We start from the raw sequence: 72,089 nt of genomic DNA, 5'->3' as shown, positions 1-72,089 counted from the left end.
AGTTATGGATGATAATGTGGTCTTGTGGGAACAGTATGTTCAGCCTGCAGAGAGCAAACATTGACAATAATTTGTGACCAGTATGTAGCAGAGGTAATGTGGCTATGTAACTGATGCACACAGTACTTTAGCTGTCGAACTGCTGATCCTCAGGTGTGGCCTATATTAGTGTAACAGGACAATGAGTTGGCCTAAATGCACCTAGTATTACTACATTTGGTATGGTGCATGATAAGACATCCCAAACCTGAGACTACTTTCCATTGACCCATATTGTCACTGTGTGGCATTGCCTTAGGACAGGCCCCTTACTTCCACATGTCTGGGATTTTACTGTCATAAGAGTGATGCTAGCATTGTACAGGAGCATTGCTCATGTGAAACATGTACACTGCCGATAGTTGGTTACATCTGCAGTGCAGTTCAGAAGTGCATTACCAGCGGTGCAAGATTGACCAATCATGCAATATGCACAATGGTATGTTGATGTTGTCCCATATACACTGCCACATGTGGCATACAGTATGTCCTGTGATGCCAGGACTTCCCACACAAACACATTCAGATGTAGTATGATATCAAAATGTGTAAATCACATTTCCCCCGATCCTCAGAGTGAGAGCTCTCAGTGACACACATGCCAGCCCCTTCATTATGACACAAATTTTAGACTGTAGTAAATGCAATGGTAGCAGTACTGTCTTGAATTGTATGAATCAAGTAATTTGTCCAGAACGTTCAGATGTCTATCCAGTGATGCACTAGTACTGTACCCTTCAGGAGGACACAATGGTGTGCTGTGTTACATGGTAACTCATTTCAGACCTTAAGGAAGTGGCCCTTAGGTGCCACCCGGGTTACTTACAACCACCTGCTATGCCTTCCCAAGAATGAATAGTCGGTCAGACAGTAGAGAATACAAACATACATTTATTAGCAAAACTCTGCAGAGGAGTCCAATCTTACCTGCACTCTAAGATGTCTGCCGAGGGACTGACCTCCAACAGCCTGCAGTGAGTAATAATTCTTCCCAAGAAGCCTTCAACCACGCCCACAGTGGAAAGTTTCCAGCCTGGGCCGAACATGAACAAAGGAGGCACAGAAGAATGCCAGACGGATACATGCTACCAGTAATTTGAGGTCACCACGTTGAGTCTCAGCGTCTCCTAACGTGGGAGAAGAACTACACACATGGATAGGTATGCGAGGGCTGAATGGCCTATTTATTAGTAAGTCGGAAAACAGCCTTGAACAGAGGGAAAATAATAACGAAATACAGTGTTTTGCTGAGGCAAGCAATACGAATGATGAGGCCTAGTTCAGGCAAGGCCTAGGCAGCCTAATAGGGATTACGAAATACAAAATGGAGTCACACTGGCTAACTACAGGAAAGCTTGCACATTGCAGGGATAACTCAGTGGGTAGCATAACGTGAATACAAATGGCATATATTTAGCCGCACACTGCTAACCTAACATAGTGTGTTGCAGGAATGGGATTTTCAAACCTAACAGAGCATATGATGTGTCGCCAGGGCTATGTGATTTAAAGTGGGCTGCCCTAGTAGGTTTAGGCAGAATCAGGATTGAGGGTAGTCCTCCAATGACTTCAACAGGTTGTAGTAATGTTTTTGTAGTGCTCTTCATCTGCGCTTTACACATGTAGTGTGTGCATTATTGATCGATGGTTATACTATTTGACTAGAACATTTCAAATAACTTATATCTTGCATGTTTACTCAGTCTCTTCATCTATTGCATCCATACAGGTCAACACCCATCAGAAGGTGTCCATGTAAAAAGCCATCGCCTGGAAGGTGCAGACCCTGGGAGTCACTCGTCGGTCCAGTGCTCATTGCAAGAAAGAGTGAGAGGACCAGAGATGCTGGACCCAGAAGATTGTGGAGGTCCAACGGGAGCTGTCCTCCCAAGGCAGAAGGAGCACATGCTGGACCCTGACCCCGCAATGGCTAGCATGCTGGCGATGGCCTACCCAGAGTTTGATGAGCTTCTTAGAGCTCGACAGCAGCTAGGAGATGTGAGTATTGGAGAGAAACATCCTGCATGACCATCTATCATTTGTTACAGGCAGCTATTTACCCATAAAGCTTGAAGGTGACTCATGTCCCAAGCAATGTGAGAGATATTCTATGTTTAAATCTGGTAATAGGTGCATGGAGGTCACCCTAGACTATTGTTCATGTGACCAGGAGCCCAGTCAATTGTCAGTTTGCAAAGTTGAACAGCCAAATCGCTGCCTAATGTCACAGATAACCAACATTATCTTTTGATGTCATGTCTGACAGTGGTCCCAATCAGCCCACTTGTTGCCCTTGTGTCTGGAGTGATGCGACCTCACTACTGTGTCTCTTGTGATGGTCGACCACTTGCTTGTGGCATGGCATACAATGCACTCTGGATACAGACACTGAGCACTACTTCCCCTTGGTAAGTGGGGAATGTACAGTATCATGACGTGACTAACACCACTGGTGCCATCTGTATTGGTGCCTTCATTCTGGCATGTGCACCTTTATGTGTTGTACTGTCATATATACAACTTTTCCATACATGATCTGAGGGCCTGCAAGGTTTTCATTCTGATTCCATCATATTTGTATGTGTTGGCTAATGCGTACATGCCAATAGCATTCTGTGTGGGGTATACAGTGTAGGTGTACCCACATACAGGGGTGTGAAAACATGAGTGGGTATGTCACACTAATTGTCATTAGCAAGTCAAATTGTTGAGGCAATGGCACACATGGTTGGAAGACTTCCAGTCCTATCTGGCAATGTGAGTTTGCAAGCCATTGAGAAGAATCAATTCAGTTCGGTGTGATGCACATGTGCATTTGTGAAGGTTCGTTCACTGGCTGGTGAAATGCATCAGGGAGTCAATTGCTGATATGTTGGGGTCATATGTGTGTGTCAGCACTCAGTACTACATTAGTATTTAGACAAGGAAAGTAAAGTGAATTCCCTTCCCTTTTGGACACCAGTAAGACTTTTTTATGGACTGGATATGTCCTAGGCCTTATGTACTTTCAGTGTTTTAATGGCACTGACATTTGCAATGTAATAAAAGGTGTGCTCACATGAACCAATCTTGACTGAGGATGTTCCGAGTCAGACTCATGTACAATGTTTCTTTGTGATGAAATCAAACACCACTTGGAGCCATATTTTCTCTAGTCAACTCTTCCGTGCTACATGTGACACCTAGCTTAGCAACTCATGTGCCGCTGTTAGGTTTGAAAATCCCATTCCTTCTATGCACTCGTTTCATGCTATATTAGGTTAGTGTGTGGTTAAATAGACGCCATTTGTATTCACGTTATGCAACCCACTGAGTTATCCCAGCAACGTGCAGGATTTAGTTAGCAAGTGTGACTCCATTTTGTATTTTGTAATCCCTATTAAGCTGCTTAGGCTGTGTCTGAACTAGGCCTCCTTATTCGTATTGCTTGCCTCAGCAAGAACACGGTATTTAGTTATTATTTTTTTTTCGGTTCAAGGCTGATTCCCGACTTACTAATGAATAGGCCATTCTGCCCTCGCATACCTATCCAAGTGTGTAGTTCTGCTCCCATGTTAGGAGACGCTGAGACTCAGCATGGTGACCCTGGGTTGCAGATAGCATGTACCCATCTGGCAGGTGGTAGCCCATCCTTCTATGCCCCTTTGTTCATGTTCGGCCTGAGCTTGTAACTTTCCACTGTGGGTGGGGTTAGGGGGTTCTTGGAGGAATGATCATGCATTTCAGGCTGGTGGGGAGCCAGTCCCTCGGCACACATCTTAGGGTGCAGGTCAGTTTGGACTTTTCTGCAGAGTATTGCTAATAAAAACTTGTTTGTATTCTCTACTGTCTGACCGACTCTTCATTTTTGGGAAGGCGTAGCAGGTGGTTGCAAGTAGCCCGAGTGGCCCCTATGGGCCACTTCCTTCAGTTGGCGCCGGAACAGGGACACCGCAAGGTGAACCCACTCACCCGCAATCGGGTTGCAGGGTTGGGGCTGCGTCCGGTCAGTCAGGGGGATTGGGGTACCCCACACGATTGAGCTTGGTTCTCGCAGCTGCCCCACCCTTCTGATTTGGCGATTCCTCATCTAGTGGTCACCAGCTGAGGTCCTGAGAAGGTGAAACCTTGGAGTTGACTGTTTGGTCTGAAGAGTAGGCAGTTGAGAATAACTTGATTAGACCTGTGTGCACCAGGTGAGTGATTAGAATTCTTGGGAAAATGGCACCATTCTTGAATGGCACAAGCCTACAGGCTGTGTCTTGGTACAGTTTTTGAACTGTCTTGGTGCAGTTTTTGGACTGCCTTGCTTGAACGGCATGAGCCGACGGGCTGTGTCTTGGTACGGTCTTCGGGCCATCTTCGTTTGAACTTGGTGGGTTTGAGGACCCTTTTAAAAGACAAAGAGTGTTTGTGAAGAGCCTACCAGGCAAACTGGAAATTTGGCCCACTCTTGAAAATGTCTGGGAGTGCTTGCGAACAATCTGCCAGGCCAACTGGAAACTTGGTCTTCGCTTGAAAATATCTGTCTAGAGCCTGTCTTCTTGAATTTGGTACAGTCTCCGGACAGTAGTAAGCGGTCTTCGGACCGTTTTGGTTTGGTTCTTGAACAATTTTTTATTAAATATCTTTTCTTTTATTATTGTTGATGGTGTTGTACTTGTCCGTTGGGGACAGTGCATGTGTCTAATATTAAGATGCCTTGTCTAAGTAAACTGGGGTGTTTTGGATGTCGGTCTTGCTCTACTGAGGCTCAATTGGAAGAGAGCCAGCCTGCGCCTCCGGAGAGTACCCCAAATTTTGATGTATATGTCAAGCACTGTATTGGCCCTATTATGTTTAGCACGTTGCAGAATAAATATACGAGGGACAATGCTGAGTTACGGTGGCCACTTCCTGGCTCGTTTGATGAAAAAAAATGAATTTCTTGCAGGACAAATTGTTTGACAAAAAGAGCAGGCAGTCGATGTTTGGTTCTCTAAGAGTATGGCTGAAGGAAGCAAAGCAGCGGATTTGAGAGCAGAGAAAGAGGCCCGGAAGAGACAGGTGCAAACTATAATGAAGAAAGCAGTGGCCTATGAAAGGGAAGAGATAGAGAAAGGCATAGAATGTGCTGATAGAAAGTTCCAATTGCAGACTGATAAATGCTATGTTACTTGAGAGGAAGGTGATGTTTTCGTTGAAGAGCTATTGGATTCTTGACCTCCTCCACCTTATGCTCCTGAGTGGATATACTCAAGGTTTCCAACATCTCAGTCCCCGGCCCCGGGTGCCACTCTCCCCGAGTATTTCTGTCTCTGGTCAAACTGCTTCTGCCCCAGCCCCACCCGCTTCCTCTCTACTCAAGCAAGTAACAGGACCGGGAGCCGTTAGCTCTCCTGGTCCGTCTACTGACTCCGTATCTGTTGCTACAACCCCTTTCACTCCTACAACACTGTCTCCTTTCATGATGATACCTGTCTCCTCATCTGCTCTTTCTCCCTCAAATATGACACCCCAAACACTGCAAAATGGCGAGACCCCTGTACGTATGATACATGAAGGGAATTGGGCAGCAGCACGAGACCGCATGGAGAAAGTGTTGGTGTGTTCTGCTGTGGGTGATGAGGAAAATCAAATGGTGGCAAATCAAGAAGTTCAGTCGGCCCAGAATACAGTGTGGAAGATGTGTGGAGTGTGATGAAAGATTATGAGCCCTTCATACAGCAGCATTATTTTAAGCACATGTCGGCCATGCTAATAGGGATGTGGGAGCAGTGTTTTCAGGGTGATGCACCGTGGATTATCTATGACATACGGGACAGGGTATATGCTACATGTATGGCTCCCAATTAGGTTTTTAGTAATGTAACAACATTACTGGGTGACCGAGGCAGATTACTCCAAAAGGTTCAGACGATGGTGACCCAGTGGCCCTTGAGGGAGGTCCATCCCATTTACCATCCTGAAATACCAGAACTGCGCGACTCCACAAATACTGTATTTAGGCCACAAGTCGGTGCTTGGTTTCAGGAGCAGTGAATCTACACTCTTTGGAAGAGGAGTGAGGTAATATCCCTTAACCCCTTGAATGCCCTTGACGAGCTGGACTCGTCATGGCACACAGTTATCGTGTGCCCATGACGAGTCCAGCTCGTCATGAGGCATCCCCTGGGAAATCCCTCTGGTGCGGGCACCAGAGGGATTCCCTTTAAACCAAAATAGCCTTGGGAGCTGGGGAAGAGCTTCCCCGGCTCCCGAGGCCCCCCCCCTGCTTTCCCTGTAATGACGATCGGCACGCACGTCGCCCTGAGCATGTAGGAAGATGGGAGAGGTATCGTTGGAAAGGGGAGAGTCTCTCCTTTCCAATTGTACCCCTCTCCAGTGGATCCCTGCTTGGGGATCACCACAGGAGGGTGATCCCCAAGCAGGGATCCACCCACTAGACACCAGGGAGGGGGGAACGGCCCCTTGGGCAAGGGCCTTTGCACCCACCAAATAATTTGGCATCATTTAGTCTTTTTGCCCCCCCTGGGGGGCAGATGGGGGCAGTAGACCACAATCTGCGCCCCCGGGGGGGCAAAAAGCCCACTAGACAAAAGGGAATTTTGTAAAAAGTAAAAATAGGGCTGGGGGCTGCCCAAAACGGGCAGGCCCATGCCCCCACCCCACCCCCCAATTATTACAGTCTTTCTGCCCCCCCCCGGGGGCAGATGGGGCAGTGGCCCCTAATCTGCCCCTTCAGGGGGCAGAAATCCCACTAAATACCAGGGATTTGTTTTTAGGTTTTTTTTAGGGCGGGGGCTGCCTGAAATGGGCACGCCAATGCCCCCACTCACCCACCACCATTACAGCCTTTCTGCCCCCCCTGGGGGGTAGATGGGGCATTGGCCCCTAATCTGCCCCCCAGGGGGGGCGGAAAGCCCACTAGACACCAGGGAATTTTTTTGCGCAATTTTATTTAGGGTGGTGGATTTTATTTAGGGTGGTGGCAGCTCGAAACGGGCTCGCCAATGCCCCCACCCCCGCCAACATTACAGCCTTTCTGCCACCCCAGGGGGGCAGATGGGGCAGTAGCCCCCAATCTGCCCCCCCAGGGGGGCACAAAACCCACTAAATGCCAAGGATTTTATTTTGCACTATTTGTTTTAGGGTGGGGGCTGCCCAAATTGGGCATGCCAATGCTGCCAGCCCCCGCCACCAATACAGCCTTTCTTTGGGGACAGTAGCACCCAATCTGCTCCCGGGGGAGGGCAGAAAGCCCACTTGACGTGAGGGATTTTTTTTGCGCATTTTTTTTTAGGGTGGTGGCTGCCCAAAATGGGCACCCAAATACCCCTACCCCCCTGCCACCATTACAGCCTTTCTGCCCCCCCAGTGGGCAGATGGGCAGTAGCACCCAATCTGCCCCCCCCAGAGGGGCAGAAAGCCCACTATCCCCAGGGATTTTCTTTGCGCAATTGTTTTTAGGGTGTGGGCTGCCCGAAATGGGCACGCCAATGCCCCCACCCTCCCCCCCACAAAAATGACAGTCTTTCTGCACCCCAGGAGGCAGATGGGAGCTGTAGCCCCCAATCTGCCCCCCCCCCCTGGGGGGCGCAGAAAGCCCACTAGAAACCAGGGATTTTTTTGTTTTATTAGTGTGGGAGTAGGGGCTCCCCAAAATGGGCATGACAAGACCCCCACCTCACCCCCAGAGAAATTCCAGTCTTTCTGCCCCTCCTGGAGGGCAGATGGGGGCAGTGGCCCCTGATCTGCCCCCTGGGGGGGCAGAAAGCCCACTAGGTCCCATGGAGTAGGCAGGCATTTTTTATGCATGGGCGCTGCCCAAATTGGTCATACCAATGCCCCCACCCCCACAAAAAATAGCCACAGTCTTTCTGCCCTTTTAGGGGCACATCGGGATGAAACCCCCTTCCCCGATTCCCCCCCAGGGTGGCAGAAAGCCCACTGGGCTGCGACTTTTTTTTTAGCAATGCGCCTACCTGTGGATTTTGGGCCCGAGCACAGTTGGCACGTAGGGAAACCTAGCAAACCTGTAAATTTTTTAAAACTAGACACCGAGGGGAATCCAGGATGGGGTGATTTGACTGGCTCTCACCAGGTTATGTTACCCAGAATCCATTGCAAACCTAAAAATGTGTCCAAAATAACAATTTCCTAACATTTCTGTGGTGGAAAGTTCTGGAATCTGTGTGGGTCCACAAAATTCCACCCACCCCGCGTTCCCTAAAGTCTTCCGAGAAAATGGTACCTCACTTGCGTGGGTAGGCCTAGTGCCCGCGTCAGGCAAGGGCCCAAAACCTATTGAGGAGACATCAAAATTACCTATCACAAAACAACCTGGTTTTGCAAAGGGGGTCCCATGTGTTTTTGGCCCCGGGCTTGGCGGCCATCTAGGGAAATCTACCAAACCCACACATTTCGGAAAACTAGACACCCGAGGGAGTCCAGGGAGGTATGGCTTGCGTGGATCCCCCAAAGCTTCCTTACCCAGAATACCCTGCAAACCTCAAACGTAGCTGAAAATATCACATTTTTCGCACTTTTTTGTGTGGGAAAGTTGTGGCAATTAACTTCTGTGAATACCGAAATGAGTAAGTGCCTTCTGTGAATACCAAAATGAGTAAGTGCCTTCTGTGAATACCAAAATGGTAGTAAGTTTAGGATTTTGTCTTAAGTTAGTTCTGTGAATCGGGCCCCGTGTGTCTAAGTACCCCTAGATTTAAGATGATTGAGTGCCTACTGTCTAGTAAAATGTTGATATTAAAAATGAAAAGCAAGTCTATTTCCTGTTTATTTACATTGCTGCTATACAAACTCTTCAGATGTCGACCAAACCGTCTTTCTTGGAGAGCCAAACATGCAACTCAGCCATATATTTATCAAATTTGGCCAGATCTTTTGGCGCAGTGCAGGCGAACAAGACTGTTACCGCTTCTTGTCATGTAAGCACCCCTTTAGATGGACACATCGGTTTTAGGAGCTTCTGACATTGTTGTAGCAAGTAGGGCAGCAGCAGACTAAATGTAGCATAGATTCCTTTTTGTAATTACATATTATGCACCTGTTTATAGAGGCTAGGGATTTCCATCCAGGGTTTAATGCTTGGGTTGGAATGGGTACTAGCCTGGCCCATTGGATGTTTTTTAAAGCCTTCCTCCCCACTGCTTGCTTCAGGTAGTGATTTAATTCATGCTCCTTATATGATATTATCAGACCCGGGAGCCCTCCCTGTGCTGAATAGTTTGCTAGGTCTGATTCCCGTGACAATTGGTAGATGTGTTTATTAAGTGTGTTTTTGATTGCCACGTAGCTTAGGTCCTCTAGGCCCAATGTTTTCCCTGCTTCCTGCATATAAGTTTTCCATGGATTTTAATATCTCTTCATAAATGGGCTTTAACATGCTCTTTAGGCTTTCAATAGGTGCATTCGAAACCTGGTAATAATATTTTGCCTGCATGCCCAGGCATTCATTGTGTTGTTGCACCAAACCGAACTCCAAGCGGATAAGGCTGTTCCGGGTGTGTTTTGGTAGCTTAAATATGCGTTTGTACGCCTGCCATTGTGATTTCTCTAGTGTGATATCCATCTTGCCTGGGAATGCCTGCTGTGGATAGCCCGCTATTACCCTTATTTTGGACTGTATGACTCTTCTTATTGAGACTGTCGTTGGACTAAGCAATTTGTCGTAAAGTTTGCACAAAGCATAAATTGTCAACTGCACTTTTGAGTACATTTTTTGAAGGTGTAAGGCTGATTTCCTCGTATCACTAAGCCAAGCCCAATTATAGTTGGATGATTTTGTGGTTGAAATTGTCTCACTGTCCACTTTCCATTTAAGTAGTGCTTTTTTTGCGCAGAACCCAAATATCATCAATTTGGTCTTGTGTGGATTTATGACCAATTCATTGGTCTCATTATAGATGTTGAGAGCATTTAGACCCCTTTGGAGGCCAATTCTGGTGTGATCAATCACAACCAGGTTGTCTGCATAGTGCAATATTTGTAACTTATTGGGGCTATTTTGGGACAGGCGAGGCTGGCGTTTTGGAGTGTCTTCCCTAGATCTGCTGTGAATAAGTTAAAAATGGTAGGGGCAAGGAGGCAGCACTGTTTTAGACCCCCGGTCTGTAAAGCACATTTTTGTTATTGTGTTATCTTCTAATTTAACTTTTATCCAGGTTTTACTATATAGGGAAATATTAGCGTTCAAGAGGCTTGCTCAGATGTCCCAGTTCCTTAGTTTATTCCAAAGCTTGTGTCGAGACACTCCATCAAATGTCGCAGAAAAGTCGACAAAGCAGGCAAATTTCTTTTTTATTTTTAAGGTTAGCTTGTTTGCTCAGAAAGTAAACGGCCACTATGTTGTCAACTGTTGACCCTCCTTTAAGGAACCCTGTTTGATATGAGGAAGGATCTCTTTGTCTTCGATCATCTGTTCAACTCTGCCAAAAAGGTGGATTTCCCTTTGATGTCCAGTAGGGCAATCTATCTGTAGTTTTTGGGTTCTGTATTGTTTCCTTTCTTAAATATGTTGTAACAGTGAGCCACACCATGAATCTGGGACATTGGCTTGTAGGCGCCATTCAGAGAATAAGTGGGATAGAACTCCTCCCCAGTATACCGGGTTTCTCTGAACATTCCTCCCAGATGTCCATTGGGACCCGGGGGCTAGTCTTTTATTATCTTTTTTCTTATCTTCTTAACGGTGGGGTCATCTTGATCATTGCCTCCAGTTTCTGACTTAGACTCATCATCACAATTTGTATCCTCCGCTAGGCGTTCCTCTGTATGCATCTGGTAGACGCACCCTTTACTTTCTGTGTAGATAGTAGCTACTTGACTTAGCCATGCCTCGGCGGGGACAGAGTTGCGTTGATCCACTTCGTCATTTTCCAACCAGGCAATGTGTTGCCAGAACTGCCGGTGTTTGTGTAGCTCATGGATTTGAATCCATTATTCCTCAAGATTCTTTTGTTTTAAATTCCACATCAGCTGTTTGCGCTCCAAATTGAGTTCCCTGCATCGGTGGTTGGTGACCTGCATTCAGGAGTTCCATTGGCTCCTTTTTGCCCGTTTTAAATCCTGGGTTTGTTCACTTAGTTTTTTATTATCTTGCAAAGGATGCATAGCATGTGGCTTATTAGCTCAATAGGTGCTCTTTGCTCCACCCCAAAGTGCTGTTTTCAGGGCAGAAGTCCATGCAACCCAGTTTTCAATAGTGTATTCAACACTAGGATGGTTGCTTATACATTCCTGTTCGTGTTTACATGATGATTAATGAGTATTCCTCATTGGAGTGTGCTAGAGTCGTGACCTGTTTTCGTTGTTTGGCATGGATGCTTAGTTCCAATTGAAGAACTGCATGATCACTTGTTTCATGCGCCACCATTGCGAAATTAGCAATTTTTTGACTGAGATAGTTGCGCAGGACGATTTAATCAATTGTTGTGCTGCAGTTGGTATAAGTGTGCATTTCTACTTAGTTTGGATTTCGATTTTTGTTTAATGCCTCAGCAGACATGAAATTTTTGTTTTGTAGGAAGTAATTGAAATGTTATTCAGAGCCAGTCAGATACCTTGGGCCCGATTCACAAAGATAAACTTAGACGAAAGTCGAACTTTATGACTTTCGGTATTCAGTAAGAGCTTTTACGAGTAGTAAAGTTAGACTTTTATCCCAAGTAAACTTAAGTTTGGGTCTTAAGTTAAACTGAGACCAAAACTGAGGCAAAAGTCTAATCTTTACTACTCGTAAATGCCCTTTGTGAATACCGAAAGTTGTAAAGTTAGACTCTCATCTCTGTTTACGTTTGTGAATCGGGTCCCTTGTTTCACTTTCCTCCATTCCTAAATAATGGAGATTGAAGTCGCCCATGATCACCTTGGTGAATGAGTGGTATGTACATAAGATTTCCTCTATTGTGGGGATCATGGATCTTGTTGTCTCCAATGTTGCCTGACCCTGGACATTAAGATAAACATTTATTATTAGCACTAATGAACTCTTTCCCTTCCACTATGAATGGCTGCAACATTTCTGAGTCTGTGTTTATTTTCCTTGTTGTACGTTTTTTTGCATGTTTTATGTAGGATGAAATCCCTCCAGATGTTTGCTGTATGGTTGCTGGTTTATAAAAACCAAAGAAAAGGGGCAACCCGGTATCCCTCAGAACCTGGGTATTAAAGTTTATCAAGAAAAATGGGTTCTGTAGGGTGTTTAAAGAGTTATTTCATATACGTACAAAGTATCGCACAATCAAACTATTCAGAAGACATGTATATTGCCCACGCCTATATATATATATATATATATATATTGGTTGTAAATAATCACGGAAAGACATTGAATGTATATCCACTTAGCATTTATATCTGAATTAATTCATTCAAATACGCTCATTTTGTAAAGTTTACAGAGAGAGACTATATGCAATGGGTGAAAATATATGGTGCTCATGTGACATATGTGCTCAAGTGAGTGAACAATTTGTGCAGTATATACAGAGTGGTTCAGGATTTATATACAGGGGACAGGACAAGATTATTTATACAGTGGCCAGCCTAATAACCATGGGCCCTGGTTGCCAATAATGCTTCTTTTGAGCAGGGCCGTGGTTGGTCTGAGCCTAGGTGTATCGTCGGCGTTTTAACCCAAGAGGTGCTCCTTTCGGTAGTCACTACGGGTCTTTATCAGGACTGTGTGTGGGGGTCTCTTAGCAGCCTATGGATGAGAGTAAATGGTTATCAGGCGTGTAAATTGCTTCAAAGGGCGATATGCAAGAGCAAAAGAGGCTGAGGTGGACCAGTCACCCAGTCTGGACAAGAGTTCTGGCTGTAAGTGTCCCTAAGTAACACACGCAGGCAGACATACAGGTGGTGACTACCCCACCACGACACCCCCTGAGAATGCTCCCTTCATCTCTACCCCTAGCCCAACTACTCGGGGCAACACCCTTGTTCCTAATCAAACAATCATAGGCACACATGGGCATGAGCAGTTAATCCAAACCAAGAAAGGAACACATGGCCTTGAGCATTAAACCTCCAGGCTTGACCCAATAATTAACCTATCGGATTATGACATGACCCCAGCTGAAAAGAAGGTACTAGCAAAGGGTCTTTCATTTGTCCCCACAGTGAAACCAGACTCCTTCACAATCAAATTGGAGATGCAGAAATTATTTCGGAAGATAAGGTTGAAATATTACTTCAGTAAGAATACTTACAACCCTCCTCTCACAGCAACAGCCTTCAGACCCTCTTCAATCTTCACACCTGGTACTTACCTAATGAGCCAGTGGATCCTGGCTTTTGAACAAATTGTTCTCCAAGAAACAATGGAACTCTGGGTAGACAAGAAATATATTCAACACAATATCAGTAAGGAAGAAAAACTGGCTTTGAACACCCTTCGCCAAAACAACACCATCGTCATCAAGGCGGCAGATAAGGGTGGTGCAGTTGTAGTAAAGAATATTGTTGATCATGTGGACGAGATTGAACAACAGCTGTGAGTCAAGGAAAGCTATCTCCTCACACCCCGTGATCCCACGGGTGAAATCAGATTACTTATTGAACAACTGACTGAATAAGGAGCTAAGGAAGGTTTTTTTGAGTATACCTGAAAAAGAGTTCTTGAATAACAAAGAACCTAGGACTCCTACAATATATACTCTCCCGACGGTTCACAAATGCCTGGAGAAACCACCCGGGTGACCTATTGTTTCTGGTTGTGGTTCTGTTCTCGAACCACTCAACAAGTTCATTGACCATTTTCTACAACCCTGGGTCACTGAGACGAAATCGTATGTGAGAGATACGATGCATATTATCCAGCTCCTAGATGGCAGAGCATTTGACTCCAAAAGCCAGCTGTTAGTAACTCTTGATGTCTCTTCTCTTTATACGCCCATACCCCAGGCTAAGGCCCTTGAGATTGTAAGAATTACATTGGATAAACGCCCAAGTCCACACTGGATTCCAACACACTTCTTGATCACCATGCTGGAAATTGCCATGAAGAAAAACTTCTTCATATTTAAAAAACAGTATTACTTCCAATGCAAAGGTGTGACGATGGGGGCTACTTATTCCCCAAGCCTGGCTAACATCTTCATGGATAGCTATGAGGAGGAGCACTTGTACAGTGATAATAACTCGTTCATTGACTCCATAGCAATTTGGAAACGCTATATCGATGATGTGGTGATGATTCGGACCGGCACTAAAGAAGAACTCAGAAACTTTGAACATTGGCTGAGCGGCAGGTCACAGGAAATCCAGTTTACCATAAACTTCAGTGACGAGGCAATCGATTTCCTTGACCTCACATTTCGTGTGGATGAGGGTCTCCTATACTGTGACGTCTATCGCAAACCTACTGAAAGGAATACACTACTCAAATATGAGTCCTATCACCCTCGCAATCTGAGAGACAACTTGCCTTATGGGCAATATTTACGACTGAGAAGGAATTGTTCACGCAGAGACGACTTCTTCAAGGAGACTGATTGTCTTACCAAATGACTAAAGGATCGTGGATACCCTACAGGCCTGTTGAAGCGAGCAAAGAAGCGAGCATGGTACTGTCCTAGGGAACAACTACTGCAACCCAAGGAGAAAAAGACTGTAACTGAAAGCATTGTGTGTGTCACCACGTTCAGCTCGAAGAGCAATGACATAAGGAAGATCATAAAGAAATACTGGAACCTGGTAGCACCCGACCTGAAAACCACTGAACATCCCCTGTTCGCTTTCAGGAGGGGTAGGAATATCAGAGAAAATATGGTCAAGGCCTACCTTCAACCACCAAAGCCACTTGATTTGCGGAGTCAATTGGGTCTCCCACCCATTATTGGACACTACATATGCGGCTCATGCAAAGCTTGCCCACTTATCATCGACGGGGCCACATTCACACACAACAACCAAATACACAAACTGGCAGGGTTCACCAACGGCAACAGCACTAATGTTGTGTACTTAATCCTCTGCCCATGCAATATACCGTATGTAGGACAAACCACTCAGAAGGTGAAAGCACGGATCCTGCAACACATGAGCAGGGTTAGATGCAAACTACAGGGAGTGCCCCTAGTGGAACACTTTACCACACACAAAAATTCCCCAGAGAGTACCCGATGGAGGGTTCTTGAGAAAGTCTATCCCCATCCTAGGGGTGGGTCAATATCAGCAACACTAAATTTGAAAGAATGCAGATGGATCCACTCTCTTAACTCCGTGTCATCTGGCCTGAACGAACATGAGGAAATAGCTAGACAGATGGGGCAGTTGTAAGAGGGTCCCACTCTGTTTTGCCTAAACAGTTTGACCACTTTTCTATACAATACACTCTGAGAATCCTTAATGCACAATTGCTCAATAGAACTTGTGTGCCTTTCTCTAATGCCTTTTATTCTTGTGAATCAAACACACAACTTTGATAACCGTTTGCACAAGATAAATCAATGTGATATATGTATGTAATGCCATTCATTCCTGTGATTCAAACACACAACTTTGATAACCATTTGCACAAGCCAAATTAATGTAATATATGTTGCCACATATTTACATGCTCTGTATTATTTGCATAATGACTACACAGAATGATATTGCTCAACGCATGTTTGCATGTAGATATCAACATCAACATTCCTGAACGTATCTCTAACGCCATTCTGCATTGTACACTGACGATGGCCTGTAGTGAAGCGCATTGCTTTTTATGTTAATCTGTGAGTGATTGTGGTAAATTTAAATTACCTAGACTTAATTTATGCGGTAAAGTTCAATAAGAATAACTCAGTAAAAATAAGAGGCAGAATCCGTGGTATTTGAGGTTTTAAAAGGGGATTTATTCCTTACAAAGGAATTGGTTCGAACCAGGCAATCGGATTCCGTCACCACGAAGGTTCGGGAAGGGATAGGCAATACTTTATTGACAGGTTGTCATATATATAGTCAATGCATTACAGTAAGGGCAAATGCAGAAGGCGTAACAGCTGAGAAGAGAGATAAGAATACACATACGTAATGAAAAAAGGGCGTTACAATAGGCGTGCATAAGGGCGTGTACTAGAAACGTCATTATGAGGATGTCACAGGTGGGTGGATCCATAAGAGAATCCTGCAAGGTCAGCAGAAATACTGGCAGAGATGCGCGCACAGTAGCATGACGTGTGATTGACGTGTAACTGGAGGGTGAAGGGGACTTGACATTTAGCCCTACATGAGGAGACAGAAGTCTGGGATGTCAGAACAACCTAATCCCAAATCGTATCTAATATCTTGTGTTTAAGGAACTGTATTATCTGGAAGGAAAGGTCTCTCAGGCAGAGGCTATTCTATACTGACTGCTAGTGCGTGTATAAGCGTCTACGTGTCTACATGAGATGTGAGGGGGCATGGGCCTACCATGGTAACAGGAGCTTATGAATTACTTGCACGGAGACAGTAAGGCCGGGCCCTTTGCTCTGTAGCTGGAAGGATGTTTACCTAAACTACTAGACAGGAATGTATTTTTCGAGGAGCGGAGCAGATAACTTGAAGGCTAAATACAGTCTTGGCAGGCAACAGGCCGGGCCAGGCACCGTTAGCCGCGCAGGGAGTAAGACAAAGGTCATGGATACAGATGCAGGTCCAGGCTGGAGCATTCAGAGGCAGAAGGCAGGAAAAGGCTCGATGGCAGAATTCAGGGCCTAACTTGCCAGAGCTGAAAAACGTGAAAGGTACACCATATAAAGACGGTGGCAAGGCATACTTAGGAACGGAATATTCGAACCATTCATGGTGGATCTGAAAGAGGACATGTTAACGTTGGACGCATATGTATTTGCGTCTTCATAGCTGGAAGTGGAGGGAACATACATGTACTTGTAGCACGTACATGGAGCTGTTGGGGTCTAAGATAGGGGACACAATTGATCATAAAAATTCATATTTCCTCATTCCCTCCTTGTCCCCTACGGACCCTTCATGATATATCGATCCTCAGGAATCCATCAATCTGTTCATGTAACATCATTTGCTCTTCTTTCTTCTTACGGGATCTTGAATGAGAACTTGAGTGTGGAATACATGATGTGGCACACAGGCCGCAAATCGCTGGCCCACATTGTAGACACAGGCAGCAACTGAATACTATGAGAAGGGCAATACCTAGGAAGGATAGGACTTTCCATCCCCAGGCTGACAACACACTCCAGAACCAACCGGACCACGTCCAGGTGCCTGGATTCTGGTGTATCTGACTTGCAATCTTATGAAGACGAGTTATGGCTTTATATACTGATGGCGCGTTTTCTGGGATGAAAACACAGCAACTCGATCCGATGACTCTACAGGCTCCGCCCCTATCGGCCAGGATGACGTCAAGGACAAGACGATTTTGGAGAACAACAATCCGCATCGCAGACTGCTCCTCTGTTAAGTTGCCTAGGGCAGAGGTAGTTTCATTCACTACTGCTTCAAGGGTTCTGGTTAATCTGCGTATCAGTTTACTATTAGAGACAACACCTATGTAGGGAAAGAGACCTTTATTGAAGTCTGTGTATTGTTCCCATGCCGTTTCAGTGTAGTCGACAATCGGGAGATCTCTCTGGGGTCTATTGTGTACTAGATGGGTATTTCTATGATAATCAGGAGGGGCTAGGAAAACAGGTGGCAGAAGGAATGCAATGTAACAGGTACCATCCCAATCTAGAGGTAAACGTATATATGCGGTATGACCACAAATGAAGTAGGAATGACGGGAAGCTCTAAATGTAGACTTGCCTTGATCACTGAATTCGATCACAGTAGTACATTTACTATGACCCAGGTGTACTGAACCATTCTTTCTTACACATAATTCACCTTTGACTGGTAATACTGACATAGCAGGCAAGACTGGTGCGGCTTCGGATTCAACATTCAGAATCATGAGGTTAAGTGTAAAGTTACCTAATCCATATACTTCATTTTCTAGATCAGTTCCTGTCCTTTTGGGAAGTCCCTCCTTGTTAGGGTAGCAGGCTTTAAGCAAAACTAAGTTCAGGTTTCCCCATACCCAGTTGCTCTGGTAAACTACGGTATTTGAATCTAAAGAATTAATCAAACTAAACCATGCACCACAGGAACCATTGTGTGTGAACGGATACGGAAAGAGGGGCAGAACTCCCTTGTATTTCTGGTAGGGAGGGAGTCGGCCACATATCCAACAATTTGTAGCGTTGTTGGCCTGATGGGAGTGATGTAACATACTAATGAATGTGTTGTTGCGCAGCGCAAGTCTGTAGGGCAACTCATGCGGAGGTAATTCGCTAAAAGAGTGTTCGGCAGTAACATTGAAAGCAGAATGTGCACGCTTGAAAATAGGGTAGTATATGTGCAACAGTATACTTGCAGCAATAATCAGAAGATTTAGAAAAAACATAATCAATAATGTCACTATACAGTGACTACGAAGTGATTTACAATATGCACGTTTCTTGAGCTGTTTCTGTCTATCTCTCTCTCGATTTCGGTCTAGAGGATACATGTCAGAGACTAATTTAACCGATTCACCTAGGAGAGGACTTAAACAATTAAATTGTCTGACTTGCTAGACCTTAGTTTCAGTTTATATTCCTGGGAAGCAGTTTTCTCGACCAGGGGGAGTTTTGAGTCAGTCTGTGGAGGAGGGTAGGGCTGAGAGTTCAAATCAGAAGGCAGTCCGTGAAATTTCTTGATATGGCTCGAATGTAGCCAACCCTTTCGACCCTCAATCTTCACTGCTGTCCTCGTGGTCAGAAGTACTAATTTCGGCGTTTGCCAGCGAGGCTCCAGCGGGCTCCTCCTGTCGAAATTTCTTATAAACACGTAGTCTCCGGGAACCACTTCATGGGGCTTCACCTCGGTGTTGTCGGGAAAGGCTGCAGCTACCTGTGAACGGCAAGATTGTAGTGCAGACATCAAGGAAGCAAGGTAATCTGTCAGCATATTACAATCAACATCAGTGATTTTACGAGGTATAGGCGTCCCCCACATATTTGGTGGCCTACCGAAGACCACCTCGTACGGGGATAGCCCTGTTCGAGAATGTGCTATCATTCTCATGTAAAAGAGCGCAACTGGTAAAGCTACTATCCAGTCGACGCCTTTCTCTCTGCAGATTTTAGAAAGTCGAATTTTCAGAGTCTGATTATGACGCTCCACGAGACCTGCTGCCTCGGGATGCCGGACATAGTGGAATTTCCATTGATAGCCTAACAGGAGTGAAATGTGTTTCATTAGCTCGGATGAGAACGGCTGACCGTTATCTGAGTACACGATACGGGGCAAACCATACCGTGGGAAGAATTCACGAACCAGCTGCTTGGCAGTGGTCGGGGCAGTGTAATCTGGGACTGGATATGCTTCTGTCCAACGAGAAAGTGCGCATACAACTACGAGGACATATTTGAATCCTCGACAACGTTCCATCTGGATATAATCCATCTGGAGGACTTCAAAAGGGTGATCGGGAGGTTGAAATCCACCTTGCTCTACAGGAATGCTTTTACCTGGGTTGAACTGACAACAAATCATGCAAGTACGCACTTTCTGTTTGGCCGCTGCTCGTAAGTGTTTATTGAACCAAATGTTTTGAATACTGTCTAACATAGCTTTCTCTCCTAGATGCACTGGACTATGTATTGTGTTAATGATAACTTGAACCATGGAGTCGGGGAGAAACCATGTAGATTTTCCCTTCGTCATCCATCCCTGATCTGTTTGGATCCCTCCTAGTTCAGTCCATTTCTTGATTTCCTCTGGTGTAGCATGTGTCTGTATGTCGATTACATCAAGGGCGGGATCCCTAACTGTCATGCAGTGTGTCGATGTCGGAACTATTGTCTTTGTCAAGTCAGTTGCATGAGTTCGATTCTGTGCTGTTTGCTTAGCTGTTCGGTCTGCCAGGTCGTTACCCTGGGAAATGATATCGGTGACTTTTGTATGGGCCTTGCACTTCATGATAGATATCGAAGTAGGCAGATGTATTGCATCTAACAGAGCTTGAATGAGGGGACCGTGTTGAATGTTGGCACCGTGAGAAGTTAAATAACCTCTCTCTCGCCAGAGGACTCCGAAGTCGTGTACAACTCCGAATGCATAACGTGAATCTGTGTATATGTTGACTCTCTTATTTTTGGCTTGAATACAGGCTTGTGTCAGAGCGATGAGCTCTGCTGCTTGAGCTGACAAGGTGTCAATACAATTCGTTTCAATAACTTCGGTGTCTGTCGTGACTGCGTAAGCGGCCACTAACTCTCCTGTACTTGTTCTCATGCATGAACCATCCACATAAAGTGTCAGGTCTGGATCTGGTAATGGAATGTCTGTCAAGTCTTGTCTGGGTTTCGTCGTAATAGTAATGACTTCAATACAATCATGTGCCAATGGGTCTGTTCCACTTAATGGCAAAAGTGTGGCAGGGTTTAATGTACTACAGCGTCTGATTTCTATGTGTGGCTGAAACAATGTTAATTCATAACCTGTCAGTCGTGCTATAGTCAAGTGCTGGGTCTGAGTTCGGTTTAAAAGAACTTCCACGGAATGTGGAACTTGCACTGTCAATTGATGTCCTAATACTATGGAATCGCTTTGTCTGATCGCTAAAGCTGTCGCTGCGACTGATTTCAGGCACGTAGGCAGAGCCTGGGCTACTGGATATAATGTGCTAGAAAAGTAAGCACACGGCTTGTGTGAACCTGCTTGTTCCTGAGTGAGTACTGACAAGGCAGTACCTTCGCGTTCTGTAACAAAAAGTGTAAAAGGCTTACTGTAACATGGTGTCGCTAAAACAGGTGCTTGACATAAGGCTTTCTTTAAATCTTCAAAAGCTTGTGTATGTTCCTGAGTCCAAGGGAGGACAGTCGAAGTCGCTGCCTCCTGGGTTGTCAACTGAATGAGTGGCTTTACTAGAAATGCATATTGGGGAATCCATTGTCTACAGTACGAAGTGAGACCTATGAAGGCCCGCACCTCCTTTTGTGTCTTGGGTGGTGACATGTTTACAATTAGCTGGATGCGGTCAGGTGTGAGCTGTCTCCCCCCTTTGGACAGCAAGTGCCCAAGGTACACAACTTGCTGAACACAGAATTGCAGCTTCGAAGGGGACACCTTGTGCCCCTTGTCGGCCAGGAAATGTAAAACCGTCAGTGATGCTTTCTCACATTCGGGCTCGCTTCGGGCGGTGATCAGCAGATCATCGACATACTGAAGCAGGGTAGTGTTAACAGGCATGTGGATACTGTCAAGTTGTCTTTTCAGTGCTTGGCTGTAGATGCTGGGGCTTTCTGTGAATCCTTGAGGTGCGCGTGCAAATTTGAAGCTTCGTCCATTTAAACAAAATCCGAACAAATATTGGCTTTCCGGATCGATTGGGACGCTAAAGAAGGCGTTCTTGAGATCAATTACAGTAAAGAACGTTGCTTCTGAATCAATAGCTGTCAATAATGAAGAGATATCTGGAACCACGGGATACTGTGGTACAATGCATTTATTCAATTCGCGCAGATCAATAATTAATCGATAAACTGGGGGTGCATTTGGATCAGTTCGTTTAAGAATTGGAATGATAGGAGAATTACATACATTGGAGTCGGTTTCCACAACCACTCCTTGTGCAATGAGCTCGTCAATGATTTGCAGCAAAGCCACTACAGCATCTGGAGGTAACTTGTATTGTCGAATTCGTGGTAATACCACTCCTGCTTTGAGTGTGACTCGATATGGTGTAATGTGCATACAACCTACATCAGTGGGGCCTTGTGCCCATAAATGTGCAGGGACATTCTGTAACCGGTGATCCATGTCTCTAAATACATAGTGACCTTTAAAGTCACGCAAAAATAGTCGTACCCCTTCCGGGGAACAACATATTACAGCTCCTAGAGCTTTCAGTGTCTTTATACCTAACAAGTTTTCTGGGCATGATTTTGTAAGCAATAAATCTGTAGTTCGTATCAATGGACCAACTGCTAGAGGAAGAGGTTGTGATACTTCATTAACAATAGGCTTTCCTGAAAATCCAAGGGAAACATTCTGTGAGCCTGAGAGGGGTGCCCCTGGAACCTCGTCGTGACTTATAGTTGTTCTGCTTGCCCCTGTATCAATTAAAAACTTTCTGTCTTTCCCTAATACTTGACTATGTACATAAGGACCCTCTTGATCTACAGGAACCTCAATAAGGGGTAAGCCAACTTCCCTCTCTAGGCTGTTTCATGTGTATCGCTGATAATCGGGATAGTCATTTTGTGCATACTGGTACATCTGGTGTGTCGTGTTTTGTGTTGCGGCACTAGGCTGTGGCTGTGGTACTGCTACGGTCTGTTGTGAAGCTTGCATAGGCTGTACATTCTGAGGTACTTGTGGTTAGGCCTGGGCAAAAATTTCGTTCCGTTCGCGGAAATTGCGATAATTTGACATTTTTGGAATGGGAACGGCTTCCTCGAGTATCCCTTTTCTAGTTTTTATCTGTCTTAATTTTGAGAATAACGGCATCTTAAACCTTGCTACTTGATTCTTACTCGGACTTGAACACACTTAATACAATGAACACAGTAATGAAGATCGAACAATCACTCACACCACGACATTTAAAACATATTAAAACATTTTAAAACGAACAATGATAATTAGAATAAAACTAGTTAACTGCATAATACTGGATGTACTGCTAAACAATACAGATACACTGCTAAAACAGTGCAGACCGGATCTGTGTACCCAAACCCGTCTTGACCGGCACAAACCAATGCGCACGTCTAGATGCGTCCCCAGCAAAGGTACTCACCGGGAAGCACGGAACGGAACAGAAGGCCTCGGAAACTCTGGACTGGACTAGACCAGACTGGACTCGACTCGACTCGTGACGTAGGTACTTCGGAACTTCGGAACCTGGTGGGCCTCTGTATACCTCGGATCTTGCTCTCTCAGCTAGGCTCTGGTCGGGATCCTCCGCACTCCTCACCGCCTCGTCTGGGTGTTGATCGCAGCCTCAGTCACCTCCGTTGGCCTGAGGGAGGTACAGGAAATCCTGCGGGTACGCGTAGTTGTCCGTCCGGCTGTGGCACGAGACCGGGTCTGCAATGCACCTCCGGCGCGTGGGGTGGGGGAGGAGTCCCTATTCGGGCGCCAATTATGTGGTAAATTTAAATTACCTAGACTTAATTTATGCGGTAAAGTTCAATAAGAATAACTCAGTAAAAATAAGAGGCAGAATCCGTGGTATTTGAGGTTTTAAAAGGGGATTTATTCCTTACAAAGGAATTGGTTCGAACCAGGCAATCGGATTCCGTCACCACGAAGGTTCGGGAAGGGATAGGCAATACTTTATTGACAGGTTGTCATATATATAGTCAATGCATTACAGTAAGGGCAAATGCAGAAGGCGTAACAGCTGAGAAGAGAGATAAGAATACACATACGTAATGAAAAAAGGGCGTTACAATAGGCGTGCATAAGGGCGTGTACTAGAAACGTCATTATGAGGATGTCACAGGTGGGTGGATCCATAAGAGAATCCTGCAAGGTCAGCAGAAATACATGGCAGAGATGCGCGCACAGTAGCATGACGTGTGATTGACGTGTAACTGGAGGGTGAAGGGGACTTGACATTTAGCCCTACATGAGGAGACAGAAGTCTGGGATGTCAGAACAACCTAATCCCAAATTGTATCTAATATCTTGTGTTTAAGGAACTGTATTATCTGGAAGGAAAGGTCTCTCAGGCAGAGGCTATTCTATACTGACTGCTAGTGCGTGTATAAGCGTCTACGTGTCTACATGAGATGTGAGGGGGCATGGGCCTACCATGGTAACAGGAGCTTATGAATTACTTGCACGGAGACAGTAAGGCCGGGCCCTTTGCTCTGTAGCTGGAAGGATGTTTACCTAAACTACTAGACAGGAATGTATTTTTCGAGGAGCGGAGCAGATAACTTGAAGGCTAAATACAGTCTTGGCAGGCAACAGGCCGGGCCAGGCACCGTTAGCCGCGCAGGGAGTAAGACAAAGGTCATGGATACAGATGCAGGTCCAGGCTGGAGCATTCAGAGGCAGAAGGCAGGAAAAGGCTCGATGGCAGAATTCAGGGCCTAACTTGCCAGAGCTGAAAAATGTGAAAGGTACACCATATAAAGACGGTGGCAAGGCATACTTAGGAACGGAATATTCGACCCATTCATGGTGGATCTGAAAGAGGACATGTTAACGTTGGACGCATATGTATTTGCGTCTTCATAGCTGGAAGTGGAGGGAACATACATGTACTTGTAGCACGTACATGGAGCCGTTGGGGTCTAAGATAGGGGACACAATTGATCATAAAAATTCATATTTCCTCATTATTCTCTTTGCGCATTCAACACTACTATTTAGTCATCCTCTCAGCCCTTTGAACACCGTTTAGGCACACCGATCTTACTCATCGATCGCCGTGGTTGCTTAGCAACAGTGTCACTCTCTGCGTAACGTGTAACGTACACGCTGCCCCTCCATACATAACGTAGACTAGCGGAACCTACACATCAGGATTCATCGCCTGAGCTACAGCAGGACTGACGCCTGCCCAGCCACTGCCGATTCATCTCGCTTGCTGACTTTCACTTTATGTGAGCCACCACGCCGCGCTTTACTCCCTAGAGAGGGGAGGGCTACTTGCATTTAGGCACGCGCCTTGATTAGTTTTCACAGCCTCCACCGGGCACCTCGCCTTCCCAGTCAAATTGACTTGAGCATCAGCGTCGCTTTGGACAGACTTCAATTCTTACGCATGATTGCTCTACTTACACCGCGCTGCTTACTTTTCCGGTGAACCACCGCGCCACACTTTACTCCCTAGAGGGGTGAGGGCCACTTGCATTCATCAGTCTTCACCCCTTATTCTCCTGATTCATCAGCCTCCAACGGGTACTTCCCCTTCCCGGTTAAATTGCAGTTAAATTGCCTTTCACATCAGCGTCTCTGTGGACAGACTACACTTCTTACGCATGATCGCTCCAATTACACTGGGCCTCACCGCGCTGCTCACAACGCATTGCATGACCCATACTCTATGCGTATATTTCCCCCCCACGCTGTCCCATTATGCTTTAAGATTGCACAGGTTCACAACATGAGGTTGGATGGACAGGTCAGCCGTCGCTTAGAATGACTTTCTGGGTTGATGACTTGTCACAGCGCAGCGTATAACTGATGTTTCACCTGAATAGTCTAACTCACCATCAATACCTTACCACGTACCATTCCATTTAATTCACAGCCATTCGCTTGCTGATGGAATTTTTCAGGCCAGTGTCACTTAGGGACACTTACAGCCAGAACTCTTGTCCAGACTGGATGAGTGGTCCACCTCAGCCTCTTTTGCTCTCGCATATCACCCTATGAAGCAATTTACACGCCTGATAACCATTTACCTCTCATCTATAGGCTGCTAAGAGACACCCCTTCCCCACCCCCACACACAGTCCTGATGAAGACCCGTAGTGACTACCGAAAGGAGCACCTCTTGGGTTGAAACATCGAAGATACACCTAGGCTCAGACCAACCACGGCCCTGCTCAAGAGAAGCATTATCAGCAACCAGGGCCCATGGTTATTAGGCTGGCCACTGTATAAATAATCTTGTCCTGTATATAAATCCTGAACCACTCTGTATATACTGCACAAATTGTTCACCCACTTGAGCACATATGTCACATGAGCACCATATATTTTCACCCATTGCATATAGTCTCTCTTTGTAAACTTTACAAAATGAGCGTATTTGAATGTATTAATTCTGATATAAATGCTGAGTGGATATGCATTCAATGTCTTTCCATGATTATTTACAATCAATGTATATATATATAGGCGTGGACGATATACATGTCTTATGAATAGTTTGATTGTGCGATACTTTGTACGTATATGAAATAACTCTTTAAACACCCTACAGAGCCCATTTTTCTTGATAAGGTTTATGAAAACTGTCAAAACCTTCCAAGTTTGTGGATTATATAGCCCAGGTTTCTTGTAGGCAGACGTTGTCACCTTCTTGCATTATCTTCCTTGCTGATTAATGTTTGAGATCTCTCTGTATATCAGCAACATTCCAGGATACAATTTTGATGCCTGATTGATTAGCTTTGTTGCAGGGCTGAATCACCGTCTCAGATGCCCTTGTTTGTTTAGGGTTGAGCAGTCCTTTGGGGGCCTCTCTGTTGTGAGGAGTAATGAGAGACATGCATTGTTGCACTACTTATCCAGTGATGTTCCTCCCTCCTACTGAATTTCTGAAGTTCTTAGCTTACTGATTCCTTCCTCTGTTCTTACTGATATGCTCAAGTTATTATAATTCTGAAATGAATGTGGTTGTGTGGTTCCTCTCAATACACTCTGCGAGCTTTCATTGGCTTTCTTTATGTTTTTTGTGATGTTTGTGGTGTAACATGTGAGGATATTTTTCTTGCTTTAGCTCGTCTACTTCTATGCTCCAATTTTCAAAGCTTTATTTTTCCTGAAGGACTGCTTCTAATAGGCGTTGACTCTTCCATGTTTTCCTGGCTTTTGTTGTTCTCTTTGGGTGCAAAATTGTACACTAACCACATAATTTCTTGCTATTTCTGTCATAGGCAGTATGTGTTTGAAGAGCCTCAATAGATTTGTCCAGTTGATTATATCATACCTGCCCTTTGATTTGTACAACGGCTGAAATGCAATCTTCCATACGCTGTTTTTGTGAACAAGATCTGTATATTTTCCCTTGCAATCTGCGAGTACATCTTTTCTTCGTGCGATTTCTGTTTTGGTGGATCACGAGCCAGGTTATTCATTTGAGTTCCCGATGATGTTTATGGTCCCACCTTTGCGGGTTCCTCATGGTGGATATACAGAACCTCCCGGTATCCATCGGTCTGCCTTGGTAGAGCATTTATTTTATTCGAAAATGACTCAGCCACTGTTAAACTTGCTCCTAGTGATGTAGAAAATGGGGATATGATGGTTCTCATAATATTCCCTTCTCCAAGTGGTTTGCTTTGCTTAGACATATTAGTGAAAATTGGATATGGCTTCATGTTTACTGACCCAGCCTGATTTGTAGATGGATTTGCTCTTGACACTATGGAAGAATGATGGGTCTCTCACCAGCTTCTTCTAATTTGTGTTGTCTTTTGGCACTTTTGCTGTTTTTTAAGTCTTATTTTATGCGTCTTGACAGCTTACTTGTGATGGTTTCTGGCTTGGAGGGACTTTAGGTTCCCTGGGTCGTTGGTAGAACCATAATTGACAAGTCACCTGACTTTTTCACCTCTACCGATTATTTTGCTGATTCAAGTTTTGAGCCAACCTTTGTTGGATTTTCTACTGTCTTGCCCTTTTCATCTTTCAATAAGTTTGAACTAATAGAGTTCGGCATTGTTTTTGCAATCAGTGTGTTTTGCTGAGGTTGATGGAAGTTGGAGAGGCAACCAGCCGTCTTGTTCCTTTCTTTACCCATCTCTTTTTTAAGTTGTTCAGCATGGCCCTCTAACAAGATTGGGTCTTTTGCGATCGATCTCGTGATCTCGTTGTTCAAATTTTCATAGGCGGGCTGGTTGAGGTTTCTCAGATCAATTATCATGGAAAGCAGGACTTCAAGGAGTGTTGTTAATTTATCTATGATGTCAGAGCAGTGGCAATCCCTGACCTTGTGCCCCTTTCTATGTTATCTCATTTTTCCAATGTTTTTATGATTGCCAAGGCTATTGTTTGAATTTGGTCCATTTGAATTTCCAGTTTGTGTGATTGCCAGATAAGGGCGTTAATTGCTGCAGTGAGAGTCATATTTATAGAGGACAGCAATTTGTCTTGATCCTTGATGAGCTCCATACTGACAGTTGAGCAATCCTGCAGAGATTTACCATGTATTTTATCGGGCGTGAAAAACAAAGAGTTTAGACGTGAGCCGAAGTTTTGCCGATGTTTCCTTGTTTCCTGTTCCTATTGTGACAGGTTCAAGTCTTTGATGTCACCTGGGCTGTGAAGTTTCCTTATTTTCTGTTCTTGTTGGTCTAACAGGTCCGCATCTCCAATGTCACCTGTGCATAAGAGTATGGGGTTGCTCATACCCAGCTGGCCTCCATTGAAGTCATATATATGTACTTCCCCCTTAACTGTTAGTAACTTTTTTGTTTCTTGCTGTTGATTTGTGTTCTCCAGGGCTCTAAGGTCTAGTTTTTGCTGGTCATTGGTATTCCCACTACAGGGTAAAATATATTTGCTGGAAATTGGACCGGGTGATAGCCTGCTAACAGGGCCTGTGAGAGCTTGAGAAAAAGCAATCTTCTGGTTTCCCAGCACATTCCTTTCCTTTGCCATATTCGATTGGGTCCCCAGTGTGTCCTTAATATATGTAGTTATTTTAAGTGTGGTCTCTTTTGAACCTGGGTAGGGGACACCTGTGTGGGGAATAGATGTCCCCTTCACTACATTTGAGAAATATTCCATAAGTGTCTTATTTGTTATATCTAGGCCCCTGCCTATTTCCTTCGTTCATAGGTCTTTGCTGATTCATTTTCCATTTCCTTAAAGGTGACAAGGATGTCTTCTTGTGTTATGAGCATTCATTTCTGATCGGTCCTCAGTGGCATCCTCTTCGTCCACTTTTTGCCATTACTCTACTTCATAAAAAGTTCTATGGGCTATCTTCCAGCCCTCACCAAATGTCTGTCTTTTCCTAGTAGTGGTATTAGCCCTCTTATGTTTGGGGTCCAGAAGGCTCTCCTGTGTGTTTCTTTCACTGGCTCGAATCCCGGGACCGCGTCGTGAACCCCTTTCTTAATCATTCATGCTCCTGGGACAGTGAGGATGTCAGTGAGTATGATGGTGGGTTGGATGCGCAGTCCACAATGAAGTGCGTGTAATGAGAGGGGCACTTTGAGGAGTACCCACAAGCTGCACCTGGAGCCTAGCCAGGCCGCCTCCATGGACCCCTCAAGGCCACTCTCTGCATTGGCAACCTACAGCCGCTGCGCTCACTACTTGCACTAGCCCTGTAAGTCTTGTCAGTTTCTTAAAGTTAATAAGGTTCCTTTCTCCCCTTGCGGCCCTGCTTTTTGCTCTTTGCTTTATGTTCTATATATTTTATTTTTTAATCCTTATTGTTTATTGCTTTTGTTCCTCTTGCTTTTCGCTTTTCTCTGGACTCTGCATGTGTGGTGAGGTGCAGGGTTTTAGCAAGGTTTTTGCTATGAGTCGCAGAGGTGTAAGTTTTTTGGGGGGGATAAGAGTTGTCCCAATCTGTTGTCTGCGTCCTCCCTATGCTTCACTATGACCCCTGGCTCCGCAGCTCTGAAGGTCTGGCATGTACATACGTGCGTGCATCACTGGTAGTGTTGAATTCCATTACATAGTGGGAAGCTTCTTTACGGGATGGTAGGGTTTTTCCTGCAGGTTGAAGCAATGGTTTTCTGTTTATCCTCCAGGGAGAACATAGCAGAACATAGGCTTGTGAGGGTGTCATTTTGTGCACTTATGTCTGCCTGTCCTCCTCATAATGTACCTAACCACCGCTTCAGATTACTGTCGGGGTGCTGATCACCCGGTGCTGATCACCTGGTTGGTACTAGTTGCCACTTAGCTCTATATTTTGCCTTTTTTTTTTCTTGTTAAAATTAGCTCTTTTTCATTTTGTAGATCACTATAAAATAGGTGAATGAGGCTTCAACACTCTACTGAAAATAAGCTGCTCTAGAAACCTTTGGTTGCTCTTGCTTCGCTTGCTGTGGTGCAGCCAAATTGCCACTTCACAAGTCTGTGTGTTGTTTCAAAGATTGAGCCAGGGCAGTTCCACAGGTAGTAGGTCCACGAACATCTCTCAGTGAACACAGCAAAATGAATTCAGCATTTATTGGGGACGGTGCTTTTAATGCTGGCTTATTTAATTACAGTGAGCGGTGTTGAAAGTAAATGGTTGTTGAGCTGAGGGCAGGGGGGAGCGGAAGTCCCCGCGTACACAAGCCGCACTGGCTAATACTGGTCGCCGCCACGAGCATGGGCTCTCCTGCAGCTATAGCTCCTCCGTCTGTTCCCAGCCTTGGTGGGACCATGATGTCTCATACAATAAGTAGCACAGCTGAGAGTGGGTCCAGGGAGCTATCAGGAGGGAGGAGGACACTTTTGCTGTTCGCGACCCAACCCTCTCTCACCTCCAATCACTCCTCTGGTCCTCCGGTCCTCCGCCGTGGACTCCGGGAGTCAGACATCAGATGCCGCCCCGGGCTAAAGCGGTTCGGGGCTGGCTCCGACCCATTCTAATTCTCCTGCTGCCGTGTTCTCTGGTGCTCCTGCGGCACCGTCCACTCTCCCCGGAGCCTTGCCCCACCTCCTGGAATCACAGTGTTGCGGCGTCACAGCATCAAAGCGTGAAATTAGTGACTATTATGGTAAGTAGTGCAGCTTGACTTGGCCAACAACCACGTCTTTTGGCTTGCTGTACTAACTGAGATGTAGGGTAGATATGTGTTTAATGTATGAAGGTAAGTATTTGTTTCTCCACACTTGGGGGTGTTATTTTTTCATACCTTATTGGTACTTTGAATGCACATGTAACCTTTTTAATGTGTTTTCTTTCCACCTATGTGTAACAACTGCTGTTGCTGCAGTGTTTTGTTTCAGGACTTGCACTTACACATTAGCCACATTTACATGCCACTTTGCGAAAATATTGGTTGTTCCTGATATACCTCATGCCACAGGTTCTGTGCACAGGGAGACATTGAAGCAAGTGCAATATGGACTGTGGCCCTGGCCCGTTGCCTTCCAGGTGTGCGCCTAGTTTGGGTAAACCAACACTGTAGAAAGTCTTTACATTGCGGCCTTTAAATGTATGAGACCGTGGTTTGTGGGAATCCCATTTACCTGACTTTCTTTTTTCATGTGGTTGATATGTGAAGGCCCATTACAGTGCTTTGGCAGTAGAGGTGTGTTTTATTTTCCTGAGACATCCATACTGTTCAATGTCACAACAGGACCTAGCTTAAGAGCAATGTGAGGGTGTCACAGAAGATGACTGCTATGTTATTCATGAGGAGGTGCTGTTTCGTGACACTGTTTATGGCACACATCTGTATCCCAGTTACTAAGATGTGCACACATGTATGAGAGTGTGCCTGTACTTTTTCACTGCCTGGAGGTAGAGGGCATCATTCAGATGTGATGAGAACATACATTCTGTGATGTTGCACAAATGGACCCACTAAATATGTTTGTACTGCAACACCCTCACATAGGAAATAATGGAGGTAGGCACTTACTGCAGAGTGTAAGTTACTACAAAAGAATAAGATACTACAAAAGCGCAGTTTGTAAAAACCGCAAAGTAGTGAATTTATTCAAAAGTGTAAATTTGTACAAAAGTGCAGTTTTGTGAATAGCACTTTGTAATACGTTTTATAGAACCCTGGCAGTTTTTGAATCAGGCCCTCCGTTGTTACATCTCACACTATTTATTTATTATTTTCTTATACACAATACTGTCCAACACATGTTTCACAATGAAAAAATTGTCACCTCAGGGCCATACCATTAAGGTTCAATACACCATTCTGGAAGATAAATCGCAGAACACATAAAACATTAAAAGAATTTCCCCCAGTGGGCTGGAGCTCTTGGAGGCTTTTGAAAGCTGAGGGCCACTCCTGTTGGCTCTCTCACTTTCCGCTGCTCCTTTCATGCTTCTGTTGAGACCAGGGCAGACATGCACCCCCTAGCGCCTATGAAGAACATACCCCAGAGACCTGTGACTCTTGCCCTGGAGAAGGATGTACTTGCTATGGCTCACGGGGACCCCTTGGTCTTTACTGCCCCCAAAAACCATATAGTCTAATCAGGATTTTATAGGCTTATTGGTCATGGCTGTCTTTAAACGCTGAACCATTTCAGCAAAGGGTGCTTACTTTTGGGCAGGGCCGGCTTTAGGGCAGTGCGACTGGTGCGGCTGCACTGGGCGCTGACCAGTGGAGGGGGCGCCGACCTCATGGGAGGGGGGCATTTTTTTAGCAATAACTTATGATTGGAGAGATAAGGGGCCCTTATGCCTGGTGGTAGTGAGAGACTCGAGGAGGCGGTCATGGGGTGTGGCGTGTGGGGCGCCATAAAATGATTTTCGCACCAGGCGCCACCAGCGCTCAAATCGGCCCTGCTTTTGGGAATCTACATGAAAGAAGCAGCTGAGTTCCTGTTCTAGAAAGTTCCAGCTCACTGCCCGCTGGTCTGGAACTCAGCGTGGACTCCTGATCTTTGACGCCAGCTCCTGAACCAACTAAAGAATAAACAAGAAGGCATTAGACACTGAACAGTTAAGCAGGTACTGCTTAAATGCAGGCTCACACTTAGCAAATTAGGGAACTAGGATAGGGAGATATTTGGGAAATCTACGTTTGAAGCAAAACTCTAACCTGGAACATGAGCTTCTTGGCAATCGCTCTTGTCATAGTCGGAAGATGCAGCTGAGCGTCCCTGGCTTCTTGATGGTGTGAATGATAGCTGTAGAGTTACAATAGATAAAAGTTATTATTCCATGGGCGCAGAGCTGCAATAGGACATTTAGCTGCACTTTAGCTGCAAAGAGATATGAATGTGTATCCGTAACCATGTTAAGCCACTGAATGGGCTTTAGATGTCGATGAGCATTGATGGACAATTGTTAACCATTTTCACATCAAAATTTCATAGCTTCCAGTATCTTTTATCAGGGCTTATTTTATTTTATTTTTCATTCAGCATTTAACATTCATTTTACTCAAGTTCAAAGCCCACATTTACTTATTTTTCACACAATTCAGCACAGCAACTCGTTTTTCTGCTTTCCATTGCACAAGGTGAAAAACACGGAGGTATCTACTAAGACTTGTGTGCTACTGCTGTCGTCTCCTGAAATGGTACTTTAACAAGGCTGCCTTGCATGACACAAAGCCTCAACCATGGTGCAGAAGTGAGTATGTACCGTCTAGTCTGTGATTAGTACTGGAATCATAGACCACTGAAAAGGAACCCATGTGTTCAATATGTACTATGCACCGCAGCACACATCCAATGCATTTCTTTGGATAAATGAACACATTCCTCTTTGTTTATGTCTTCTGCAAGTAAATGTTAGTTTTTGCTGTAAAGCCCAGTCTGGCTATCGCCGTTGATCAGGCTTTGCACCAAAACCTACTTGGCCTGATTGAAAAAGAGCCTTGGGCACTTGTGAGGAAGGCCCCACAGTCATGGGAGAGTCTTTGCACTCAGGGTTGAATCTCCACAATGAGAGTTCTCAGTGCAGAATGTCCGCCTCGAGTGTGGAGAATCTCCCGCGAGTGTGGGGCCTCCCCCATGAGTGCAGAGGCCATTTGTGAATCAGATCCACTGGTGTTTGTACTGACCCACCATAGCAATGCCCCCTTGACACAAAATTTACTTTGCGCATGGATAGGAACACTATTCCAGCACAAAACCCCTTGTGCACTGGATAATAAATACTATGCGCTGCTTTGTGTGACTTTGCGCAGTGGCAAAGCCTTAGTCTGGACCCATTGTCCTCTATTGGTAGGAAATGGAGTATACCCCTTTTAGAAATGCTCGTAGAAACATAATGAAATCAGCTGTGTTGCATTTAGATTGCAATTTTTTCTGAACGTTTTATTTATTGATCTGTTTTATTTCATTTTACCAGTTAATTTAGTGAATCCGGATTCATCGGCAATTGTGTGCAATTTCATATTATCTTCTTCCTTGATCCTGCTGTTAATTTTAATTGAACACATATTTTACGACGAGATTTTGGTAATTCTGCAAAGCGTGCTATAGCTCAATGCTATTGCAAAGGCACAACTGATATTATCTTTAGCGTGCCGTGGATATGCTGAGGTTACACAATTCTCCCGAACGTTTCAAAAACCAATTGATATGTTGTGTTTTGCAATTTCTTTTCATCCTAGAGTGCAATAAAGGGACCAGAATGAGCTCCTTGTAAAGTCAGCCATAGCTCAAGTGATGTGCTAGATGCAGCCACACAGCCTGCTGACACACAGTTCAGCTGTGAATTGTGGGATTAGTAATATCCTACATCCAATACAATTTTACATCTAAATTAAATTCTCAGGAGAGGTTTGATAACAGAACATGATTCTCACATCTGTTTCTTTTATTGTTAGTACTACACTTAGCTTGTAAATATTATTCTACTATGTTATTAGTTGCCTGCCAATCTTGCAGTTTTCTCACAATATTAAGGATCTTGGGAAGGGGTATAGGACAATTATCTCAATGGAATGAAAAAAGGCAGGATTTAAAATATTGACACCGCACCCTATTTATTAAATATTCTTTGTTCCCTAACTAAAAACAAAAGAAGAGTGTGGGCGTGATTAGCATTACATTTCAGAAACGTGCACATATGTACATCTTGACACGTATGTTCAGAATACATTTTTATCAGTCATCTCTACGGTGTCAGTAACCTCTATTTACATAGAAGTGTAAGGACACACTGGGTAAAGTTAACCCCTTGCATGCCCTTGACGGAACCACTCCATCATGAGCCATGGGCACCGTGTGCTCATGACGGAGTGGTTCCGTCATGCTGCGGCCGTTGGCGGCCGCTCCGCCCACGCGGCGCTAATTCCCCGCCTGTGTGGGCAATTAGCGCAAGTGGGTGGAGTCATGACGGAACCACGCCGTTATGAGCACAGCTCGCCCGTGACTCATGACGGCGTGGTTCCGTCATGAGCATAGCGGCGCCGCAAACCCCCCAAACCCCCCCAGCGCTGCGGCGGAATTTGCGCCGCAGCGAAGGGGTTAAACTGTTTTGCAAGAGAGAATTACCAAAATGTTTTTTTTTTGTCATGGTTCTTTTTTATTGTAATTTTTTACACATCATTTATAGAGTACATACATAGCATGTGAAACTATCGTTACATCAAGTGATGCTATTTTCGGAAACAGTTTCAGACTTGGTGGCAATGGTCTCTTTTACTTGTTGTCCTCTGTTACGTCTCTTAACAAGATCCCCACCCCTCCCTACGCTTCCTCCCTTTCACCATAAAGATAACTGAAGAAATAGAACTAAATATGACTAGGTACTCAAGCTAGGTGCCAGTAGTTTAGTAAAGTTATCAGTAATTGCACGGTTGCGGCGCGGAAACATCAAGGCCGGGGTGTGTCCAATGTCTCAGGAGGGGTCATCTAGAATTGGAAGAGATGCAGCTCACATGTTCTAGATGGGCACCTTAATAATGGCAAGCCCTTCGATAGATAGCTAGTTAAGGATCCCCACCTGTATTCGAAGTTTTTAAAATCATCTCTGAAAATGTTGCTCAACCGTCCCATAGTGATGGCTTGCCAGAGACGAGCGTGCCATTGTGTCATTGTTGGATCCTCGGCTTTCTTCCAGGCCGCTGCCACAGCCATTTTTGCAGACCCTAGGCAAACCCACACGACACCTTTATCTGCATTCGTTTGGTGTTTTGGGGTGTCTGATCTGAGCCCCGGGAGTGCAAAGGATAATGTAGCTGGTATCGGGTATCCTAGGATTTCCTTTATTTGTGCTAAAATGTCTGCCCAGAACTGGTGAATGTCCGGACAATCCCATCAGATATGTCGGAAGTCGCCCAATAGCCCGCAACCCCTCCAGCACAGATGTAATGTGTTTGGGTAATATTTTTTTTGTTTCAAGGAATATAAATACCAGTCGTATAGTAAATTATAGTGTGCCTCCCGGAGAGTTAGTGAGTGGTTGTGTTTGTGTTTGCTGTCTAAAATATTCTGACCCAAAATACACTCACAGAAGGTGAACATGGTGTGGTGGTTGTGTGGGTGTTGTACACACTAATAATGCGTACAGGAAGGTGATAATTTCTTTGGAGCCCTGAGTACTCTTCACAAAACTCTCCAATGGGGTGAGGTCTCTCGTGATTGCTTCTCTAATGTCTGGGTGTAGTGCCCAGTGTTAGTGAAAGAATTCCTCTTTCGCGAGGTTATAGTCCCACTGGCAGTGTTCAAAAGTAAGTATGTCTGTGTTATTGAATAGTTGTGATAAGGTCAAGCAGCCACCCTTCCTCCAAGCATCAAATTGTCCTGGATGCATTCCTGGAGCGAATGCTGGATTGAAGTGGATCAGAGTGAAGTAGGAGGGGAAAGCTGTCCATGTTGTCTTCTTAAGAACCTCATCCATAACCCCAGAACAGTCCTGGTTGGACTACTAAGGTAAACATTGGCAGGGCCATCAGGTTTTGGTTTCCATAATAAGTCCCATATTACTCTACCAGCTATTGCCCTGTCCATGTGTAGCCAGTGCTTGTCTGATTCCCTTTGGGACCCCTTTAGAATGACCCTGAGCTGTGCCGCCTTATAATATAAATTGAAGTCTGAAAGGCCCAGTGCTCCCTCCATTCTAAGGTGTCGGAGAAGCTTGAAGGGGAGGCTTGCCGGCTTATTTTGCCAGATAAACTTGTTGAGGATGATCTTGAGCTTTTCTAGGTAACCGTCTCAAGTTGAATTGGTAAGCTTTGGAATAGGTGAAGACATCGTGGCAACACTACCATCTTAATAGCGTGGATTCTGCCAATCCAAGAAAAGTGTAGCGGGCCCATCTCTTTAAATCTGACTTCAGTGTATGTAATAATGTAGGGTAATTAGCCTGGAATAGCTGTGAGAGCTTTTGTGTCAATTTAATGCCTAAGTAGGTAAGGTTTTTCCTTGCCCATTAAAAAGGTGTGTCATGGATGAGATTCTCTATTTCGCCCTCAGGAAGAGTTAGATTTAGAAGGAAGGATTTTGACATGTTTATACAGAAGCCCGCTACTTCCTCAAAATGTCTCAGTTTGTTTTGTAGGGCTGTCAATGAGGTGTGCGGGTCTAATAGGGCGAGCAATATATTGTCTGCAAATAGTGACATTTTATGTTCTTCCACCCCAAAGGGAATCCCTTTGACTGCCTGGTTGGCTCTTATTGCTGCTAGCGGTTCAATGCTCAGGGCAAAGAGAAGGGGCAAGAGTGGGCACCCCTGCCTCGTGCCTCTCTCCAATCGCAATGGTTTTGCGCTTGCTCCATTTACCAAGACCCTCAAGCTTGGTGAGGAGTAGTTTGCTTGGATCACAGTGATAAATGTGCCACAGAAGCAAAAGCGTCTGAGTGTTGCAAAGATAAAGGCCCAATCTACCCAGTAAAATGCTTTCTCTGCATCTAGACCGAGCAGGATCACTGGGAATCCTTTTTTAGTTACTTTTTCTATGAGGTGGAGAACTCTTTGAATATTGTCATGTGTATGTCACCCGTTTATGAACCCCGATTGATTTGGATGGATTAATTCGGGTATCAGTTCTTCCAGTCGTGACTTAATAGTAGACATTTTGAAAGAACTCCATCCTGCCGACAGAGGAGGTAGATAGATCTGATTTCAGTTCTTTGCGCAATTCTTTTTTTAAATCACATAGATAGGTCAGGGAATCTTCTTTTGTGAGTGCCATGGCGTCTTCACTTCCCGATGGCTGACGGCTATTTGTGGCGTACGTAGGGCCAAAGTAGTTACTCTGTTGGTTTTTTCTTTCTTTGGTGGCATAGAGAAAGTGTCTGTCTTCCCCGCCTGCGCCGCAAAGTCACTTCCCCTCCTATTTTTCGATGGCGGAGGGGGAGATCGGGGGAATTGGAGCTAAGGTGTGCTCAGGTGTTATGTTTCCGGGCGCTTCGGGACAACTGGTATCCTTTCCTCCTCACTGTGAGGCCATGCATGTGATCCCCCTCGCGGTATGCGGGCAGTTTGGCAGATAGGCACCAACGATGAGGCCCACCTGTCTTCAACAGAGTCTGTATGCCATATTTCAAGTCTCCATGTTAGAATCAGGCAACAGTGCAGTAAAACCCCCTGTGGTTTCCTCGATGATGTAGCTTGACTGCTTCTAGTATCGGTATGCTGTATCTTCCCCTTGTGGCCCTTTTATCATCATGGAAGGCTGCTCCTAGCCTCGCCGGCCGCCATCTTAAGGTCAATCGGGCCGCTTGTGTCTTGGCAGTCTCCGTTGGTAACTCAGCCCATTCCCAGGACACTGCTCCCTATCTGCTCAGCCGCAGGCCGCCTGCAGACTCACAAGTTCACAGCCACTGAAAGTGTGAGTCTCCCGGTCACTTCCCTTGGCACGGAGTCACACAGCTCAGCGTGGTCGTGTGAGACCCGGCTTTGTTGGCCCGCCTTTCGGAGTTGTGCAGAGATGTCCGCTCATTGTCACCAAGGGATCAGGGGTGAGTGTCTAGAATTGCAACATCTCGCTGCTCTGGATTGTTAGCTTCCCCCCGTACTTGGCCGTCTCATTGCCTCACCGGCCGCCATCTTAAGGTCAATCGGGCCGCTTGTGTCTTGGCAGTCTCCGTTGGTAACTCGGCCCATTCCCAGGACACTGCTCCCTATCTGCTCAGCCGCAGGCCGCCTGCGGACTCACAAGTTCACAGCCACTGAAAGTGTGAGTCTCCCGGTCACTTCCCTTGGCACGGAGTCACGCAGCTCAGCCTTTGGGAGTTGTGCAGAGATGTCCGCTCATTGTCACCAAGGGATCAGGGGTGAGTGTCTAGAATTGCAACATCTCGCTGCTCTGGATCGTTAGCTTCCCCCCGTACTTGGCCGTCTCATTGCCGGGAAGCTTTTTCCACACCTGCCAGGCATCAGCCGCATCCTGGCACATCACGGTGCTGTTATATCCCAGGAGTGGCCGAGAGTGTCACGTTTAGCCCCCTGAGTTCCACCAGCCCCATCACATCGGCATTTGAAAGCCGTAAGCTAGAGTTATCCCCGTGGTTTCTTCTGGTGGCAGCGGAGCCAAAGCGATTCACGTCCGCTCAGCCATCTTGGCTGGACACGCCCCCCCAGAATGAATTTTCGTTTGTGAGAAATGTCATGCATGAGTGCGGATTAATTTGTGAACTGATACATTAGCCTCTCTAGTAGATAGAGCAGGTTTACGCACATCCTTAAACCAAAAAGTATAGAGATCGACTACACCTGGGGGCTTATTGACAAGCCCTGTATACCTTCGGAACGTCACTTTTTGTGACATTCCAGTGGTACACAGGGCTTAGCCATTTTTACAAGGCCATGATAAGCCACCCTGGATGGCATTTCATGGTCTTGTCGATACAGAGTGAGGCAACGCAGCACAAGTCGGCGTGCCATGGGCATTGCAATGAGCATTCCAGTGCTCATAGGTTTTGACACATTCCCAGATCTAAAACATGGCATAAATCTGGGAATGCATCAAAACCGTGCACCTCCCCAGAACAGGCGTAACAAGTGGATATGTTTTCATTTCTCCACGTTTTTCCTCTTTCTATGTGTGCTGCAATCTGCTGCATGCATAAAAAGAAGAAAACGCCTCTTGGTATTTATTTTGTGCAGGAATGTTCCCCTTCCTGCCCAAAAACAATCCTGAAATGGTGCAATGGTGCCTGGGTTGGCACATGGCTGGAAAATGTGCATCAGCTCTGCTGAAAGGACAGGAATGCACAGTGTCTTGTAAATACGGTGCATTCCTGCCCTTTTGAATTGATGTAGGGCAGCACAACAAGAAACCTTGTGGTGCTACCCTATGCCAATTTCTTGTAAATATGCCCCCTGGTGTACTTTACCTTCCTCTATGCAAATCCTGACATGGCTCAATGGAAAGCACAATGCAAGCTTGAAACAATTAGGTCTCCTACTGCAGTTTTGATACACTAATGCTTATGCAGGGAATGAGCCCTAGTTGGCTGTAGTATATTCCAAATATCGGTTAGAAATGGACTGTGAAGGGTCAGAACCATCTTCCTCAACCTTATGATTTGAAAGACGGGACACATAAAATCAACCTGCCTGTTTACCTTAAGTTGTGGTTTATGGGAGCCCAATAGATTCTAAAGCAGAGAACACACACTGGCAGTTTGAAGATAGCCTGTTCACGCAGGTACCACTGTGTACAAAGACATCCATTGAGCAACAAGCATTGGCAAAGTCAATAGGTCTAGCTCATGAGTGCTATTGGCTTTGGAAATAGTTAGTAGTCATGCTGTACAGCAGCTTGCATGCTTTGTAGTGTGGATAACACTGATTTTTAAAAGTGCCATGATGCACCTAATGTGCTTTTTCTCTTAAAGTTTATCAGCACTGGATTAATCCTTTTATTTTTATTAATTACATTTAGTCATCCTGCATTGCAAAAGTCGACAATGCCCATAATGTATGACAAGAACAGACGGCAATGACAGAGCGAATAGCCTCAAAGGTGAGACCTATTGGCTTTGAAAATGCTTGATAGGTCTCGGCACAACACCCCTCTGTTTCTGAGCTAATCAGGTAATCACCCCATTTGAGAAACTGGGTGTTTAATGCAGTGCCACTCCTGCTTTTCGACTGGTTTTTGACGCAACTTTGTCTGAGGTGTATTGGGTCCCTCCTAACCAGGTTCCCAGTATCATTGTTCTTTCCATAGAAATGTACTACGATAGGCACAACTTCAGTTACCCTTATAAGTCCCTTGTAAATGGTACCCCTGGTGCCTATGGCCTGGGTACTGAAAAGGGTCCTTTGGGGCAGCAGCATTGGTTGTGCCACCCCAGGGCCCCTCACCAAAGGTATGAACTCTGTCACTGCAGGCTTCGTGTCTTGGTGCAGGAAAATCTGAAGAGTCGACATGGCGCACAGCCCTGTGTGCCATGCCACCCATACACTGCTTAAGCTATAGGTAAGCCACCCCTACTGCAGGCCTTTAGCCCTAAAGTAGGGTGCACTATAACCTATGTGTGGGCATAGCAGACTGAGCAGATATGTCCCTACAATGTCCAGCCCATTCTGTAATGTTGTAATTGAACAGGGAAGCCATAAAGAGCACATGGGCTGGATACTTGCCAACATGGGCTTCCTAGCTCCATGGTGGCTTCAAGATATTTGTTACCAAACCTCTTGTCTTAATAAATCCTCACTTATTCCAGTGTTGGATTTAATAATACATTCACAAAGGAGACCCTTTTAGAGGGTCCCCTGAAGCCTAGCCAAACACTAGTGGGGTATCTGGCCAGTTTTCACCAGCCTACCACCACCATACATGTTCAGACCTCATGGGGTGGGAGTCAGCGCTCTCAGAGGACAGAAACAATACCTGCTCTGGGTGGCGGTTTTTCACACCTCCTCCAGGACAGGATGGCCTTCCCGGGCGGGAGGCTTCAAAGGCAATGTTGACATGGAAATCCAACCCAGGAACCCCCAGTTAGTGGGGTAGGCCAAGCCCCCATTCCTGCTCCAATTTTGGCATGAGAAAAGGTGGGAAAATTAGTTAGATGAGTAGGAGGGTCCCCCCTTAGACTCCACCCCTTCTAGAGAGGTGCAGGCAAGGTGAATCCCTCTCCTGAAATTCAATCATCTTAAGATAGTGAGACAACCTCCAATCAGGGCTTGGAAAGTGCCTCTTCCCACAGGAAGTGGTCACTAGAGGGTGTAGACACCCTATAGGTGAGTAGCTCATTGCCTACTACCTGTCTCCCGTTCTAACACCCCTAAATGCAGTATTTATGTGGCTGCCCAAGACCTGAACCTCACATTCATCAGACCAATGAAGACGAGTACACAAGACCTGCTACGCGAGAAAAAAAGCCCTGCTGCAGAAAGAAGAGGCACCGAACCCTATCAATTGCAAGAAGTACTCAGCAGTTGTTGCTGCTGTGTCATCCTGAAAGCTGAAAGTACTCCAAGAACCCCGGAGCACCTCAGCCTTCGAGAAATTGCTCCCTTGGAGTGAAGATATTGCTCCCCTGTACATCGCAAGCACCGATTCCGTGCAGTTCTGTTTGTCAACGTGCTGCTCCCCAATGACTTTGATAGAGCACCGAAGCGAGAAGAAGGATAACAGCTTCGAAGGGTCAGATCTGCCTCTCCACCAAGTTTTGAGGCACCAGGACCTACCGGAGCCACAGCACACCAATACCCAGTGTACCAGACCCCCAACGGTTAAAACCAAGAAGAAGAGTGAATTCCGGTTTCGCAAAACACCAGAAGCAAGTACCTGTCGAGGGATGTCGAGATACCCAAATCCCACTTCCTGAGGGGCCCAGCTGTCCCGAGATCACCTCTCCAAGTTGCCTGTTCCTGACGAGGAGGACCCTACACACGCACAATGCCTGGCTGCCCTGTTCACTCTGCACCCAGCCCCACTGACCCCAGCACCACCTATCCAGCTCTGCTCCTGTGATCCCCAGGCTCATGTACCTCATCCCTCCAAAGAGACCCACTACACTTACCTGTAAGTCCACCTGCGTGGTACATTTTCAAGTGTCTCTCTCCATCTTTGTGCAGCAGTTTCCAAGACCCTCAGCACTCTTCTCCTGCTTAACCGACATGCTCCCAAACTCCTCCGCCTGGAACTTTGGGCCTGTACCCGAAATTGACCTAAAACAGGAAGGTGCACTTCGTGAAAACATTGCCTGATTTTATATGCATTTTTCCTCATTTCCCCCTTGATCCTTATGGTGTATAATTGAGCACAAAAGTGATATATTTTACGAACTTTGAAATTATAATTCCAAAAGTGCTTGCCTTAGAACTGTATTCGTGGTCTTAAAAAATACATAAAAATCAACTTTATTTTTACAAAATGGTCTCGGATTTATTCTTGAGTATATGTCTCATTTATTGCCTCTGTGAGTGCAATACATGCTTAGCACTACCCTCTGATAATCCTAACTGCTTGTACACACTACCACAAAAATAGCATTTGATATACGATCTACTTTTGCATCTGTGTACTATTTAGGGATTCTCTGGACTCTCTTCACAGTGTACTTCTTTATAGTACACTATATAGAGAGCCAGCTTCCTACACCCCACATGTGAAAAAGAATCAAATTGTGCCCATGGCCATGTTTTAGTGAAAATATATTTGGAAGCAGATAACATCTTTTATCACAATTAAAGCAAATAACATCTGTTGTCATGATAAACATCGATTTCAACAGACAAAAGAGCTTTCTTCAGATGTCTGTGGCATAGTAAAACATAGCTACAATTGGCAAGAGATTAAAAACAATGACGACAGGTAAGGGAAGACAAACAAATAAAAGTAATACCTCAATCACAGTACAATCAGCAGAAGGATTACAATAAAGCTGAAGCAATCAGTACTTGGTCTATGCTCCAGTCGAAAAAAGAGGAAGTGAAGCTGTGCAGTTAAAAGGCTGCAAAAAGGTGCTAAAAATGTCAACAAATCCTAAGAAATGGGCATGTTGCAAGCCTCATTTTACATATACAGGGCCTTATTTATGAACCCCTTGTGCCGCCACTGCATCACATTTTGTGACACACTCTGCGGCGTAAAATATGCGCCACACTACAACATATTTACAGTGACGCATCTAAGCAGATGCGTCACTTTGTAAACCCATGCGCTACATTATACCAGCGTCAGGTATAATGTATGCAGGGTGGGCGTTTCCCTGCAAAAAAGAGTTGTAGAAGTGACGCAGTAAAATCTATCAGATTTCACTACACCACTTCCAGGATGCCACTGCGTCAAATCCTTAAGCTTGCCTCACAGCAGGCGTAAGACTGATGCAGGTCCTTTCACATGGGGCTTGCCCCATGTGAAAGGACACGTTGCAGGAGTTGAGTCTGTTTTCAGACACATTCTATTTCTGAAAAACGAACGGGCCCATGTAAAAAGGATACAACCCTAACAGGGAAAAGAACTAATTTGGAAAAAACAACAAACACTGGGTAAAGTGCTATTATATATCAATGGGCATGTAAACTCTAGATATATTTGCACATTATACAATCACAGATATAATAACAAGTATGTGATTTGAATGAATATTTTATTTTATGTTATTCTTTTTTGTTTTTAGGTAAAAATATATTTTTTATATATATATTTCACATCACAATTAGAAAAATAGATATACAATTCCAATAATATAATTAGAATGAGTATCACATATACATATACATGAAATCAGTCAATACAGTTGATTTAAACTAGGAGTATACATGTTCTATATAAAATCAATACGATAAATATAGTCATTCACTGTTACAGCTTGCAAATTCAAGACGATTTATAATTTATAGTCTAACAGTGTTTTATTTGCATTGCATGATATTCTTTATATTATGCAAAAAGACATTTATTGAAAACCAAGTATGCAGAGACTGGTAGCATATGTTGGAAGCCAACGCGTTTCGGCTAGGCCTTCTTCAGGATTCCGTACCAGTGGTTATTTTGCTACATCGAGGTTGCTAGTAGTTTATATATAAAATCACATGAATATATCCAATGCATCACTCTTCGGTCAAATTCAATTTAAATAGATCTGATTGGTGACCTATATATGATTTTCCTGGGCAGAGGGACGTGAAATGTTTTTTTTATTCTATCCTTATGAATTAAATCCTTTAGTTACAAGGTAACTTGATATCCAGTTTATAAAGGATGAGGAACTTGTCGATTTCTTTTAATGAAAACAATATAATACAGAGAGCCAATGATGCTTTCTTAGACTTGAAGAAACTGGGCAGTTAATGAAAATGATTCTTCCATTTCTCTTGATGAAAAACGCTGTGCGTTTCCTACTGCATCCAACACAACAGGCCTAAAAATTCACTCATCCGTTTCTGGGAAACAATATATTCTTCAGAACTGTGTGACTCCATTTATGCATGCCCATAATGTTCTACACACATTTTCTTAATCTGTAGGTCTGCATCCTCCTTCAAAACTGCACAAATATTGACACAGACCTGATTCTGCTTGATCATTTCTTAAAACTTTGAAAATAAAGAAATATTACTCATGTCTTGACATCCGAGAACAGATTGTGCTAATTTTGCAGATCAGGAATTAATGTTAAAATGATGGTTTAAATAATATTTGAGATATTTGAGAAGTTACTGTGGGTCATATTATCAAGCACGGCGTTAAAATTATCTCTAAAGCGGCGATAATGGGCTTGATAATATGCCTGTGAGAATTCCAATAGAAGCCCATGTTGACACCAGAACATGTTTGTTTGGGCAGTTTTCTGCCGCTAAAGCGGCGATAATTTTAACGCCGTTTCTTGATAATATGCCCCTGTTGTCTTTTATTTGACATAGCTAGTCTCCCCAAGCATTCTGGCACAATTAATGTTCAGTAATATCAGTGCAGATGGCGACTGAATCAAGGAAGACCTCCAGTGATAATTTACACTTAGACCTCTGCAAACAGTGTACATAAACCATCCATACAGCACCTGATGTATAGTTCAAGTGGTATTGAGTTTTTTACTGAATAAACTTGGTGTTAAAGTGACAGTATTGGGCACACATAAATAAAATTAGAAATGTGCAATTACTTTTCCAAGAGCAATGAGTAAAACTATTGGGCACTGGATTGTTTGAACGTTCAAGGAAATTAAAATGAAGTTCTACAAGCTGTGCCTAAGAGCATGCATTTTAGAGTGTTGAATTAGTTGCATTTTTTGGTTCCCTTGACCGGCACATGATTTATCATTGGCACACACCCTAGGAACTACTGTTATGTTATGTTGTGGTAGTAGTGTTTTATAAGGCGCTCGTTCACCGAATTGGTTTCTTGGCGCTGGATCTAGGAAATGCCAGAGAATTGAATAGTTCAATTGTAGGCCTGAAGGTACAACCAAGTTTTAAGCAGTTTTCTGAATTTCAGTAGGTCAGTAGTGGACCTGATTTCCAGAGGGATAGAATTCCATAGTTTAGGGGCCAGGCTAGCAAACCTGGCTCCTCCTTGTCGCTTTAATTTGAATGTGGGGATAGATAGTAGCTGAAGGTGAACCGAGCGAAGGTTTCGTGAGGGGGTGTATCTTGAAATGAGACTATCTATGAATCCAGGACCCTGACCATCCAATGACTTGAATATCAAACAACCAATCTTAAAAGCACAGCGTTGGGGCATAGGAAGCCAGTGCAATTCCCTCAGAAGGGGGGAACATGATGTCACCTAGGTTGCCGGTAGATCAGTCTAGCCGCCTGGTTTTGGACTATCTGCAGCCGTTTCTTAAGACCAGCTGGTAATCCAAGGTAGATTACATTAGAATAGTCGAGCCACGATACAACTATGGCCATTACAACCTGTACCAGGTCGGCTTGGGTCAACAATCTACTTATCTTTCTGATTTTATGCAGCTGGTAAGTACAAGAAGATATAACAGAACCCACTTGCCTTTTTAGGGGCAGGTCATTGGATATTATAACTCCAAGGCTCTTGGCAGATGGGGAGGGGGTGGGAGAGGGACCCAGTTCACCTGGCCAGTAGTTAGAGCCCCAGAATTGCTGGCTGCCGCCTGTCAAAATTAATTCAGTCTTTCCTGGGTTTAGTGTTAGATAATTTCTGTCCAGCCAGTAGGGGTGGGCGGAATTTGCGTAATTGCGTTACGCAAATCTCCGCGAAACGGTAAAAAATCTCCGCGAACACGCAGAAATTTCGCGAACACGCGGAATTGCTTGTTCGCGATGCTTTTTTACTGTTCACAATTGCTGTTTGCGTGCTCGGGGAGAAATATCTCGCGAACACGCATTTTTAGAACGCGAACAAGCAAAAATTTCGCGAAATCGCGGAAAGCAGGCTTTTGAGCAATTTCGCGTTCTCCGCGGAACGCGAAATTACGCAAATTACGCAAATTCCGCGAGCGGAACGGAATTTACCGCCCAGCACTGCCAGCCAGTAACTGATGAACCGCATGGTGGACTGAAAGTCCGAGACTGAAAGGGGCGAATTATCGACAGTGAAGAGTAGCTGCAGGTAATCAGCATCGTTGAAAGTAACTGTTTTTCTTTCCTTCAATGACCTGATCAATGGGAGGAGGTATAGATTAAATAAAAGTGGAGAGAGCGTAGATCCTTGTGGCACCCCGCACATGGTGCTTTGCTTGGGCGCTATAAACTGAGCCAGGCGAAAAGCCTGTGAGCGATCCTCCAGAAAGGAGCAAATAGAGCTTAAAGCTGGCCCCTGAATGCCTGCTTCCTTGACACGGTCCCCCAAAATACCATGGTCGACCATGTCAAAAGCTGCGGACAAGTCCAGCAGCACCAAGGCCTGAGGAGTCCTCTTATCAACTTTCTCCCGTAGGGCATCCATTACTGCAATAATGACTGTCTCCGTGGAATGCCCGGGACGGAAACCCGCTTGGTGATGATCAAGAAAGTTAGTTTGTTCCAGAAAACTGGACAAACACTTTGCCACATGAGCCTCCAACATCTTAGCCAGATATGGGAGCAGGGAAATATGTCGATAGTTGGACAGTGTCAGGGTGTCGGCTCCCGGTTTCTTCAAGAGAGAGATCACAGTAGCTTCTTTAAAAGATATGGGGGCATATCAGCAACAACCGGCGATAATTATCGCTAAGCACACTTAGCGCTAGGATAATTATCACCAGCTAGCGTGGATTTTTATCGCTGAGATAGCGTGCTATTAGCAGTGCTTATCTCAAAAGCGATAAAAATCCTAGCGCTAACTGCCAAACGTGAGATTATCGCTGGAAACCCAGCGATAATCCCACGAAGTTTTGCTATAGCTTGCTGATAGGGCCTCACATACTTAGCCATGATATCCACCTTACATAGGATATCATGGCTAAGTCAGTTTCAAAGCAGGCGTAAAGAAAGTATCGATAACAGAGGTTATCGCTACTTTTCTTGTCGCTATGCTGCTTTGCGCGAGGCTTGATAATAGGAGAAATGTCGCTTAGCGACATTTCTCCCGTTATCCTGGGGAGGAACGCCCACTTTGCATCTCATTAGAGATGCAAAGATGGGCATTAGGAATTCAGGCGCTAAGGCAAGGTTTCACGTCATAGCGTGACCTTGCTGATATAGCGATAAAATTATCGCCGCTTTTTGGCCGAAAACGGCCGCAAAAGCAGCGATAATTTTATATCGCCGCCTTGTAGATATGCCCCTTAGGTACATATCCCTGAGAGAAAGAGTCATTTAGCAGGGCAAGGGCAGGGCCTGGCAGGGCAGTAACAACCTCCTTTAAAACATGTGGAGGACAAAGGTCCGTAGGAGAGCCAGAACTGACTTTAAGCAAAAGGCTATGAAAGATCTTAGCATCAATAGGGGAGAAAGTGTCCAAGGAACATGAGTTTTTATATATGGACAGGGAAACTTCTTGGGCTATATGAGTAGGAATGCTAGCCTTGATAAGGGAGATTTTCTCAATAAAGAAGTTGTTCAATTTGTCACATAAAGTTTGTGAGAGAGTAGGCTTGCTTAATACTCTGTCTGGGTTAGACAGTTCCTCTACGATGTTAAATATTTCTTTAGATTGATTGGTGGAAGTAAGAATTCTAGATGAGAAGCTTTGGCATTTAGGATGCATTTTTTATATTCTCTCATGGCCGTTTGTTAGGATACTTTATCTATTGATGAGTAGCTCAACCTCCACTTCCTCTCCAATTGGCGGAGAGTACGTTTTTGAGTTTTTAGTTCAGGAGAGAACCACCTCTGAGCATCGAAACAGTCGCCCCTGGAAAGGGTAAGTATTTCCGAACTAAGATCAAGTAGCTTTTTTCAAACCTTGCAGATGCAGTATTAGGTAATAGATCTATATCCCCAACGTTCAGAATTAGAAGAGGGACACAACAGGATTGTCCCCTGTCTCCTCTGCTTTTCATCTTTGCACTAGAGCCATTGGCAGACGCAATACAGGGCAGGACAACCCCATCATTAGCATGGCCTGCTTTAGGGCAGTGCGACTGGTGTGCCTGCACTAGGCACTGACGTGTGGAGGGGGCCGCTGACCTCAGGGGGGCGCTTTGTTTAGCAATAAATAATGATTGGAGAGAAGAGGGGCACTTTTGCCCAGTGGTAGTGAGAGAATCCAAGGAGGTGGTCATGGGGTGTGGAGGTGGAAAATATTATTGTCGCACTGGGCGCCACCTGCGCAAAAGCCGACCCCGAATAATGGTGTTCCCACTCCAGGATAAAAAGGATATTGCTCTTTTTTTTGCCAACAGCATCATTGTAACCTTATTGAACCCACAACAGCCCTTAAAAGATCTCACAGACCTTATCTCAGAATTCTCGGTATTCTCTGATGACCAAATCAATTGGGATATGTGCCAAGCACGTCCTTTAAGTCTTTCGGGCAAAAGTACAAATAATTAAAATAAACATTATGGGGCGACTGAATTATAGTTTCAACATGCTGCCACTAGGACTACTGGCGCTATATTTCAGAATGATATCTAACCATTGGATATCTTTTCTGTGGGATGACAGGAAGTTGAGCCTTAACCTAGCCAAACTTCATGCCTCGATTGAAAGTAGGGGTCTTCAATTACCACATGTAGATTCTCACTGGCTCTCTTTCCAACTAGCACAGCCTACATACCAGATTAACTTATCCCTAGACACCCCATCCTGGCCCTGGATTGAGAATGGAGTTCAGGTAAACACTAATGGATGGGACAAATGTATACTGGAGACTAGCAACACTCTGAAAAGGCAAATCCAATCATTCAGGCAACAGTGTACGCATGACATAAGGTTCACAAGTTACTCAAAATTAACAGTTGTCTTCATATGGGAGCACAATTGTGGGGCAACAGATTAATCTACATAGGAGAGATTGAGCAACATGGGTCCACTTCTGAGACATGGGGATTGCTTCACTGGACCAGCTTATTGAAGGAAACAGACTGAAAGCCTTTGCAAGGTGCAACAAGAATCCGGAATCTCCCCTCATCGATTATGGAATCACCAGTGGCTGACACACTGGCTTTCAAAAGCCCTAGGCCAGGGACCTCAATTATGAAATGCCTTCATACATGGGGTACCTACAAATCTGTCATGTTAGGAATATATAAAATCATCACAGTACGCCTGTTCTCCCAACTTATTGTGGAAGACTTGAGAAGGTGGTGACATGGATATGACAACAATTTCCAAAAGCCCTGTCCCAAGTTCAGCTCTTACAAGATCCTTCATAGATGGCACAGGTCTTCATGTAGGCTAAGTATAGCAAGATTAAATAGGGGCTCAAAATGCTGGTGATGCGCAGTCCTAGATGTAACCTAGTATATTTATGGTTCAACTCTGTTTTATTGTTTTCAACCGGTTATACACATACTCCCAGCTACATCTGCTGACAATGGTGGGGTGGGAGGGGAGGAAGGGGAGCAGAAAAGTTATCAAAGGGCCACTGGAAAAACAAAGGTAACATTATGAGAAACAAACTGCCCAACGCTCACCATGAGAAAAGTGAAGCTCAAAACAAATAGGTAAGGTCTTCGCACGGCACTGCACATTAGTTCAAGTCCGTCAGCCACAGTATTTGCAAATATTTGGGACCAAAGAGTTCCTAAAATTTGTGAGCCAAAAAGATCACACAAGGGCTCTACTGCTTCTCAAACTGCCACCGGTGACAGCTAATTGTGGCAAAAAACTTCTCCATACCCAGAATATCCCACAACCTATGGTGCTAGTCCCGGTGGTCTGGCACATTATCTGTACCCCAGTGGGCTATGAGTACCTGCCGGTATGCGCAAAGTGCCATGGGTGATTGTCTTGCCTTTAGGTGAGTGGAGGGGATATGTGAGGGCGTTGGGGAGGTCCATTAGGGCACAGCTGGGAAATCGAGGGAGGTTGATATAAAAAATACTATGTCAGTCAATATTGCATCCCAATAATGTTGAAGTTTAGGGCAGTGCAATAAAAGGTGTGTCATTGAACCTGTCGCCCGCAGTTGTGCCAACAGACAGAGGCCACCCCTGGTTTCCACTTGGATATGCATTTTGGGGTATAATACCAATAATGTGCCATTTTGACCATTGTTTAATTAGTCATCACGGCAGTCACTGAGATTCATGCTGTACAATATATGTCTGCCCATTCTTTGTCAGTGAGAGTGTGCCCCAACTCCAGTTCCAAGTGGTATGGTGCTGCTACTCTGGCAGAGAGGGAGGCCACTACAAACATTTTGTACAGTTCGGATAGTAGCAGTTTATCATCAGATTTAGTAAGAGGCCATTAATCAAAGTGAGTGAGTGAGCTGGCAGCATGAGATATAATGGAGGGGTGAGAGACCCAGTGGCGGATGTGTTTACATCACCAGCGCTCAGATTCTGGTAGCCCATTTGCCATTGAAATTGGTCAAAGGGCATCAGGCCCTCTGAGTCAAAGAAATACCCTATTTATTAACAGTTGTCTTCTAGCCATGTCAGAAATCCCTCGCTGGTAGCAGACGGGATTGTCAATTACTGGAGTTAATGGGGAGGGTGAGGTGGAGAGGCCTCTGCAGAGGGCAATTTTGTCCCAGGCCTCGAGAGTGGCCCAAAGTACTGGGGGGATTATGTCTGGGCAACCACAGTACCTTTCAGATGTTTTTCAGAGGTGGGCCTATGCCATTCCAGCATTTTTCGTAACTGGGCAGAAAGATAATAATTGGTAAGATTTGGAATCCTGAGGCAGCAGTCCAGGATGTTTGCCCCGATATGAGGGACTCAATCATGTGTTGTAATTTAGAGAGCATGAGGGGTGGTGTTTGAGCCAGGAGGGTCTGCATGACAAAAAGGCTTCTTGTGCAAGAGGGTCTTTTTCACTGCTGCCATACGGCCTAGTCAGGAAATGCCCTCAAGCACCAAGTTTGTAGGTTGGCGGCTTGCTGCAGTTACTAGTGCTTTATAATTGCGCTCCACTGTACCAGCTGCTGATGGGCACAGTGAAAGACCCAAGTATGTGATAGCCTGAGGCACACAGGTGATTGAAAACAAACCCTGTAGGACAAGACGGTCATTGGCTGGGGTGAAGAGGTTGATGATCTGAGACTTCAGAACATCTATTTTAAAACCGGAAGCTTTCACATAAAGGTGGCTCTCCACAAGAAGGGCCGGGAAGGAGGTTAACAAATTTATAAGAGAAAGTAGAACATTATCTGCATATAGTGCCAATTTATGATCCCGTCTGCGATCCCAGTAATCTGCTGACTCGTTTAAATGCATTCGGCCAGAGGCTTCATGTATAGAGCAAAAATAAGAGGGAGAGTGGCCAGCCCTATTGTGTGCCTCAAAGAACTTTAAAGAGCAGCAAGAGAAGTCCATTAACCCTTAATTGAGCTTGGGGGCAGGCATAAACACTCCAGATCCATCTTCAGAACCAGGGCCCGAGCTGAATTTCTCCGAGGTCACCTGCAGTAATGGCCAGTGCACCTTCTCAAACGCATTCTTGGTGTGGATAGAGACCGGAAGAGCGGGCTAGCGAGCACAGGAGGCCTTATTATTAAGGTATAAAATGCACTTGATGTTATCACTACAGGTTCTCTCTGGAATAAAGCCCACTTGGTCTACAAGGCCCTACATTTATGGACACACCAAGTTCCCACTGAACAGCTTGGCATCAACAGTCAGAAGTGAAATGGGCCAATACAAGTCTGGGTCTTTCCCTAACTTGAGGATCACTGAGACCACTTCACACATAGTGGGCAGGAGCCAACCTGTGATGCTGATAGAGTTGAATAGGCAGAGGAGGAGATGGGCCAGCTGCAGGTAAAAGATCTTGCAAAAATCTGGGGTAAACCTATCAGTGCCTGGGGCTTTTCGACCTTGAGTTGGGAGATGCTGGAGATAATCTCCACCAACTGAATATCTTCCTTACGTCGATCCACCTCTTGCGGGGGAAGAGATATAATAGAAGTCCAGGAAAGGTACTGCACGATAGCCAGCTGCTCACACTAGTCAGGGGAGTAGGGGGCCGAGTATAAACATTTGAATTCCCAGGCAATATTTTTGCTGCAGTAGCACGTAATCATAGTCAAGGGCTTTGAGCTCTTTGCAAGTGATAGACAGCTGTCTACAGACGGAGCGCGCTCCTGTTTACTTATGGCGGGCCTCCAGATCCTTAAAGTGAAGCTCAAGTACCATGCATTTTTCCCACCAGAGGGCATTAAATCGAGCTGAGATAGCTATGAAGGACTCCCTTAGGACAGATTAAAGGGTATCCCACAAGAGAGAGGGGGAAACGTCAGGTGTATCATTGACTGAAGGGAGAGAGTAATTTCCTACCGCATCTCGGCCTAAACGAAATGGTGTTGAAGTATGGTGTCGTTTAGCCACCACAGTCAATGTTGAGGGCAGGAGAGAGGGAATACAATGGTAATGGTAATAGTAATGCTAATGAGGGAATTGAGAGAGCAGAAACTCTTATGACCATGTCTTGCACATAAGGTTCCAGGGAGTAGGAGGTCAACACATAATCTAGACGGATGTAGGACTGCTGCATGGCAGATTAGTGAGTGAAGTCACGGAAAGAGGAGATCCTCTCCCTCCAGACATGAGACAGTCACCGCAGCCCCTTAACAAAGAAAGCTTTGGTAGGCCCAACCCTTTGGACAAATGGCCCAGGGTCGAGTGTAGCACCAGATTGTAGTCACTAGGCAAGGGTGTAGTTTGCGGAGTTGGGCCACGGAGTGGCTAAATAACTTTGTCACACTATGTGGAGTTCCGCATGCGGCCAGAGTTTTCCAGGCACCCATTCGCAACACGGAGTGCGTCCTTCCGTTCCAAATCTCGCACAAATGACACCAGAAAGTTCTCATGTGCTTTTTCACATTCCAAATAAAGCACAAATGGCACCACATGGTTCTCTTGAGTACAGCGATCTGGTTTTTCTACTCTGTTATGGTGTAGGGCCTAATTTTCAATCCCTCTTTAATCTCTTTAATCCTGCCCCTATCAAATTTATCTCCCCATCATTTTTACTAATTATATTAGTGTGTGTCCTTGTGTTTGTGTATTTTAATTTTGTAAAGATTTTCTTTGGTGTTTTTCATGACTTTTTGTATTTTGTTTATTTTTCTCCTTGCTTCCTTATTTTTTCTTTCCTTTCCTTCCTTTTCCTTCTTTTCTCCACGTCCTTTACCCCACTCAGCGCTATGACAGAGGGTCGGCCAGCCCCGTGCGATATTCAGTGAGGAGGAGGTGGCAGCACTAGTTTTTTCTGTGCAACGCCACCTCACCTCCATGCTGGTAGCAGGCCCTGCTGTGGATACCCCCAGCAGGATCATTGGCTGTGCTGGGGAAGGGTACGCCGATGCATGTGGCACACCAGTCAGGTCCCGCGCACTGTCCAGCAGCTGATGCACTGCTGGGTGGATATTCTTGACGGGGAGCAGGACTTCTCGACCTGCTTGGTGTCGAGATTCCAGGGCTTTTGAGTATTAATTATTTGCTGTGTTTCTACGATGCTAATATTTTTTTCCAAATAGCAGCTCACACTCAGAAGTAAGTTACATTTAGTTTACATTAAGGATATAATTATTATGTGATCTAGTATCTAGTTTCTGCAAGGATCAGCGCTACCTAATCATACTCATGAATGGCACACGCTTTGGCTGATTAATTAGGAAGACATTGCAGACTGTCCTCCTGTCACCATAGTGAATCAATGATAGCAGTTAGTTAGTGTTCTCTCTGTGACTTTGTTTATGTACCTCATACAGTTCCAAGCTAACAACGATGTGTAGTATGCATCTATGGATTGTAAAAAAGGGAGACTGGGTTGGTCTGTCAAGGGGGTTGAGAAATGAAAATAGAATCAAAGAACATTCCCTGCAATGCATTTGTACCAAATGTAGTTTTTGTTACTGAAATTTGGAACAGGGATTTTAGGATTGGTAAGGGCAAAACAACAGTAGTCGATAGACTCGAAACTAGTACTAAAGGTGATCTGTTTTACAGAAGTACAATTATGTGACTGTGTTTGCCTGTCATAATAATTTTCAATAGATTAGCTGAATCACTAATCTGTTTTTTTTATCTTCTTAATTTCTTACATCAGCAACCAAGGGCAAGAAGAGGGACGTTGCAGAGTGTGCAGAGGTAGCTGGTCAGCATGCGGTGCTGACCACCAGTGCGACTACTGAGAGTTCTGCAAACCCCAGTAAGTTCTATTATTTTTTTTTTTTTTCTAATGTTAGGTTCTATAATTGTTGTGGGCTTATGGTAGAATCTTGGGGTATTAGAATGCTGGTGCTGAGTTCCAGGATGGGAGTTTCTGCCTGGAGGCTGGTGTTGGTGTTGCTGGTGGAAAATAAAGTTGCTCTGCCACCCTTACCTGCTATCTTCCTACCAAGTGGCAAAGCGGACGGGATACGAACCCAAAGCACAATGGACTTTATTTTTGGTCATTCCTGTTATACCAGCATTATCTTTTTTTCCTTATATTACATGTTTTTTTTTTTAGTAGCTGACTTTTTCCGGTCTCTAGTTCACTTATCTTCTGCTTTGTTTATAATCTTGCTATCTCTCCTATATTACTTGTGGTATTGTAAGAGTAAGATGAAGAAGAACACATGTTTGGTACTCCAATCTCTACTTTGAAGATTGCAAGGCCAAGTAAGCTAGTTGTATAAATAATATTCACCGTGTATGTTTGTTGAGAAGGCTTTCTTTGTCCTGCTCATACTCCAACAGTTAAGTTCACAAGAGAGTGGCCATGGTCATGGACCCTCGACCCGATATTGTGTGCTGAGTCATTCATTTATACAGCACACCATCTGTTTTCCATGACAGTGCAGCATGGCTGGAAAAAAATGTATGAGTTCCCACTCCCATTGCATTTGCCAGCCAACACCATATGTCTTTTATTGACCATTATTCTACCTCTGGTTTGTCTAACATTGTCAACTAACCAAATGCCCAGAGTATTATTTCTGTTAGAAGATACTGCGTGTGTGAACTGGACTGTAGTGGTGTACTGTGGTTGTATTTTTTATTGTAAAAATTAAGGGGAGGTGTATCTGGCATCTAAAATATTATGTTTAATGTTTTATTCTAGCCACACAGACCACCAGTGATGCTGACTCAAGTAGTGCCATGGCAGGAGGAGACTTAGTTGGAGTGGGAGAAGCGGGGCATTGATGGGCACTGGTAAGTCACTCAGGGGCATATCAGCAACAACCGGCGATAATTATCGCTAAGCGCACTTAACGCTAGGATAATTATCGCCGGCTAGCGTGGATTTTTATCGCTGAGATAGCGTGCTATTAGCAACGCTTATCTCAAAAGCGATAAAAATCCTAGCGCTAACTGCCAAATGTGAGATTATCGCTGGAAACCCAGCGATAATCCCACGAAGTTTGGCGATAGCTTGCTGATAGGACCTCACATACTTAGCCATGATATCCACCTTCCATAGGATATCATGGCTAAGTCAGTTTCAGAGCAGGGATAAAGGAAAGTAGCGATAACAGAGGTTATCGCTACTTTTCTTGTCGTTATGCTGCTTTGCGTGAGGCTTGATAATAGGAGAAATGTTGCTTAGCGATATTTCTCCCATTATCCTGGGGAGGAACGCCCACTTTGCATCTAATTAGAGATGCAAAGATGGGCGTTAGGAATTCAGGCGCTAAGGCAAGGTTTCACGCGATAGCGTGACCTTGCTGATTTAGCGATAAAATTATCGCCGGTTTTCGGCCGCCTTGTAGATATGCCCCCCCAATTGCTTGCTTATTGAGAATTACTATTATACTCACAACCTAGTACCAAGGAGTTTTCATCTCATGACTGTGAACCACACAGCTTTACCAGTTGCAGCAGTGGTTGAGTTATTATGGTCTCTTCTATCTGCAACTCACCAAAAGCTCACATAATGAGCGTTGAGCGCTAGAGGGAAACATGAAAGAATGGATACTTATAAGAAGGAAAATGGTATATGAGTGAAAAGGTGAGTGGGTGAAAGGGTGTGAAAGGGTGTGTGGTGGGTAAAGGAATGGGTGAACAAAAGGGTGGTTGGAAGAAAGAATGGATAGATAATGGATTGGAAATGCTGGTGAAAGACTGGATGTGAGAAAGTACAGTTTAATCATGGTGGCTATGGGTGAAATAGAATAAAATGATGAATGAATATTCGGATTGCTTGGATAAATAAGCAAGGCAGCTCTTCTCATGGAGAGGGGCATGCTGCTCACCTACTTCGCATACTTTGTTTTATTGTTATAGAAGCTATGGTTCAAAGTGGGGGTTATTTTCATAATGTTTGTTCTACTCCCTTGACTCACTGTATTTGTAAAGTGAGGCAAATGTATCCCACCCATCATCATTTATAACCCCCTCCCCTCCAGTGGCATTTTGCCACCCATGACCAAAGTGCAGTATGGTTCAATTCCTTAATTTAGCACAACAAACAATTTGTACTTCATAGTGCATGATGCCTTACTCATTAATGAGAGGTAATTTATTTTTCACTCAGTGTTAGTTACTTGAAAAGCCTTTAGAAGAAAAACTAAATCAAATCACTGTGTTTTTAATCTGGTGTTATTCTCATTTTGCCTAATACATTTCTGCCATACAGCGTGAGTAAAACATAATATTTACCTTGTGAATCTCCTAATTATAATCACATTAAATTCCACTGCCCTTGGGAACCAGCAATGTATTGCTACTGTGCTGCCCACTAATTTCAAACAATTGTTTGTACAGAGCATTTTTTATAATTCGTCTTTTTTCTTTTTGTTTTTCTCAATATAGTCACTCCTGGTGGTCTACCTGTAGCACCTAACAGGCAGGAGATAGCAGCCCGTCTGCGGTGGGGGAGGCTGGACTGTTTCCAGCAGGAATTCTGGCGGGTGGTGGTCCTTGAAGAAGAGGTGGAAATACCTCCCTTTCAGCCATGCCCCAGTGCAACCGGTCCCCATCAGCCTCCTGGCCATTCCGTTGTCAGAGCCGCCGCCAGCTGATAGCAACTGTTGCCACCACATACCACTCTGACAAGAGCAGGCCATTGCTGCAGCACATCCTGCAGTGGCTGGAAACTATACCATGATGGAGCAGAGCCTGGACCAGCCCCAGACCCAAATACAGAATGCCTTCTTCTAGTCCTTTTTTTTAGTTTTTTTTGGTGCCAAGTACTTGTTGAGGGCGGGCAGGGTGGGGAGGGAGTTAGAAACAGGTTTTTTTACTCAATGGCTATTTTTTGACATTGGTGTTTGGGTCAGTTTCTTTGTGGAGAGGGGTGGGCCTTTTGTGGTTGGAAATGGGCGGGTTAGTTTGTAAAATCATTAAGGGGAAACATATTATATTTTATTGAAATATAAGCCTGAAGTTGTTTGTTTTACTTTTACTTTGCACTGTTGCCTTTAGATTTCACGCAGATTGTTTATGTGCTTGTAAGAGTGTATAGCTTAGTTATATAATTAAACCTCTATAACTATCTTTACCCTTACGGGGGGATGCTGCCATGAATTATATTGTCGACAACAACCTAGATAAACATTTACTTACAGTAGCAGTTAGTTACTTACTTACATAACTAGTTCACTTCACTCCATATTTGTCTTAGCTATGCAGAGAAGGCATCACAACTTCACAAGTGAGGTCCCAGTTCTACCCAAGTGAGCTCCAACTGTACGATTGTTCAGAAGGATTATTCATCGCAGTTAACTAAACAGAAATAAAAACACTGAGTATGTGAGTTACATCAAAACTTTATAAATAATTGAGACCAGACTACTACATGATAACACAACAAACATTCCTGACAGTAATAAAATAACAAAAAATAGCAATAGTAGTAGCTGTGCAATGGGGAGCTACTAGTAAATTACAAAATCCTTGAATCATAAAAAATGGACTCAAAGTCTGGAGAGGACAAGCTTAGGTCAGGCATTTATGGTTTTGCAACACAAGGCCTAAATGATGATGCTGACGACTGATGTCTTTAATTCTTTAACTAAAATATGGATCATTTTTTATGCTCAGGTGGATACATGGTGTTGTTTTCATCACATCTGCCACCAAATGTCTGATCCATTGATGGTGTAAATTAAGCAACACCTCAATAAATCACACAGCTCGGGAAAAGAGGGTTAAGGGTTTGATAAATGGATGGGAAAGAGGATTTGGGAAAAGTTTTGACAAAGACAAACACTACACAAGGACAACTTCAACTGAGCAATGAGCAGCACACATTTTTCATCCTCAATCTGTTGTGGGAGGAAATAAAGGAATTAGTTTGACACAGTGCAGTTAAATGCAATACAAACAGTCCTCCTGCCCCCAAGATCCAAGTTATCAGATATCTAAATGTTCTGTCTTTTAGGTTGGAAGTTCTCTGAACATGATTGTTGATAGAAAATGTATACCTCATTGCAAAAGCAGGTGGTGCATCTGCATTCTACTTGGGAATGTCCATCACTCTTAGGTGCCTATATGGACTGGTCTGGCAGGAGTGTTGAGCTCAGCTTTTGCCTTTCGTTCATGCAAGACACTAAAAAGCCTACTTATTTTAAAACAGTAACTGTATTTTAGAGTCAAGGAAAAGGACAGATGGAAGGTAAGCTTCTTGAGGAGTGTATCAAGCAGACTCAGAGGTAGAGCAAACAAAAACGAGAGGGTGACTCAGAGCTTCATGTTTGCCACCAGTACAACACACACACAGCATTTCACAAATTAACACAACTCTTTCCATTCCACATAGCTGAGTAATAGGCCTCAGGCTATTGGTTTCCCTTTGAAGATGCTAACTTATTGCTTCTAGCTGTTGATGAGGTAGTCCTGTAGCTTCCACCCTGAGTTCTTCGCTCCTCCTCCTGACTCCTACTAACTCCGTGGCAGACCAGTCATGACCCAAGCAAGATAGATGTGCAGTGCACTGCTGTTTAAAAAGTGCAGTATTTTACGTAGGTTTTCATTTGTTAACTAAAGTGACTGTTCTGGTGTGAAAGGACCAATCACCTCCACGGGAAAAATTATCTACCATGACTCAGGCCCCAAAGATTGCAAATCATCTCAAGCAAGTTCCCAAATCACAGTTCAACATCACCCTCCCTCTGCCACCACATGAATCATCATCACTCACACAATCACTCACTCACCATTACAATAGTTGTAGTTACCTCTTCCAATCCAAGCACGGGTAGGTTAGATAATAGGTATTCATCTTTGACGCAGGCAATACATTGAAATTTGGTATTGGCACTCTTGTAAATCAATGAGCTGCTGGGGCAGCCCTGCTAGTACTAAGTGATGCAGAAAGGATAGGCATGTGAGGGGGGCGCAGGCATTGACCCCAATGTCATGAAGGAATAGTGGAGACTTCTTCAATGCACACTGGTCCGACGAACTGCAATCCGGCAATATATGTGACTAAAAAATGGTCTAGCAGCTTAAATCTAACAGATAAATAATAATGTTCTAATAGCTACTTCGGTTTTTTTTCAAGATAGGAGTTCAACAAGAAATAATTAAAAAGTTCTATTGGGGCACTGGCATACTCATTTGAGTAAGTAGAGTTGATAATCAATCTCAGGTGGTTCGCCTAGAAGTGGGTCAGGTAACACACTTGATTCTGACCAATCATACTCCTCCTCCTCCTGTGCTATTTCAGGAATGGTGTAATTGTGTGGTATGAAATGATGGATAATTTTGATCATAGTCAATCTCTGCATATTTTGAGGCAAGAGACTGGTTGTTCTCACTGTAACACATGCACTGGACTTAAGCCATGCCGATTGAAACCAATACAATTCAGAGGTTGGGTCTGGTCCTTCTGTTGCTGTTTTTGGCAGTGTTCTGCTTGATGTTGTTCTTGGCTGCTGGGAGACAAGTCTGCCCTCTCTTGAAGTTGAAGGCAGCGCCCCAGAACTGCGGGGTGGGACTCTAAGTTCCAAGCATTCTTCTTCCAGGTCTTTGGCTTGCTCAACAGCCACCTCTTATATTTTGAAACATCCCCTTCAGAAAAAGGAATGAAAGTGGGAAGAATTATTTTTTACCATGGATCGAGTAGTGTGGCACAGGTGAACCCTTCGGATGGGATGATGTCATGTTGCAGACTTGTATTACCAGCGAAGGATTAAGCTCTCAAACAAGGCATGTGCTTCTGTATTTTTATTCACACATGCAGGGGTGAACCTTTCAGACACCTTCTTTAATTGCTCCTGTAGCCGATGCAACAGCAGGATAGCTTGGCCCGCCATACTATCCTCCTTGCTAACTTCCTGTGTGAAAATGGCAAAAGGGAATAGCATCTCTGTCAGGTGTTTGATCAGGCCCCCTTTGTTCGCATTCATGGTCATAGATTTAGCCAACTGCATCCCCTCCTCTTAGCATGGCATAGTCATTGATCTGTTTGTACTGCTCAAACAGATGTTACTACGTGTAATAGGTCCAATTTGTTGGCACCTCCTCTATCAGTGCTTTGACTTGTGCTCCATTAGTACACTGAATAATTTGCAACAGCGTTTAGACTTTACAAGAATGGGTGGAGTTTCTTCTGCAGGTGGTCAGCATGTTGCTGACCATGTCTTCTGTTTTGAGAAACGTTTGCACCACTAGGTTAATGCAATGGGTCAAACACAGGATCCTGAAATAGCCTTCGTCTGACATGGTGTTGACTATGTTACTGCCATTGTTCCTGGCAACAAATCCAATTCTGAAGCCTCTGGGTCACAGCCATTCATACACCTTGCTGTTAAAATTAACTAAGATGTTTACAGCTGCTTGTGATTTCTCCATGGTGAAAATGGACACTGTTGCATGCCTCCAAACTCACTTACAACTTTTTTTCAAAATCAAGACATGGGTCAGGTAACACACTTGATTCTGACCAATCATCCTCCTCCTCCTCCTGTGCTATTTCAGGAATGGTGTAATTGTGTGGTATGAAATGATGGATAATTTTGATCATAGTCAATCTCTGCATATTTTGAGGCAAGAGACTGGTTGTTCTCACTGTAACACATGCACCAGCTGCACTGAATACATGCTCAATGAACACACTGGCTTCAAGAGAAGCCAGATATTTTATTGCGAGCCTGCTGAGCTCGGGCCATTGGCACATCTTTCCATATCAATACATCAATGGGTTTTGATAAACATACACCTCTTTTGGATCATCCAGATTCTCCTGGAACATCCTCTGGAGTGTCATTGGCTCTGCCACTTGCTCAACCTCTTTTGCCATCGCCTCTGCACTGGACTTAAGCCATGCCGATTGAAACCAATACAATTCAGAGGTTGGGTCTGGTCCTTCTGTTGCTGTTGTTGGCAGTGTTCTGCTTGATGTTGTTCTTGGCTGCTGGGAGACAAGTCTGCCCTCTCTTGATGTTGAAGGCAGCACCCCAGAACTGCGGGGTGGGACTCTAAGTTCCAAGCATTCTTCTTCCAGGTCTTTGGCTTGCTCAACAGCCAACTCTTATATTTTGAAACATCCCCTTCAGAAAAAGGAATGAAAGTGGGAAGAATTCTTTTTTACTATGGATCGAGTAGTGTGGCACAGGTGAACCCTTCGGATGGGAAGATGTCATGTTGCAGACTTGTATTTCCAGCGAAGGATTAAGCTCTCAAACAAGGCATGTGCTTCTGTATTTTTATTCACACATGCAGGGGTGAACCTTTCAGACACCTTCTTTAATTGCTCCTGTAGCCGATGCAACAGCAGGATAGCTTGGCCCACCATCCTATCCTCCTTGCTAACTTCCTGTGTGAAAATGGCAAAAGGGAATAGCATCTCTGTCAGGTGTTTGATCAGGCCCCCTTTGTCCGCATTCATGGTCATAGATTTAGCCAACTGCATCCCCTCCGCTTAGCATGGCATAGTCATTGATCTGTTTATACTGCTCAAACAGATGTTACTACGTGTAATAGGTCCAATTTGTTGGCACCTCCTCTATCAGTGCTTTGACTTGTGCTCCATTAGTACACTGAATAATTTGCAACAGCGTTTAGACTTTACAAGAATGGGTGGAGTTTCTTCTGCAGGTGGTCAGCATGTTGCTGACCATGTCTTCTGTTTTGAGAAACGTTTGCAACACTAGGTTAATGCAATGGGTCAAACACAGGATCCTGAAATAGCCTTTGTCTGACATGCTGTTGACTATGTCACTGCCATTGTTCCTGGCAACAAATCCAATTCTGAAGCCTCTGGGTCACAGCCATTCATATACCTTGCTGTTAAAATTATCTAAGATGTTTACAGCTGCTTGTGATTTCTCTATGGTGAAAATGGACACTGTTGCATGCCTACAAACTCACTTACAACTTTTTTTCAAAATCAAGACATGGGTCAGGTAACACACTTGATTCTGACCAATCATCCTCCTCCTCCTCCTGTGCTATTTCAGGAATGGTGTAATTGTGTGGTATGAAATGATGGATAATTTTGATCATAGTCAATCTCTGCATATTTTGAGGCAAGAGACTGGTTGTTCTCACTGTAACACATGCACCAGCTGCACTGAATACATGCTCAGCGAACACCCTGGCTTCAAGAGAAGCCAGATATTTTATTGCGCGCCTGCTGAGCTCGGGCCATAGGCACATCTTTCCAAATCAATACATCCATGGGTTTTGATAAACATACACCTCTTTTGGATCATCCAGATTCTCCTGGAACATCCTCTGGAGTGTCATTGGCTCTGCCACTTGCTCAACCTCTTTTGCCATCGCCTCTGCACTGGACTTAAGCCATGCCGATTGAATCCAATACAATTCAGAGGTTGGGTCTGGTCCTTCTGTTGCTGTTGTTGGCAGTGTTCTGCTTGATGTTGTTCTTGGCTGCTGGGAGACAAGTCTGCCCTCTCTTGAAGTTGAAGGCAGCACCCCAGAACTGCGGGGTGGGACTCTAAGTTCCAAGCATTCTTCTTCCAGGTCTTTGGCTTGCTCAACAGCCACCTCTTATATTTTGAAACATCCCCATCAGAAAAAGGAATGAAAATGGGAAGAATTATTTTTTACCATGGATCGAGTAGTGTGGCACAGGTGAACCCTTCGGATGGGATGATGTCATGTTGCAGACTTGTATTACCAGCGAAGGATTAAGCTCTCAAACAAGGCATGTGCTTCTGTATTTTTATTCACACATGCAGGGGTGAACCTTTCAGACACCTTCTTTAATTGCTCCTGTAGCCGATGCAACAGCAGGATAGCTTGGCCCACCATACTATCCTCCTTGCTAACTTCCTGTGTGAAATGGCAAAAGGGAATAGCATCTCTGTCAGGTGTTTGATCAGGCCCCCTTTGTCCGCATTCATGGTCATAGATTTAGCCAACTGCATCCCCTCCGCTTAGCATGGCATAGTCATTGATCTGTTTATACTGCTCAAACAGATGTTACTACGTGTAATAGGTCCAATTTGTTGGCACCTCCTCTATCAGTGCTTTGACTTGTGCTCCATTAGTACACTGAATAATTTGCAACAGCGTTTAGACTTTACAGGAATGGGTGGAGTTTCTTCTGCAGGTGGTCAGCATGTTGCTGACCATGTCTTCTGTTTTGAGAAACGTTTGCACCACTAGGTTAATGCAATGGGTCAAACACAGGATCCTGAAATAGCCTTCGTCTGACATGGTGTTGACTATGTTACTGCCATTGTTCCTGGCAACATATCCAATTCTGAAGCCTCTGGGTCACAGCCATTCATACACCTTGCTGTTAAAATTATCTAAGATGTTTACAGCTGCTTGTGATTTCTCCATGGTGAAAATGGACACTGTTGCATGCCGCCAAACTCACTTACAACTTTTTTTCAAAATCAAGACATGCAGCTATCTTATGCTTCATCCTCACAAATGAGATCCAGTATGCAGTGATACACATAATCAGTCACCTGACAACTGGTCCACATGTCTGTCATCAGGTAGATATTATGAACAATACTTTGCTGCAAAGCTTGTTCAAACAACTGCAGCACTGGAACATCAAATCTGGCAAAAGAGGTCCAACTTGGTAACTCCATATGGTTGCCACAAATTCTAAGAATCTCACTTCTTCCAGAAAAGGAAAAGGGAGGAGGTCCAGCACTAACATTTTTTGCCAGATTCCCATTCTACAAATGTGTGGTTGGGTGGTTTCACTCGTAGCACCCCTCATGCTTGAATATGCCTGTAATAGTAGCCTGGATTTTCTTCTTTTCTGGGGCCAATGACACAGGTGTCTCTTGAGAAGAAGATGGTGGTGGACTCAATGTGTGTCATCGTGGGGCTGTCATTGTATGCCACGTTGTCTCTACTTCCATCTGAGTCTTCTTGTGCCATTGTTAAGTAATTGAGTTGGGTGATTCTGCTGGAGCACTGCTGGGGACAGGGCTGCTTTGCATGAGGATGCCACCCTCTTCTTCCTCATCATCATCTCCAATCATGATTCGACTTGTAGCTGATGTTCCTTGGCTCTGCTCACCACCACGACCACATTCAGCAATTTTTTTAAGGTGCTCCTTCTCATCATCCCTTTCCATAAATCTGAGGCTTCCAAGAACTTTTCTTTATTCTTGCCTCTCCGGTTTTCTCCTGGACTCTGCCAGGGTCTGCTCCATGTCCCTATCATCATCATCAGAAGTAGTGCTTGGAGAAGATGGTGGAGAAGTGCCCATTCTTTTAATTGCTGGGGATCTGGGAGCTAAAAGAGGAAGTTCTTGCTCAGAAGGAAGGTCAATCTCCTGTCCTTCTCCAAAATCAGGAACATTTACTATTGCTAGCTGCAGCTGCTGTCCACTTTGCTCTGTTTCCTGAAACAATTAGGTACTACTTTACAAAAGGGACAAATCTAATTCAGTGTCACTGCTCGTCGGTGTCACCATGATTGAAGTTCCCACCTCACTATCAGACATGGTCTTGGGCTTAGGTTGGGGTGATGCTGTTGGTGCTGGAGCACTGCTCTCAGCTTGCTCTCCGGAGGCCAGGGTGGCAGGCACATGAAGTGGGGGTCCAAAAAAGATATAGGGTGACATGCCACTGGTGGGTGGCTGTTTCTTCTCAGTGACCACTTTCTTGGAAGCATATTTCTTTAGGGCCATCTTACAGCTCTCAGATGGCAGTTGCACTAAGCGGCACAAGTGGAAGAGATTGGAGGAGTGATAAGTGACTGCACAGGCTTCTGTTTGCCAGTACTGAAGGTGATGTCTCTTGTCTTGTGCATCTAAAGGCAAACAAGCAAGAAAAACATTTAGTGTGAAACATCATGTGGCATTGTTTGCAGTTTGAGCTAGCACAGACATGGGCAAGTTTATTATGGCTGTTTAGTTAGGTAATAAATAATAACCACTTTAAAGTCAAACCAAGCCACCAAACCATAAATCTAATTCCCCAGCAGAATAACTAGGCAACCATTTTTCTTTACAAAAGATGAAAAATTGGATGCAACAAAAAAAAAAGAATTCAGGAACTCTGTGTGTCTGAATTCCACAAACTCTGCAAGCGGAGAGGAGTTTACTACTTGGGCCTAGTAGTCACCTCCTATCAGGAGATGTGTGGTTGAAGACGCTGCTAACTGAGCAATTGCCTTGAGCACAAAGGTTTGTTGGGGTTCATTAGGAGTGTATCTCACTGCCACGATTAGAGTTATGCTCCCCACCCAAATTTGTAAGGCAAGAAGCTGCCCTGGTATCACGCAACTGTATCCAAAACTTGACCGGGGAAGTTATTCACCAGCAAAATCGCGACCAGTGCACTTCTCTTGGTGCTGGAAGAATGAAACCGACATGCAAGTGCTTTAGACCTGAGGCATGGGCAGTCTGTCTTAAGGGGGTGGGTCTGCTGGAGCAAACAGATGTCTGCTCATGTCTCTAGGAACATAGCTTTGACCACTAACTGCTTAGTAGGGGAGTTGAGGTCACAGGAATTCAAACTGAGTATCTCCAACATTGTAGCCTATAGAAGGGAGCTTATGTCGCATACGGGAGACATGGGAGCACCCATGTGTGCAGTCGTATGTGGTGAAGCCTACTCCAGGCTTGAATGTCATATCAGCAAGTGTAGGTGATTGGCGAGCGGCAAACAATCTAAACAAAGGAATCCAGTTACAAAAACAGTGGAACAAATTTAATAAAGCGATACACTGTCCATATATGAACTGACACCTGCAAGAGCAATCTCAACTCTCAGGATGGTAGGGCTCTGAAAAGGCCTGCTGTGTAAATTGGAGTGTACGAAAGTCAAGTCAAGCCCTGTGATTAGGCCTGGGCCAAAATTCCGTTCCGTTCAAGGAAATTGCGATATTTTGACATTTTCGCGTTCCGCGGAAAGCGCGAAAATGTCAAAATTTCCGCATTCCGCAGCTTAGCGATAATTTTTTTCTTGCTCGCGCTGTAAAACAATACATTCTCGCGCGCGCGCGATCGCCTTACCTGAATCCCTGCGTTCTCCGACAAGTTTTCTTGACCCGGTCGCGTTCTCCACGAGATGTTGGATTTTGGTAGCCATTTTGCGCTGTCCCGCATTCAAGTCATTTTTCACGCGATCACGTCATTTGTCGCGCGATCACGTCTTTCTTCTCGCGATCATGCACCGCGCGAGTATGAGAAGATTGAGATCTCGAACATGTCATTCTACATCGCGAGCCAGAAAATGAGGACGCGGGCACATGAAATCGAACGCGAACAGGAGAAAGAGACCGCAAACACGTCATATCCAACGCGACAGGGACAAAGAAGAGAACGCGATCATATCGTTTTCGACACGCCGGCGGAAGTAATGTGAAGCTCGAGAACTCAACAACGTAAAATTTACAATTTGGAGAGGAATATCGGCTCTAGCAGCATGAAACCATCTGCAAATACTGATTTTGGATGAAAAGAACTCCTTACATTCACATTTGGCTTTCCTTTTTTGTGCAAGGAGTCATTTTTTTACAAGGTGGAGAGAGGGAGGAAGTGACACAGATTCTCCAACTTCCTGTTCCTGTCCAGCAGGCTCCTCCCAGTGCTTTGTCCATCTCCTGCTCATTCTGCCTTTGGATTTGGAGCTGGAAAGATCACTCTTTTTGTCTGCTGCATCATTGCAATTGGATTTCAGGATTTTTGGAATAGGATATTTTACAAGTAAGTGGTTGTTGTGTTTGATTGTGGGCATTGCAGTTGTTGTGTAACTACAATTTATTTTTGATAATTAATTATCATCATTCCTTTTTTTTTTTTTTTTTAATTTTGTGGGTTGTAGTAGTAGGCCCGAGCTAGCCATGGGCATGGCCTCATGGGTGTGTGTGTGCATGATGAAGCAACTGTTCCTTTTGTTTTTTGAATATATTTCATTTTCAATCACATTTAGGGCATGGATGGCATTGGATTGAGTTGGGGAAGTGTGTTTTTTAGGGTGGCCTTGCTGATGTTGTTGGGCCTGGCCATGTGGCTGGTGGCCATTTTGAGGCCTAGGCCTGCAAGCTTGCCTGGCCTTGTCTGCCAACAGGCCTGCTTTCATCCACTGCTACCAGAGCAGGTAGCCACAGCTTTAGTGATCTACTGTTTTCTGTGTGCTCTGTTGAATTTAGACATCATTTAGGGCATGGATGGCATTGGATTGAGTTGGGGAAGTGTGTTTTTTGGGGTGGCCTTGCTGATGTTGTTGGGCCTGGCCATGTGGCTGGTGGCCATTTTGAGGCCTAGGCCTGCAAGCTTGCCTGGCCTTGTCTGCCAACAGGCCTGCTTTCATCCACTGCTACCAGAGCAGGTAGCCACAGCTTTAGTAATCTACTGTTTTCTGTTTGCTCTGTTGAATTTAGACATCATTTTGGGCATGGATGGCATTGGATTGAGTTGGGGAAGTGTGTTTTTTGGGGTGGCCTTGCTGATGTTGTTGGGCCTGGCCATGTGGCTGGTGGCCATTTTGAGGCCTAGGCCTGCAAGCTTGCCTGGCCTTGTCTGCCAACAGGCCTGCTTTCATCCACTGCTACCAGAGCAGGTAGCCACAGCTTTAGTAATCTACTGTTTTCTGTGTGCTCTGTTGAATTTAGACATCATTTAGGGCATGGATGGCATTGGATTGAGTTGGGGAAGTGTGTTTTTTGGGGTGGCCTTGCTGATGTTGTTGGGCCTGGCCATGTGGCTGGTGGCCATTTTGAGGCCTAGGCCTGCAAGCTTGCCTGGCCTTGTCTGCCAACAGGCCTGCTTTCATCCACTGCTACCAGAGCAGGTAGCCACAGCTTTAGTGATCTACTGTTTTCTGTGTGCTCTGTTGAATTTAGACATCATTTAGGGCATGGATGGCATTGGATTGAGTTGGGGAAGTGTGTTTTTTGGGGTGGCCTTGCTGATGTTGTTGGGCCTGGCCATGTGGCTGGTGGCCATTTTGAGGCCTAGGCCTGCAAGCTTGCCTGGCCTTGTCTGCCAACAGGCCTGCTTTCATCCACTGCTACCAGAGCAGGTAGCCACAGCTTTAGTAATCTACTGTTTTCTGTTTGCTCTGTTGAATTTAGACATCATTTTGGGCATGGATGGCATTGGATTGAGTTGGGGAAGTGTGTTTTTTGGGGTGGCCTTGCTGATGTTGTTGGGCCTGGCCATGTGGCTGGTGGCCATTTTGAGGCCTAGGCCTGCAAGCTTGCCTGGCCTTGTCTGCCAACAGGCCTGCTTTCATCCACTGCTACCAGAGCAGGTAGCCACAGCTTTAGTAATCTACTGTTTTCTGTTTGCTCTGTTGAATTTAGACATCATTTTGGGCATGGATGGCATTGGATTGAGTTGGGGAAGTGTGTTTTTTGGGGTGGCCTTGCTGATGTTGTTGGGCCTGGCCATGTGGCTGGTGGCCATTTTGAGGCCTAGGCCTGCAAGCTTGCCTGGCCTTGTCTGCCAACAGGCCTGCTTTCATCCACTGCTACCAGAGCAGGTAGCCACAGCTTTAGTAATCTACTGTTTTCTGTGTGCTCTGTTGAATTTAGACATCATTTAGGGCATGGATGGCATTGGATTGAGTTGGGGAAGTGTGTTTTTTGGGGTGGCCTTGCTGATGTTGTTGGGCCTGGCCATGTGGCTGGTGGCCATTTTGAGGCCTAGGCCTGCAAGCTTGCCTGGCCTTGTCTGCCAACAGGCCTGCTTTCATCCACTGCTACCAGAGCAGGTAGCCACAGCTTTAGTAATCTACTGTTTTCTGTTTGCTCTGTTGAATTTAGACATCATTTTGGGCATGGATGGCATTGGATTGAGTTGGGGAAGTGTGTTTTTTGGGGTGGCCTTGCTGATGTTGTTGGGCCTGGCCATGTGGCTGGTGGCCATTTTGAGGCCTAGGCCTGCAAGCTTGCCTGGCCTTGTCTGCCAACAGGCCTGCTTTCATCCACTGCTACCAGAGCAGGTAGCCACAGCTTTAGTAATCTACTGTTTTCTGTGTGCTCTGTTGAATTTAGACATCATTTAGGGCATGGATGGCATTGGATTGAGTTGGGGAAGTGTGTTTTTTGGGGTGGCCTTGCTGATGTTGTTGGGCCTGGCCATGTGGCTGGTGGCCATTTTGAGGCCTAGGCCTGCAAGCTTGCCTGGCCTTGTCTGCCAACAGGCCTGCTTTCATCCACTGCTACCAGAGCAGGTAGCCACAGCTTTAGTAATCTACTGTTTTCTGTTTGCTCTGTTGAATTTAGACATCATTTTGGGCATGGATGGCATTGGATTGAGTTGGGGAAGTGTGTTTTTTGGGGTGGCCTTGCTGATGTTGTTGGGCCTGGCCATGTGGCTGGTGGCCATTTTGAGGCCTAGGCCTGCAAGCTTGCCTGGCCTTGTCTGCCAACAGGCCTGCTTTCATCCACTGCTACCAGAGCAGGTAGCCACAGCTTTAGTAATCTACTGTTTTCTGTGTGCTCTGTTGAATTTAGACATCATTTAGGGCATGGATGGCATTGGATTGAGTTGGGGAAGTGTGTTTTTTGGGGTGGCCTTGCTGATGTTGTTGGGCCTGGCCATGTGGCTGGTGGCCATTTTGAGGCCTAGGCCTGCAAGCTTGCCTGGCCTTGTCTGCCAACAGGCCTGCTTTCATCCACTAGGATCAGAGCAGGTAGCCACAGCTTTATTGATCAAGTGTTTTCTATGTGATCTGTTGAATTTTTAGACATCACCTTCCTGAGAGTGTAGTGTGTGGCTGTACACAGTACTAGTAGTATAACATAGCTCTAGTTAAAAAAAAGTCATAAATGGCTAGACTATCTTTTGTTTGCACTAGTACAGTACTAAGTAACTGAACCACAAAAACAAATGCAACATTTCACTGATGTTCTTCTCCTGTCTTCTTTGCTTTTAGGTGCACAAAAGACAGAGTAGGAGGTGTCATCTGCATCACCTGGCTACCCGTTGTACTGCCAGCCAGACAGAAGTCCTGCTGCGCATCACGCCCACGTGTGACCAGAACTTGTTGTGCATCTGCCTCCTGCCTGACATCGGAAGAAGATGGCCCCAAAGAAAGGTACCAGGTCCAGTACCAAGAAAGTTGCTGGTGAGAAGAAGGAACAGAAAAAGGAAGTGCCATTAACCACGACTGGTGGTGTGCCGGCCAAGGTTTTTTTTGGCACCAAAGCGTTGTCCGGGAACCAAGCTGGGACCAGCACAGCGGTCCAGCAACCCCACCAACCTAGGCCCAAGGGCTTTACAGTCGCAGAGGTAGCCAGTCTACTAACGGGCAGCAATGTTGAAGAAATGTCATTACCGCAAAGTAGTACACAATCAAGTTCAACGCAGGCGCAAACTCAGCATATCAGTGTCAAGCCGCCGCAACCAGAACAGCAGCAGCCACCGCAACCAGAACAGCAGCAGCCGCCGCAACCAGAACAGCAGCAGCCGCCGCAACCAGAACAGCAGCAGCCGCCGCAACCAGAACAGCAGCAGCCGCCGCAACCAGAACAGCAGCAGCCGCCGCAACCAGAACAGCAGCAGCCGCCGCAACAGCCCACCATAGTAGTTGTTGCTCCTGACGTAGGGACATTTCAGGAAATCGAGCTTCCTGCAGACAAAGCGGAGCGAAGTCAAACCACTGTTTCAGAACATCTATTGTCTTCCAGACCACCAGCAAGGAAAAGGAGGCTTAGTCCATCATCTTCTTCTTCAAGCCCCGCTTCTGATGATCGTGATGACACTTGGGTCCCACCAGCTCGGTCTGAGAGTGAAGTACGCCACAAGACATTGCTTCTGAAAAGGAAGGTCCCAGAAAAACTTAGAGTTATGGAGGTAGATGTAGAAGAGGGGGGTGATGATGTTGATGAAGACGAGCCAGTCATCACGCACATTACTCCCGCCCCAAAGGGATTGGAGACCGACATTCTCACCCTATCCAGAAAGGCTGCTACTGAGCGGGATGTAGCACGGATCTCACCAACACAGGTTACACCACCACTACCTCCAGCTGCCATATTTTCCAAGTATATATATATTCAT

This window comes from Triturus cristatus, chromosome 2_2, assembly GCF_964204655.1.
Source record: "Triturus cristatus chromosome 2_2, aTriCri1.1, whole genome shotgun sequence".
NCBI classification, from domain to species: domain Eukaryota; kingdom Metazoa; phylum Chordata; class Amphibia; order Caudata; family Salamandridae; genus Triturus; species Triturus cristatus.
The sequence above is the reverse complement of the archived record's forward strand: the minus strand, read 5'-3'. Positions refer to the sequence as shown.